The 51,556-nt window shown below is 55.4% G+C and overlaps 2 protein-coding genes and 1 long non-coding RNA gene across 4 annotated transcripts; 1 reads left to right on the forward strand and 2 right to left on the reverse strand.

Annotated features, from left to right (window-relative positions):
• Positions 1-11,753: 11,753 nt before the first annotated feature.
• On the reverse strand, positions 11,754-33,757 carry PLEKHO2 (pleckstrin homology domain containing O2). The gene is made up of 6 exons (XM_008139126.3): positions 33,628-33,757; positions 27,584-27,733; positions 22,675-22,791; positions 18,378-18,482; positions 16,895-16,993; positions 11,754-14,662 (listed from the first exon to the last, which is right to left on the reverse strand). The coding sequence occupies exons 1-6, from the start codon at positions 33,637-33,639 to the stop codon at positions 13,661-13,663; spliced, it is 1,485 nt and encodes a 494-aa protein (XP_008137348.2). The 5' UTR covers positions 33,640-33,757; the 3' UTR covers positions 11,754-13,660.
• Positions 33,758-35,150: 1,393 nt separating this feature from the next.
• On the reverse strand, positions 35,151-43,540 carry LOC129149142 (uncharacterized). 2 transcript variants are annotated; one of them, XR_008556107.1, is made up of 3 exons: positions 43,462-43,540; positions 42,183-42,261; positions 35,151-35,230 (listed from the first exon to the last, which is right to left on the reverse strand). It is a non-coding gene; the product is annotated as an uncharacterized LOC129149142 (long non-coding RNA). The 2 variants fall into 2 exon arrangements; XR_008556106.1 differs by lacking the exon at positions 35,151-35,230 and adding an exon at positions 41,814-41,995.
• On the forward strand, positions 43,533-50,017 carry PIF1 (PIF1 5'-to-3' DNA helicase). The gene is made up of 12 exons (XM_008139127.3): positions 43,533-44,090; positions 44,950-45,082; positions 45,172-45,297; positions 45,429-45,582; positions 45,677-45,791; positions 45,877-45,983; positions 47,235-47,374; positions 47,743-47,849; positions 48,562-48,649; positions 48,812-48,957; positions 49,599-49,790; positions 49,958-50,017. The coding sequence occupies exons 1-12, from the start codon at positions 43,533-43,535 to the stop codon at positions 50,015-50,017; spliced, it is 1,926 nt and encodes a 641-aa protein (XP_008137349.2).
• The last annotated feature ends 1,539 nt before the right edge of the window (positions 50,018-51,556 follow it).

The raw sequence follows: 51,556 nt of genomic DNA on the forward strand, positions 1-51,556 counted from the left end.
AGGAGAGAACGGAGACTGGAGGTCATTCCCCGGCATCCTGACTCTGAGCCCCTTTGTGTCTTCATTGGGCGTCCAGGGCTGCGCGCAGGGATGCAAGAGCCACCCTTCCTTAAAGTGGTCCTGTCTCCTCTTCCCACAGCCCTCCACCGCCAGCCTCTTGTCTAGCTAAGAACTCCGCTCCTTCGCCATCGCTCCTAGGACACGGCCTCATTGCGGAGCGTGTACATGCGTTCGAAGGAAAGCATGCAGGGGACCCAGGGTTGTTTTTCTGTTAGTCAAACAATTCAAATGCCTGTTGGGGAAAGATTTTTATGCTACTAGACCGAAGTGTTCAACTGGAGAGCGGTAGGTTGCTCACTGTTCAGTGACGGTGGGGAGCTGCATTTCACCCGATTGAGTAAAATAACCAGATCAGCATTCGCCTTTCTGATGTAACTGGAAAATAGTCCTTTAAAAAAGCAGGACTCATTTTTAAAATATGGGTGTCTCACCAAATACGGCAGGGCGGGCCCACCTCAGGGCTTCTCAGCTTGTGTATGTCCAGAGCCCCTTCTCAGAACCATGTTCTTAAATACAAATGAAATGACGTAGGCTTATCAAGGAAACTAACTCTATTAAAATGTCGTTATCCAAAACAAATGTGGTTTTAAAAAACAAATTTTGATTTAGTAATAGTGACTAAGGCAAGCAACATTAAGATCTGCAATAGGCCTAACAGCAACTGTAATTTTGAAATAGGGGTGAGTGTAAACTGTATTTTGAAACATCTGAGAAAACTGTAATGGGATTTGAAAATATCTATCATTCTCCCAGTGACACCATCAGAAGGTCCTGCTAATTTGATGTGATTTGTGGCCACATAAGTGAAGAGAAAAAAATGCAGGTTGAAGCCAGTAAAAATAAAGATGTAGTATTTTCTCTTCCAAATTTTCAGATCTCTTGAAGTCTATCCTTAGATCTTTGAGGGTTCCATGGTCCCCAGATTAAGAACTAGTTCTTTTTTAAAAAAATATATGTTTATTGATTTCAGAGAGGAAGGGAGAGGGAGAAATAGAAACATCAATGATGAGAGACAATCATTGACTGGCTGCCTCCTGCACGCCCCCTACTGGGGATCGAGCCTGCAACCCAGGCATGTGCCCTTGGCCGAAATCGAACCTGGGACCTTTCAGTCCGCAGGCAGATGCTCTATCCATTGAGCCAAACCAGCCAGGGCTAGTTCTTTTATTTTATAGCACATATATGTAATGGTATCAAACGTAGTTTTTAAAATCTGCTTAAATTTACACATAAATAAAGTGCCTGGCAGGTAGTAGGTCTCAGTAAGCGGGGGGGGGGGGGGGGGGGCAGGGAGGGTGGCCTTCTGCTGTGGCTGCTCCCTAGTCTTCTTTCTTGGCAAGCATCGGCAGGAGAGCAATCGAATTAGGGGTGGGGATGTTTTGACTGGCTCTCAATCCTGGGAGGAGGGCAACTCCACAGCTCAGCTCTAGGGAGCCCCAGCCTCCGAGGCACCCCGAGGCCTCCCTCACGCAGACCCTGAGCAGCCTGCATCCGGGAATCCCCCGAAACCCTGGGGCTCCTGCTTCCCCTCTTGATTCATTCGTGGTCACACGAGGAGCACAGTCACGAGCCAGCATGACTAGGTCAGTGTTGACAGGCTCACAGGACGCTGGGCCAGGAGTCAGGCCGCAGACATCGGCAGCGACCTGGGAGGCCCCAGAGCCCAGAGAGCAGACGCAAGCCCCCAGGAGAGGTCCACTCCGGCTCCTCAGGGTTCGGGACAGGCCCAACCAGAACTCTCCAGAGCTCACCCCGACTCCTCCTTTGTGGCCTCCTCCCCACTGCCAGGCGACCCTTCCTCCTGCTCAAACTGTCAGCGCCCCGGGAATCCAGAATCTCCCTCTAGCCCCGGTCTGCCTTCCAACGCCCCTGCTCCAGACAGAACTTCCCCTCATCCCTTCCATGTCCACCCATCAAAGTGCACTTCTTCTATGTCCCATCAGCCTCCGAGTTCTATGTCCCAGCAGTTCTCTAAGGCACTTGCATGTAATCTGAGGTACATGGGACTTGGAGTTAAAGACCCGTATAGGAGTATTGGCTCTGGTAGGCCATGGAGTCCTCGGCCTCTCTGAGCCTCGTTCAACATCCTCATCTACTGCATGGACACGTTTAAATTGCTGCCCTACCTTTCATCGTTGTTAGGAGAATCAAGACCATTTTTAGATGTGCAAGTCACTTTATAAACTATAAAGGACTTTCATAGCTATAATATGGGATTCATGGTTGACAAGTAGTTTGATATGTATTTTCTTTTATTATATTTTTATTTATCTCAGAGAGGAAGGGAGAGGGAGAGAACGATAAAAACAACAATGATGTGACTCATCGATGGGCTGCCTCCTGCATGCCCCCCACTGGGAACCGAGTCTGCAACCTGGGCATGTGCCCTGACCAAGAATCGAACCGTGACCTCCTGGTTCTTAGGTTGATGCTCGACACCTGAGCCATGCTGGCCAGGCTGGTTGGATGTGTTTTAATGTATCAGGGTCCTTCTGCAGAAATGACACAAAGGAGTGACTTTGGTGATGGTGTTTCAGGCAGTGGGGGGGATCCACATAACCAGAGGGCCCTGCCACATATTCCCCCCTCCCCCCACCTTATATCCCAAGGAAGACATGCCCCCCGTAGGCAGTGTGGCCTTGAATCGGGGTAGGAGTTTGAAAACTCCATAGGAATGACCCCCCCACTGAACCAAACACAGGAAATTGACCAAGAGGTGTTGGGTTTGAAACAGATTTGCTTCTGCTTTAGATGTGAGTCACCCAGTTTGTCTCAATCACTGCTGAGCAAAAGCAGGAGGGGAGGAGGTGTCTGTATTTGAGAAGGAAAAGCAAGAGCGTCACTCTATTCCAGGAGCAGAGCCAGGGGCTCGGGAGGGCAGGTCACACCATGTGTTAGCTTCGGCGCCTGGAATGTGACCTGCTAGGAATGATGCAGGGCTGAGCACCAGAGGCCTGCTCTGTCACACCCTAGCTATGTGCCTGTGGGTAGGCCACTGGTTATCTCTGGGGCTACATTTTCTGTCTATAAAAGGCCTGTGATCATCCCTAACTCAGCGGATCCTCTGAGGGTTCATGTGCTCACGAGACACAGAAATGCTTGCAGCTGGATTACAGGGTGAGTGCCCACCCCTCCACCTCCCATTGTGCCCAGCCCCTGTGCTGCCACCCAGCACAGCATTGGTCTGGGCCTCCTATGTGTCTGTCTCCTCACTGGGCTGATTGCGGCAAGAGAGAGCAGTGCCTTCATCTTCCACTCCCCACGGGGCCCCTGTGAGCGTCCACGGTGCCCATGGCTGAACGGAGGGAGGAGGCGATGCACCTGGAATTAGCATCCCACAGCTCACTGCGTCAGGGCCAGCAGCCCAGGAAGGTCCCCCGCCCTGTGAGGCTGTGACCACCAGTCCACACTGGTGTTGTTTTTAGATATTCCATTTGGCCTTCTCCTCTGGGGTCACAGAAAACCTCCCCCGGCCAGCAGGTGCCCCAGTGTCTGGGAGGGTCTCAGCAGGGCCCTCTCTTTTTCATTGGAGGAAGATAACCTGGTTCAAAGCCCAGCTCTGATACTTACTAGCTATAACCTTGGGCAAGTCAGTATCACTCTGGACCTCAGTTTCCTCATTTGTAAAATGGGAATAATAACTCAACCTACTGCTAGGTAAAATGCATATTCTGCTTGACAAGAAAATGTCAACTTGTTTTTTAAAGTAGTTGTGGGACTATATAACTTTCTATATATAACTTTCTATACATATATATAATACATACACACATACACATACACATATAGATATATATATATATATTTAAGAGATCTCATGGTCTACATGACAATACCTTGGTATTGTCAAACTTTTGCCAGTCAAATGGGCCTCGGGAATCCAGGATCACCAGCCAAGGGGGGTGGCTGATGGGCAAAGACAGGCCCACATCTTAAGCCGCTTCGCTGGGAGTCCAGCCTAGGAAGCTGCACTTCCGAGAACAACATCAACAAGTGAATAAAACAAAGAGAAGTGAATGTCAACATGGCATTCGCTTAGCCCTGGCCAGTTTTCTCAGTGGTTAGAGCATTGGCCCGAACACCAAAGGGTCTCGGGTTTGATTCCTCGTCAAGGGCATGCGCCTGGGTTGCATGAGAGAGAGAGAAACATCAATTGGTTGCCTCCTACATGTGTAACCTGCAACCCCAGTGTGTGTTCTTGACCAGGAACTGACCTGGGGCCCATGCTCCAACCACTGAGCCAAGTCAGCCAGGGCTTGGTTTTTATTTTTATTATTTTTTTAATGATACTGCTTAGGCCAGGGCTGTATTTCAGGAAGTCCAGCCCTGTGAGGATGCCCGACCCCACCCCCTCCCCCAGGCTGTCAGGACACTTCCCATCACTCTGTTTCCTGATTCCAGGCATCCACAGAGCTGGCTGGACAGAAGAAAAATAGCCTTTGGGTGTCTGGGGCTCTTCCCAACAATGGCGCAAACCAAAGGCCTGGGACTGGTTTCCATGCGGGGGTGGAGCCCGGGAGAGGGCTGGAGGAATGCTGCCGGGGATTCCACCCAGCTGATGCCGGCAGCACGTTCTGGGTGACCTTGAGCCAGTTCTTCCCCTGATCTCTCCATCTGTAAAATGCGGTCACGGAGGCTCCTCCCACCATAGCTCTTCTGTGATGAAGTTTAGAGTGGCAGCTCGGGGCAGGGCTTTCTGATAAGAGTAAGAAAGGCTTTCCTGAGAAATGAAACGTTCACACAAGGACAATACGAACCCGCTGCTTGCTGCTTCCGGAGTGCCTCCCCTGGGCCAGGCACTGTCCAGACCCTGCACATGCGTGACCCCATTTAATGCCCGTGGGTATTATTCTTCTCACTTAACCGATAAAGTGACCGAGGATCTGAGAAGTTAGGCAACTTGTCAGCGGTCACAGGGCCGGAAGGTCTGTGCTACAAACCCAACCTATCACCTAGTCCTGTTGAAGAACTAGGATACTGGAGCATGCCGGAAAGCTCCAGGGCCGCTCTGAGCCTTTGGAAACAGGTTAGAAGGCAGGAGTTCATCCTTCCAGAGCTCACGGGGACCCTGCCTCCCAGCGCCACTGCAGGGACTGACCCTGCCCGGGCCCCAGGTGCAGACCTAATGGGCAATTCTGAAAACAGTACCTTTCAGGGGCCTTTCATAGCAGACAAGAACAGGGAGCTGCTTGGCCTGGGGAGACCTTTGCTCACCCACAGCAGGGACCCCAGACAGTTCAGAAGGGTTTGGGGGCTGTTGCTTTCCCTGGCCCTCCCCAGAGGCAGAGCTGTTCACACGCTCCTCCTCCCACTGACAGGCACGATCATACCCACATCGTGTCCTGGGGACTTTGAGGACCCACAGGCCTCAGCCTCAGCCTGGCCTGGCACTGGCAAGCCAGCTTCCCTTCAGACCCTAGGCCACGGGCTGGAAAGGAAATGAAGGTGGGCGGGGCCCAGAAACGCTGACTCAGCTGAAAGGCTGCCTGGGAGGAAGGAAGCACAGAGAGGCCTGGTCCAAGGCTGTGGGCAAAGCCGTCCTGGCGCCTCTGTGGATTCAGGGCCACGGGGCCTCACCTTGGCCACCCAGCCTCGGCTTCTGGCCAGGAGGCCGGAGGCAGGGTGCCGATGGGGCCACACTGGAAGTGGGGGGACTGAACCCGAGCCTGGCCCTGGCTGCCCAGACTATGGGCTTCTTTCCTCACCAGCAGCCAAGGGGGGTGGCTGGTGGGCAAAGACATGCCCACATCTTAAGCCGCTTCGCTGGGAGTCCAGCCTAGGAAGCTGCACTTCCGAGACCAACATCAACAAGTGAATAAAACCGAGAGAAACAAACAAAGCCTCTTTGCTTGGGTAGGAGGGCAGGAGCTCGCCAAGCTGACGAAACCCCAGCCTCTCAGTCTAAATCAGTGGTCGGCAAACCTCGGCTCGAAAGCCACATGCGGCTCTTTGGCCTCTTAAGTGTCCTAACGCCACTTCTTCAAAATAGACTCACCCAGGCCGAAAACTGACTTCTATGCATGGGCCACGAAGTTTCAGTCGCACTGTATGTGCGTGCCTGCACATGGTATTTTGTGGAAGAGCCACACTCAAGGGGCGAAAGAGCCGCATGTGGCTCGCGAGCCGCGGTTTGCCGACCACTAGTCTAAGCTGCTGAGCTCCCCTGCCATGGCGGTCTCTAGGGACAGGTGTCTCACATGCCTACACGCACCTTGTCCACTCGCTCTGCCCGCTGTCCTGGTTGAGTAGTGGGACTGTACATCGCTCTCCTGGGCCAGCGTGTCTGCCTCCGCGCTGGTGTTTCGGGCTGGTTGTGTGGAGGACCGTCCTGGGCACCGTGGCACGTTTAGCAGCAGCCCTGGCCTCCGCCCAGCAGCACCCCTCCCAGTTGTGATAAACAAAAATATCTCCAGACATTCCAAATGGCCGCTGGAGGGCAACATGGCGGTGGAGACCCGCTCTAGACCCAACATACCAAGCGCAGCTCCGCCACGCCCGTGGTGTCAATCACCCACCCTCTAGAGGCCCGGGACCTTCCGATTTTCCCAAGCCAAGTTCTGGCAGTTCACCAGAACCCCCACACAGTGGCTATCCTTTCCCAACCTGCCTCTCCCCTGGTCCTCCCCATCTCAGGAAAGAGCGCCTCCACACCCCCAGCATCCTGTAGGTCGTCTCTGATTTCCCTTCCTCCCACTCCATCCTCTCACATCCACAAGACCCAAAATCTGTTCTGCTTCCTAAAAAAAAAAAAAAAAAAAGTACTCCTTCACTCCACCGCCAAGGTCACTGTCCCAGCTTAGGCCCTCACCACTCCACACCTGGTCCATTGCAACCACCTCCTAACTGGTCTCACTGCCTCCCGTCTCTACCCCACAGCCTCCTCTGCCCTCTTTAAAGCCTCTCATAAATCCCCTGTCCCCACTGATCAATGGTTCTCATCGCTACCCCCAGCCGCCGCTACCTCACCTCCCACCCCCCACCCTCCCTCCGCACCTCCTCCGACAGGATATGACACAAGGAATTTGTCACAGCTCCAGTAACACGCTGCTCTTTTGTGGCGCATGCTCTTCCCTCGGTCTCAAACGCCCTCCGCAAATCCGCTGCTTGACAAACTCCTACTCCTCCTTCAAGGCCCAGGCAAAGGCCACCTTCTCCACGAGGCCCTGGCCTGACCCCCCAGCAAAGGCAGCCTGCTGGCCCACGCACGCTCTGTGCTGTTGTGGAACGTACCATCTAACTCAGGGCTCATCCCAAGTTCAGGGGCCTGCTTCCCCGACTGCCTGTGGGCAGCTGCCAGTTGGGAAGGGATCCCATCTTACTGTACTTGAAACCCACAGCACCTAAGGTCATGTTGGCACCGAGTAGGTGCCCAGCACACAGTACTGTTACGCATTTACGAAGCCTCTTCCACGTGCCAGGCCCTGAGCTAGATGCTTTACCTAAATTACCTCATTTTCTCTTCAAAATCACCCTGCCCGCGGGAGACCCGCCCACATTCGGAGAGGCCGCGCAGCTTGTGCACAGCGGCGTGGGAGACTGAGTGTCCATCCGCCACCCTTGGTTCTCCCTCGGGAACTGGCCTCACCTCGCGCCCCAGACGTGGTCTCCAGGGAACCACCAAGCCCCAGAGCTAACCTGACCTGGGTGTGGAACAGCCCTTGTCCTTTTATTCAGCTAACAAGTTGGAATTTTTTAAAAATTGGTGTTTCCTTTATTAAAAAAAATTGTTATTGATTTCAGAGGGGAAGGGAGAGGGAGAGAGAGAGAGAGAAACATCAATGATGAGAGAGAATCATTGATCAGCTGCCTCCTGCACACCCCACACTGGGGATCGAGCCTGCAACCTGGACCTGTGCCCTAAACAGGATTCAAACCGTGACTCCTGGTTCACGGGTTGACGCTCAAACACTGAGCCACGCCCGCCGGGCAAGTTGGGATTTCTTAAAAATAAACTTTTAATAGGAAACCAAGGAAAAGCCCCCCAAACTTATTTATACATATATAATTTATATAACACACACACACACATAACTTGTATATATAACATATATATGTAATGTTTTTTAATTTTACAGTACAGATGGGCAAGTTGGCATCGTCCCTCTGAGCTGTTACTTCCTCCTCTCTAAATCCTGGAGAGACTAGCTGGGCTTAAAGATCCTTATCAGTGCTGATATCCCGTGAGTCCATGATTAGTTTCTCAGATGGAGAGTGGGTTGGTGAATTTTGCTGGTGATGGCAATTTACTAGGGACACAGCAATGGGAGGAGGAGGATAGGGTAACAGACCGGTTGACCAGCCCCACCCATGCCTCCATCCCTTTATGATTTGACCCTAGATGTCCAAAGGGATGAGGGCGACTTGTCTACGAGCCTCCTCCTGCCTCCTCCTCGGGCCCTTAGATGGTCTGAGGGCGGAGCTGGAGCTAGATAGGCTACAGCTTGGAGCCCAGCCTGTGTGTTTCCTGCTGGAAGGGTCCTGTCCCCTCTCCAGGCCTCAGTTTATGCATCTTCCCTTCTCCGGGCTCCCCGCTCTGGCCTCCCGGGCTCTGGCTCCTCCTCCCCTCTATTAGTGAGACCCACTGGAAAGCCCCGCTCTGCGCAGCACAGACACAGGAAGGGGAGAGAGGAGGCTCAGGGGCGAGTTCCTGTGGAGGCCCGAGTGCTCAGCTGTAGCCTTTGGAGCCTGTCATTTCCCGTCCCCGCCCACCCAGCTGGGCTGCAGAGGTTTCCTCACAGCTCAGTTGTTGTCCTTATAAGGGAAGGGCCTCCAGAGCCTCTCTCTTGGGCCACAGCTGGCTGGTAGAGAGCCAGCCAGCCTAGGGGGATCCTCCAGGCGCCCGGAGAGGTGGGGCTCCCCCAAGCCTGCCAGAAGTCACCTGAGCTGAGTGTCCATCTGAAGTCACAGACCCTCCAGAGAAAAAGCAGAAAGCAGCTGATGGCGGCCCCAGGCCAGGACCCTAGTGGGGCAAGTCTCAGATCCCAATACTAACTTGTGGTCTCCTAGGCAAATTGTTTAAGCCTCAGTTTCCTCGCCTGTAAATGGAGTGAAGATAAATATATCTTCCTCATGAGGCCACATGGTGACAATGAGAGACCAACATAGGCCTGCCAAATAGTAGGTGCTCTGTGGGGCCAGGCTGCTGGGTTAAGAGCAACCCTGTGAAGAAAGGAGAATTAGCCCATTTCACAGACAGGAAAAACTGAGGCACAGTTTGCCTAAGGTAACTCATTCATGGCTGGGGCTTGAATCTAGACATGTCTGCCTCCAAATCTAAAATCATCGTTTTTCTACTTATACCCAGCTATTTCCTCCAGAAATTTTGTCCCTTTAATAAAATTATGAGAACAGGGAAGAATTCCCACCATTACCTCTCTATCATCTACGTTCCCCCACAGACCCTCCTCACAACACAGAGAAACCTCCATTGAGTGGGTTTATGTGGCCTTTTGGACAGCCCTGTCTTATGTCTCGTTCAGTGAGGAGAGGCCAGAAGGCAGGACTTGGAGGGGGACACAAAACATGGTGGCTCCAGAAAGACACAGGGAGCTTCCAAGCCCCAGGCTCAAATAGGAGCAGAGGGGCAATCTGGGTGCCCCCTCCCCCACCAGCCCCTGCTCAGTCTGGGGTCCTGTCTGAAGGTGGCCGCCTTGTGATGTGCCGAACCGTGGACCGTAACTGCCCACAGGACTTCGGGCCACGGAGACAACACAGCACGTGTTCAAAAGGAAGGCCTCCCCCGCACCGGCCCCCGGGACCAGAGGGAAAGCAAGTCTTCACCACAGCCTTTCCTGCCCTGTGGCTGGCCACTGACACCTTCCCAGCAGCTGTCCCTTTAAGGCAGTCCACCAGAGGGGGCCTTCTCTCTGGGCCAGGGTGAGAGGAACACCCCCATCCATAAAGGGACTCCTCTCCCTCGCCTTGGTTCCTCCTCACAGATAAGGTGCCATGAAAGTGAAATGATTTGCTTGGGGGCCTCCCAGCTTCTGCAGGCCGCTCTCTCAGTATGGCTGTCACGTCGGGCCAGTGCAGGGGCATTCAGGAGGGACATGGGGGTCATAGCTATAGGCGACAGGCCCGGATCAGGTGCTGCCTGTTATGTTGGCCAGCGGGACTGTCCAGCAGCCCTCAGAGGAGCAAGGGAGGCAGCCTTTGGGGAGCACAGTGGTGCTTCCCCACACAGGGGAGTGGGGAGCACTGCCATTCCCCTTCCGTGGGTAAGGAAACTGAGACCCCCTGAGTCTGAGACTCACCCAAGTCCCTGGGTGAAACATGAACTTCAGCAGCTTGACTTGGAGCCAAAGAACACTCAGTGAAGTCCTGGGGCCCTGCTGAGATGTATTAGGGGTACCGTTGGCATAAGGTGGGGCCCAGGCTCACCCCTAACCAGAACGAGGTTCCGAGTTAAAACAGCAAACGTTGGAATCATTTTGAACCATCATAGGAAACACCTGTGCAGACAAGAATTCTCAATGGAGGCTAAATCTACGGGGTATATTTGATGAGATGCAACATATTCGTGCATGGTCTTTAAATGTCTCCCAGATTGTTTATTAGTCGCAAGAGAAAAGTTCTAACTCTCCAGTAGAGAAATCAGACACCTGACCAGGTGATCAAAATTAACATCATCAATGAAGGACAGATGGATGCGTGTCTGCAGATGTGATGCCCTGAGAAGGACTTAGGAGCACCTGTGCAGTTTTCTGAATCCATAACCTCAATCTAATTATGAGGAAACTCAGACAAACCCAAAGTGAGGAATGTTCTATTAAAAAGGGAGCCGGGGGGGGGGGTGGTCTGACCGGGTGGCTCAGTTGATTGGAGTGTCCTTCGTACACGAAAAGATTGCAGGTTCAATTCCCAGTCAGGGTACATATGGGGAGGCAACCAATGGATGTTTCTCTCCACCAGTGTTTCTCGCTCTCTCTCTTCCTTCCTCGCTCTAAAATCATAGAAAGCATATCCTCTGGTGAGGATTAAAAAAACCCAAAAAACAATAAGGGGAGGAAGTATATTCTTCAAAAATGTCCATGTCATGAAAGATAAAAGCTGTGGAAACATTTCAGATTAAAGGAGACTAAAGAGACATGTATGCAATAGCAATATCCAACCCTACACTAGAGGAAAAATATGATAAAGGACATTATTGGGTCATATGACAAATTGTAATATGAATAGTCACTATTATACTGGTGCTAAGTTTTCTGAAGTTGATAACTATACTATGGTTACACAGGAGAATACACTTATTTTTAGGAAATACACACTGAAGTATTCAGGGGTAAGAGGCCATGATAATTCTCCAATGATTCAGAAAAAAATTGTGTGTACATATGTTAAAGAGTGAAAGGCTCAAGAGACAAACCAATGAGTCAATCAGGGTATGAGTGTAATGGTGTTCTATGTGCTACTCTTACTCTTGCAACCTTCCTGTTTGAAATTTCCAAATACAGCTTTTAAAAATTGAAAAGCATTGTTCCTATGACCGCCCCAGCCGGTATAAACGCGTGGTGACATAGCAAAGGCGGAGCTCTGTGGAGGGCGACGGCGACGCCCCCGCCCGGCCTATGGGAAGGGTGCCCTAGCACGGGGTTTGGAGCACCGGCGAGGCCACCGCAACCTCCTACCCCTGCTTCCTTGAGGTCAGCCCTGGAGCTGGCCCCACACCAACAAACAGGCTTGCGGCAGAAAAGTTCCATAAAAAGGGATTTATTGCCAAACTTCAAGAAAGGCGCTTCATAAGCAGAGACATGGAATGCCCTCCTCCTTCCGGAGGCAGGAGGGCGGCCCCTGCCTATTTCCCATCCTCCCTCCCCTGGAAGCTGCCCCCCCCCTTGGGGCCCAGGCTGCCCAGGTCCCGGGACCCTATAGGAGCCAATGGCCTGAGGCCGCTAAGGTTGCCCCAGAGCTACTCCCTCAGCCTGGTCACTTATCAGAGGGGAAAGGGAGCTCTTGTCCCTGAAAGCAGGTGATGGGCTAAAGCTCAGCAGCCCTCACAGGAGGGCTGTTCCCCAAGCAAGTCCACAGGGGTCACATGGTTGCGGGTACTTGATGGCGTTCTTGCTCTCACACTGGAGACAGACGGACAGGCAGAATGTGGCATGGGAGCCTAGTTTTTCCAAAGAGTGTGGTTTGGGGAGATCCATGGAGCTCATGAGCCACAGCATTCTGCTCACACCCATGCCTGCCCAGTCAGGCTACAGAGTGGCCCTCTGTCTGCCCTCCTGACCCCTGGCTACTGCCCCCAAGAACAGGTAGAAGTACAGGGAAGAAGGCATCGGCCTGCACTGGCAGGCCGCAGTGGGCACTACTGGTGGCAGGGGGTGGGCAGTGGGCAGAGGCTGTGGCCCCCCTCCTCTCTTTCAGTAAACGAAAGTGCACATGCAGAACCCCCTGAGCAAGCCTGTCAGGAGCTGCTCTCGCCCCCACGGGCCCAGGGAGAGGGGCTGCAGCTCGCAGGGCTCTGCACCTACAGGCCCTGCCCTCAGTCCAGCTGCTGCAGCAGGATGGAGACCAGGTGTGCTCCTGGGGCCAGGGAGGGCTCTGGAGAGGCCCAGGCGCTGGCCCGGGCCGGGAGAAAACGCTCCTTCCCTCGGAGGTTCAGGAAGCACAGCCCACCTAGGGCCTGAGCCAGAGGGGTGAGGGGAGGTGGGAGAGGACGTGGTTTGAGGCCCCAACATAGCCCTCAGCGTAAGAATAAATGACTGGGCTATTGGACCTGTTTGGTTGTGGAGGAACCACAGAGACCCAGATGTAAATCCCATCTGGGGAGGCACAGAAGTTGGGGCGGCTTCTCTTCTGAAGGCTGATTTAGAATGAGTCGCATACAGGATTTTCTGACAGTGACATCGGGCCGTTCTGTAGTTCGCCTGTAGAGGAATGCGTGGGGCTGGACACAAGCTGGTCCAGAGGCAGGGACTAGACTAGGAGACCTTTCAGGTTCCTCCTCCCCCCTGGAGTCCTCCTGTCACACTCACCAGGGAAGGCCTGCAGAACAGGAAGGCCCGAGAGGGGCCACACAGCAAGTGGCTTTCTCACACCTGCCTCCGACCTGCCTTCCGGGGCTTTCAGCTGAGAGAGGAACCTACAGCCTAGACCCAAGGCGTCAGCAGCTACTGGGAAGAGGTGGGCAGGAGGGTTGGTTACGACTTGAAGCTGCCTTTGCCAGGAGGCTGTCTGCCTGGGAGTATCTGGACATAGAGGCTGTGGGGGGCTCAGCTGTGCTCTATTCAGAAGTCAGGAATGTAAACTACCGGGGGTGAGAAGCAGAGATGATGCCACCCCCAGAGCCCCCAGTGCTGTGCCAAAGCCCTGGGGCAGATCGGAACAGCCATGCAAGCACAGAGGTCCTGAGTGTGTGCTCCCAGCCTGAGCCAGGGCCCGGAGGCCAGGCCAGTTAGCCGGACAGTGGCCCTGGGTGACACCTGCACCACTGGCCAAGGCAAGGCAGGAAGGGTACCGGGAGCCTCTGCAGGTCCTGGCCAAACACTGACATGTCCGACGGCCCTTGAGCAGCCTGAGCAGAAGCACATTTCTCGGCAGGGCTGGGCTCCGGTGAACTAGGCCAGCCAGCAGGGACCGTGCCCCGGCCCGGCAGGCCCTAGGGTGCACTTCTCCTGTAGAGGGTCACCAGCTCCTTCCGCTTTTCCCGCAGCCCAGGTGCTTCCTGGCTTAGGTCTCCCAGATCTCGGATTTCCTGCAGGACCTGGGTGGCCTGCCTCAGCTGCTCCACGGCCTCGCTGAGCAGTGTCTCGGCACTCACTGGGGCCGGCTCGCTGGCCAGGAACTTGTTCAGCAGTTTCTCCGTCTGTTCTGAGGCCACCTGCACCTCCAGCTGGGCCCGGTACAGCCGTTGCTGTGGACGCCGGGGGCCTTCCCCAAGCAGGTCCCCCATGGAGGAGCGGCGGGGATAGATCTGAGGTGGCAGGTCCCAGGGGAACACTGTAGAAGCCGTTTCGTTCTTTGGGGGAATTCCTGGAGTGCCGGCAGCCTGGGATGGCTCGACAGGCTCAGGACTGTCGTCCACGCCATTCACTGAAACCCGTGCTGAGCCCGGGGCAGAGGTCTCGGAGGCCCCGGGACTCTGGGCTGGCCCTGGAGCCTCCACCCCACTCATGGAGGCTCTCAGCTTCTCCGATAGGATCTTGGGTGGGGGTGTGGGGGGCTTCCCGCCCTCCTTGGTCGCAGCCTCCGAAGTCTCAGCACAGGGCACCTGGGGGGGCTCCGCACGCTCAGGCACAGGGGCCTCCTCGGGGCTGGAGTTGTCCCAGCTCACCTTCAGTTTTCCAGGCAGGACCCTGGGGAGCGGCTCAGAGGCGCTGTCCTCCCCCACGGCAGTCTCTGAGTCTTCCTGGCTCTCAGGCTGCGCTTCAGAGCTTGCTGAGACAGGGGTTGGGGCTCTCTCCCCCACAGGGGTTTCCACTCTGTCACCAAGGACGGTCACCTCGGGAGCTGGGGAAGGCTTGGTAGGAGGCATGGGGGGCCGGAGTGCCTCCCGGGGCTGGGCTGCATTGACATCGTTGCCGGGGGTAAGCTCTGGCGGCCTGCTGTCCAGAGCATCGAGGTCCAGGCGTGAAAGTCCATCAGAAGCTGCGTTGGCTACCTGGAGGGGGCAGCATATGGACATCATCATGGACGACTGGCCTTTGGGTCTGATGTGCCCGCCCACAAGGGGACTACAGCCCTCCCATCCAGGCTGCCCAGGTCCCAGGCCCCTCTCCACGCCCTCTGATGAACCCGCTGCTCTCTCACTTGTAGAAGAATTCCCTGTGTCAGAATCACAGGCCAGAGGTCAGAGCCGGCTGTCCTCTCGGTGCCCCAGCCGGCTTCTTCCAGCCAGGGAAAGAGGCCGCTGTTTAGTAGCCGTTGTACTGGCCTGGGCAGCAGGGCACATGGCCCCAGCCCTGTTTCTGACCCTTCCTGGCTGTTCGGCCTGGAGAGTGTTCCCTCTCTGCAACCACCCACCCAGCAGGTGCCAGGACCAGGACTCAATAAGTCTCCAGCATTGTCTGCGCTCGCTCACTTCTGCTTCCCCTCCCTGGAGACCTCTGTCCAGGCTGCCGGCCCCACACCCAGCCCTCTGGCCCAGATCTCTCCAGCCCTCGCCTGCCCAGCTGCTCGTGCCCACTCTCCTCACATGGTCAGATGTGGCCCCGGGCACAGGCAGCCCTAGACCACAGCTGACTGCCAGAGGGGAACAGCTGCGCCAAGCAGACAGCTGCCACCAACTTGGCCCCAGGGCTCCGCAGGGACACCCAGCAGCCACACCTGGTCCTGGGGACCTTCCCAGGGAGGCTCAGAGGCCCTAGAGCAGGGCTGGGCAGCAGGCCTCTCCCTGGTCCCTCAGGTGGTGGGGTCCTGGCGGGGACCCTCACTCCCCTCTACATGCACACAGGTGAACTGGCGACACACACGTTCAGTCACGGGGATGAGAGTCCCGCCCTGAAGTCTTCTCACAGGGTCTCCTCTCCAGCTGGCCCTCCCTGCACCTCCTAGATCTCCCACCTCAGGTATGCCTTGCCCTCTGGTTACTACAGCCCTTCCCTTTGCAGCTTTCCCCTCGGCTGACAGGCATGAACAGGCTGCCTCACCTCAAAGCAAACTCTCCGGTGACCTTGGCCCTTCCCTTCCCCCTCTTTCTTCCTCTGGTCCCCCACTCCAGCACCCTTAGCGCTGCACCCCATGGCAGTCCCAAGCTGACCTTTCTGAGCGAATATGCTGTAAGCATTACCACCTGCCTGTCCCTCATCCTGCCCTTGTGACTTGTGGCTGCCAACCTGGCTGATGACCTAGGGGTCCTGTGCCCTTCTCTCCCTGGATGTGCCACTCACCTCTCTGGCCTCCTCTTCCTTGGCTCTTTACTACCCCCACCCCCCAAATGTAGCATGTGCTGAGGTTCTTTCCTGACCTCCAAGGTCTCTACCACCCCACCACCCACCCCCATCAGCAACAATGGTCTGAAAGGGGCTCTTCGGTCACCCCTCCCCTTGCCCATATCTTCTCCCAAATTCCCTGTGCCCAGGGCCTCTAACTGCCCAGCCTCCAGGCGTGGAGGCTCCTCTGACAACCCTCCTCTGTCTAGGGCGCTCCCCCGGCCTGTAGTCAATCACACACAGGCTGACTCTTGCTTCCCAGTCTCTCCCCCACGGGCCCCTCCCTTTTCAACCCCTCTGGGAGCCGGGAGCCCCCACTGCTCCTCTTCCTCCTGGTCCTCTACCTTTCCTTCCCTCAATCCAAACCCCTGCTACCCCGGGCCTCAAACTGACCTCTGGAACACACCCTCCCACCCATCCTGTCCTCAGTTCCGGCATTCAAGGTCTTCCCAATTTCCTCCCCCTGACCCCAGCTTCCCTGAAAGCTGTCCCAAAGGGACTGGGTACGCTTTGCACTCTCCTGCCTCCTGCCTCAGCTCACACCGTTCCCTCCACCGGGCACCTCCCTCCCGCCACGTCTGCCAACGGAAACCCTTCCCGTCCTCCTAGGGCTGCTCAAGGGCCAGGGGGTCCTCGGTACAAAAACTAGACGCGGCTCTGCCTGCATGTCTTTCTCCAGCTGGGAGCCGAGCTCTGAGAGGCACAGGCCACGTGGGGTCTGTTTCCCTCAGGCACCAACTCTGGCTGAGGCCGGCGTGTGGGCTCACAGCGCAGTAGGCACATCTACACGCTGAGCACGACTAACGCACGCGCCTGCACTCAGACCCCGCACACCGCCCAGGAAGCCCCAGCTCCAGGAGTCCTCAGGAAAGGGGGGGTCCGAGCCTGGCTGCCATCCTAAGGAGCTGGGGTCCCAGGCTCAGCTGACCTCCCATCTGTCCAAGCTGGGGGCAAAGTCTTACCTCCTTCAGGTGGATTCTCGTAGGTGGCCGGCGCTGCTGGCCCCCACGCACTCGGTTCCGAGTCACATGCTCCAGCGCACAGCTCTTGTCCACCTTTATCTGGGAAGGAGAAGGAACCAGGTCAGTCCCCACCAGGCCTTGGGGAGAGAAGGAAATGCCCAGGTGTTAACTCAGAGTCAGAGCCTGTACCCACATCCTCACGCACAGGGTCGAGAGCCCCATCGCTGCCTCTCTTTGAAGCATCTCCCCTTGTCTGACCTCTGCTCCCCGTCTCTGCGCTGCCTTTGTCATCTCTGCAGGCTGAGGCTCTCCCTCTCTTTGTGGCTGCCCTCTTTGGGCTCAGTCTTCCTGCCCTAATATGGGCTTCAGCCTTTGCCCCTCAGTCTACTGCAAATACGTAAGTGGCCCCGAGGCTGCGTTTGGGCTTAGCTGGGGGAGGGCGAGGAGTTAGCCCATGATACCCTGGTATCTGCTTCCAGAATAGGCCTTGCCCTGGCCCCAGCTGCTCCCCCAGGACCCTCGGGTCAGAGCATCTAGAGGCAGCATCTCCTCTCTGAGGGTAAGGAAAAGGGGTGAGGAGTAGCCCAGGAAGACACAGAGTAAGATTCACATGGAAATCCAGACTCTGAATCCCGGAGCAGCCTGTCCCTTTGGTGGGGGGGAGGGGGGTGAGAGGGGGGCTGAGACTGTCCAGTCCCCAGGTCAGGCTCAGGCTTAGGCCACCTGGGGTCCAACTGTCTCTGTTCCTCAGAGGAGGAGCTAATCCCACTCCACCAAGACTGTGGGCTGAGGCCCAGCCCATGCCCCCATCACCCCGCCCCACAAAAGGCAAAGCTCCGAGCATGCCAGCCCCACTGAGACATGAACTAGGAGCCGAGCCCCAAGTCGGGGGCCTTGGGAAGATTCGCTCCCCTCAGGTCTCAGACTTCTGCAGTCCAAGGGCCACCCAGGCAGCCTCCAGGACCAGTTTAGCCCAAATAGCTAAAACTCCACGATGTCAAAGATAATCCTCCCTAGGAGATCTGGTCTAGGGGACACCTTGCCTGCCCCAAGCCTGACTGTGGCCACCCCCACTCCAGCACAGGGGGTGGGTGGCCACTTCGGGCAGACACCTGGCTTACACTTCATGGCCAAACTGAAAAGTGAGCGTTCTGGCTTTCAGCTCACCCCCCAAACCTCTCTGGCTGGGCCCACCGGCTGTTGGGCTACAAGCCTGTAAATTCTACCCCACCACTTACCCATGTTTTCATTTTAACAAGTCACTTCATTTCCTTACACCTCAGTTTCCTCATCTGTAAAGTGGGGATGCTACCACCTACTTTGAGGGGTGCTGTGAGGATTAAATGAGGTAACAGTAGCCTGGCCAGTTTGTAGCAGTGACATAACCAAGGGCTTGTCTGAGGTGAGGCTGGGCAGGGTCCCCTCTGAGCTCACACAGGGGAAAGGGGACACAGAGCTGTCTGTCCACAGGACTTCACCGCACCTCATCGAAAGCCTTGTTCTTGCCTCGGCTGATCCCTTCATTGAGGGCTTTGATCCAGGATTCCTTCTCCTCCCCGCTGGGTGCTTGGAACTTGATGTTGCTGACCTGCAGGGGGCGTGGGTGGGGTAGATGGCAGATGTTAAACCTGGCTCACATTTGGGGTCTTAAGGAAGCTCCCCACCCCAAATCCCAAGGTGGGCCGTGGCACAGCTGAGAAAGGGCTCGCTCCCCGCGTGCAGCTGTCAGACTTAGATTGGAACCCGCCTTGCCCTGGGGAGGGCGCTCAGGTCTGGCCCCCGCCAGCTGCCTGACCTCTGGGCTTGTTTTCTCTGAAGTAGGAGTAGCCCTAGTCTCCTGGGACTGAGGTGACAGAGGGGACAGGCATGAGGGGTGTCCGTGGTGAAGGCCCACTGGAACCAGAATCATCTTCAGCTCCCCAGGGGGCCCCACAGGCAGTCCTGGCCACAAATAAAAAAATCCCAGGGTCTCCTTTCTGGCCTTGAATCGTAGACTGTAAGAAAGGGCAGTGGGGTCCTTTCCAACCTCCTCATTCTACAGATGAGGAGACAGAGGCTCACCAGATGGGATGAAATTTGACCACGGTGGCCTAAAGTAATCCCATGACTCCTGACTCCAGACCCTATGCCACCCACCCCACAGGTCCCTTTCCATCTTGGGCAGGAGCTCCAAGCTCCTATATTAGACTCAGAGGGCAGCTCAGAGGCCCCCGGCCCCCCGCCTGCCAGGCCCCAAGGTCAGATAATGATGGAAGGTGTGAGGCATGCAAACTGAGAGGCTGCTTTGCATGGTGGACACAGCAGTGGAGTCTCTGAACTAGACAAACCACCACTTACAGCTGGCTGACCTTGAGCCTCAGTTTCCTTGTCTGTAAAGGGAGACCACCACCATATCTGCCTATGGAGCTGTGAGGGTCACTGACATTTGAAGTGTTAGATCTGGAGTTGGGCACAGAGTGCTCAGTAGTAGAAATCATCACCATGGTCTTCCTTCTGGACAAAACAGCCCCAGTTTCCTCATCTGGAAACAATGCTGAGGGAATTCAACCTGACTAAAGCCAGGGGCCGGCACACAGTAGGTACTCAGTAAATAGTTACTGAATGAATGAGCCAATAAATGAATGAACTAGCCCAAGGTTCCTTCCCTTACCCCATTTTTGGGCCATTGCCCACTCTCTGACCTCAAGATGCCCTAGTTCTTTGTTGGGCAGGTCGCCAGCCTGTCCCCCCCCCCCCCCCCCCCCCGCTCCTGGTGTTAGCGCCTTCCTCCCCACCACTCTCCCAGTTATGTAACACTGGAGTCCCCCTGGCCCCTCAGCATCCTCATTATATAACTTCCTCCTGGCTGCCTCCCACTTCTCTTCATACCAGGCCCTGGGTCCCACCCGCCTCCCCATGCCAGGCACAGCCAAATGCTCATTTGCATGACCAGGGTAAATTCGATCCTGGCAGCAGATCTGCAGTTAAGTCAGAAACCCCAGGGCACCTTGGCAACTGCCTCTTAGCCCAGCCATCAGGGCTGCCGGGAGCTCAGGGGGGAACAGCATTGCATCCAGGCTCTGCAAGGTCCCACCCAACCCTGGGATGGGGCTGTGAAAAGGTGGACCAGGGCCAGAGCCTCTGAGCCAGCTGCTCTTCCTGCTCGCAGGCCCTGATTGGTGGGCCCCTGCCTGGTGCAGAACTTAACATCCCAGAGAGCTTGGGAGGCATGTACTTGAATACAGCAATAAATGCAGCAAGCGTGGGGCGAAAAAGACCATTGGCCTGGGAGTCAAGATCAGAGTTCTAGTCTCACCAACCTGTAATGGCGCCCTGCACATGTCTTTTCACTTGGGGCCTCAATGGGACAAATACAGAACCACTGAACCCAACCCAAACTGTGGCCTTCCCCATTGGCCAGCCCACCTGAGGCAGGCTGTGGGGAGGAGGGTGTAGGCCAAAGGGCCACCCTAGGAGAAGGAATACAAGGTGAAATGGGACCCAGCCCCACCCTCAGGAACCCTGTGATTCTGGCTGAATGAGCCAGGCATCCCACAGGGTGATCAGAACAGGGATAAGCAGAATACCAAGAAGCTGCTCCTCCTGCCCCACCCCCACCCCATGTCCTGAAGAGCCCCAGGCTACACAGGTCTCTGCCCAAGTCCTTCCAAGAAGCCCCAGGAGCAAAGGACTTTAGGAGCTAACAGGGCTGGCCACAGAATAGACCCTCACTGGCCTGGGAAAGGGGGGAGGACAAAATGGCAGAGGGGCAAAAAGTGGGAGGGGAAGGGGAGGCAGGAAAAGGAAAGGGCCAAGCTGGCTGGGACCAGCAGGCAGCAAGGCCCAGCAGCGGCCACCCTGCTTCCTGGCAGCATCTGCCTGTGACCTCATGGCAGGGGCGTGGGGATGGGGAGATGGGGGGAGAGGGGCATGCAGGACACTGGAGTCTTTGTTTATTTGATTAGAAGGAAAAACAGGCGGCCTCAGGACCAGACAGCCGGGGTCATGTGACCTCCCAGGCAGCGGGCGGCGTCACTGAGGATGGGGAACACCCAGGGCGATAGGAAAGGAGGGTGAGAGGATGCGGGGGATGTGGTACTCTGGGTGGTCCCCCGTGTGCCCTCTGGAGAGCTCCCACTCTCTGTGTGAGCTCCTGGGGTGGCGAGGGCCAGGGGGCCCTTGAATTGGAATCAGGGTGTACTGCCCTCCCACTGCTCTGCAGCCCCCACCAGCTGCTCCACGGCGCACTCCCTACTGATCACCCTGTTCCCAGAGTCACCCTGAGCCAACCTGAACTCTGAAGAACTGGGGAATGGGAGGGAGGTGTTGGCCGAAGCAGGCGAGAAGGTAGATACACAAACAGGCTTCTCCGAAGGTGATGTCCCACCCTGCACTGGGCCTGGCCCACCTATCCCACCACCAGCTGATCCTCAGAACAGGAGAAAGGAGGGGCCAGGACTGGCAGAGGACAGAAGCCAGGTCCCCTCCGCTCCACATCCACATAAGCTCACTCAGAGACACGCAAAGACCCAGACAGACCGTGGCCAGGTGAACACTAAGAGGTGCACACACGTGCACTGGACACACAGGTGCAGACCTTCACGCATAATGAGCTCCATGTCTCTCAAAACACACATACACAAACAGAGCGCCCCCCAGAGAGAAAGCAGGCCTCCCCACAGGATAGGGGCTCCTCTTCTCAAAGAGCCCTAAGTAGCAGATGCCACGTGAAACCTGGGCCCAGCCCCATGAACCCTCACGACACTATAAACCTGCCCCCGCCCCCTGGGCACACCCCCAATCCCAGGGTCAGAGCCCTGCCCACAGCTGCTGCTTTGCCCTCACCCAGGCAGAGCAGGGCCAAGGATTAGTGGGTAGAACAGCATGGCCTCCAAGGCCCAGAGCCACCGAGGACTGGGCTCCTGGCCTGAGAGCTGGGGAAGAAACAGAAAGGCCTCCAGCAGGCCCAGACCAGACCCGCTCCCCAACCCCCGCATCGGTGACTCAGCCCCACTCTGGGAGGTTCCGCATGACATGCAGAGGTCGGGAGAGGCGTGACCCAGTGCAGAAGGGGGAGATCTGGCCAGAGGTCCTGTACACGCCAACCTCAATCTGACTCGCTCCTGACATCTGTGAAACGACGCCAGCGTCACTCACCCGAACTGCCTGCCAGAGACATGTGGTGCAAACAGCAGACCTCATCTGTACACACAGCATGTCCCAGGGAGAGAACCTCTCAGGCAGGAGACTTTCTCCAGCATTAGCCAGAAGGAGAGAGCAAGGGGAGGGAAGCTGGGAGGCTGCAAGCCTCCAAGGACTGAGTCGAGGGGAGAGGGCCCACCCAGGAAGGCCTGGGATAAAGGGGAGCCCACTCCTTCCCCTCCGGCCCAGACTATGTCACAGTGTCAGGTCTGGTGGGATGAGGGCCTCGTCCCCAGCTTCCCTGCCTCAGCCCTGGGCCTCCTGTGTCCAGGGTGTGGGAGAAAGCCAAGTGCCCCACCTCCCAAAGGCTACTTTCCAACCGCAGCCTGGGAGGAGGCCCCGGAGCCTGGAAGGGAAGAGGGGAGCAGAGCGCTCAGCAGAGCTCTACACGCATCTCCTATCAACCCGGGGCGGGGAAGACTCCAGGACAAAACGGGCAAAAGGTCCCACCTGTGGCAGCCCCAGATTTGAGCCTCAGGCACACTCCACAGAGAATGCGTGGGCTGCATCCCGGCCTCGGCTTAGAAAGCCTCCAGGGATGACCTTCCCAAGCAGACCCCAGCCTGGAGGAGGGTCAGGCCCAGCAGGCTCAGCCCTACCTTGTTCCCCGGGGATCGCAGTAGGATAAATCGGTGTTTCCGCTTGAGGAGGGCACGAAGGTCCTGGCACTTCTCATAGCTGCCCAGCTCCACTGTCTCCACACACTTCTGCTCGTCCTGTGGAGGGATAGAGGGGACGTGAAATGGTGAGAGCAGGACACAGCCAGGCCCCTGGTTCCAACCAATGAGGACATCACTTGGTCAGAGGGGGACCCCAGCCTGCCAATCAGTCACCAAGATGAGATATTCAGTCCCCGGCATTCAGTCTGTGCTGGCTGGAGGGACACGCTCAAGGCTCACAATGCACGTGAGAGATGGGGCTCACCATCCGGAGATGGGGAACAGGGCTGACTCAAATGTTCCTAAAGCAGTAGGAGGAAACCTGGGAAGCTGGAGAGGCTCAGAAAGGGTGCCTGGGGGTCCGTGCAGGCCCAGAGACCAGGCAGAGATGTGCGGAAAAGGGAGCCTGGAAGAGGGAGCAAGTTGTCACAAAATGAAAAAAGGAAGAAAAAGCCTTTCCAGGCAGAGCCACAGAGGGAAGCGTGAACGAGGCATGCTTGGGGCGACATCCCTGCCTTCACCACAGTGACCCTGAGTTGATTCTCTACTGGCATCTTCCTCCGCTGACCCTTGGCTCGGGGACAATGGAGAGTGCAATGGTTCCTTTAAAAGCACCCCACCCCTAGGCTGTCATCCTGAGGCCCCATCAACAGAAGGGCCAGTGGCCAGGACAGAGGTCAGCCTCTTCTAGGCCACTCCTGGACACTGGCTAGACTCCCTTCTTGCCCACCAGGCCTGGCACCTGAGTGTTTTCTCCACCAGGTGCCTCTCAGCAAGCTGCCTGGGACACGCTCCGCCCTCAATGGTGATCAGTTGGTGGCTATTCCAGAAGACTTAGCTGGAACCACTTCCGGGATGTGGCACTGTCTCACCCTGGAGACTCCAGGGAAATAGAAACAGGCCTGGATCAGCGGGGGCAGGGGCGGCACTGGCCTAGGAACTGGCCAAGTGGAGCTGCTGTTGGACGTCACACGGAGCCAGCAAGAGCACCCACCCAGGACCGCTCGGTGCTCTGCAGGTTTGGGTGGAATATCTGGGAAGCAGTGCTTCAAATATTTGCAGAGGAAACGCCCTAATTTCCCTCCACGAATCTGCCTATACTGTTTCCGAGGGTTCCACATCCACAGATTCCACCGACCTCGAATCAGAAACATTTGGGGGGGGAAAGTTACGTTGTTGCTGACATGAGCTATGTAGTTAGGCCTACCGTGGTTGCTTCTTGACTGAACATGTACAGACATTTCTTTATTGCCATTATGCCCTAAACAACAAATTACATAGTATTTACATTGTATTGGATATTATAAGTAGCTAGAGATCATTTAAAGTACACGAAAGGCTGTGTGTAGGTTATATGCAAATACTATTCCATTTATATAAAGGACTTGAGCACCCATGGATTTTGGTATCCACGAGGGTCCTGGAACCAACCCCCTGCCTCATTTTATAGAGGAAGAGAATGAGGTTTGGAGGTGAACTGATTTGCCCTAGGAGCACAGACCCAAACATAAGGGGCCAGAGCCAAACTCAACCCCACACCCTCTGACTCCAGGCCAGAGCCCTTCCCAGCACAGCGCCCTCCTCCCTGCCAGGGGCAGAGGCGGGCATGGGCAGTGCCTTAGCCACAGGTTGCTCTGCACCAGTGGTCCTCCAAGTGTGGTAGCTGGTCCAGCAGCAGCAGCATAACCTGAGAACTTGTGAGAAATGCAAATTCTCTGGCTCCATTCCTAATGAATCATCATCTTAGGGGAAATCTGAGTTTTAACAGCCCTCCAGCTGATTCTAATGTATACAAAAGTTTGAGAACCTGTTTCTCAACCTTGGTGGCCCTAGGACCTTTAAAAATCCCAGTGCCCTCCACCTGGCGTGGCTCAGTGGTTGAGCATCGACCTATGCACCAGGAGGTCATGGTTCAATTCCTGGTCAGGGCACATGCCCGGGTTGCAGGCTCGATCCCCAGTAAGGGGCGTGCAGGAGTCAGCCGATCAATGATTCTCTCTCATCACTGATGTTTCTATCTCCCTCTCTCCCTCCCTTTCTCTCTGAAATCAATTTAAAAAAAAAAATTTTTTTTTTCAAATCCCAATCTCCAGCCCTGGCCATGTGGTTCGGTTGATTGGAGCATCATCCTATACACCAGAAAAGGTCACAGGTTTGAGTCCCCAGTTAGGGCACATGCCTGGGTTGTGGGTTTGATCCCTAGTCAGGGCATGTACAAGAGGCAACCAATTGATGTTTCTCTCTCACATCAATAATTTCTCTCTCTCAAATCAATGGGAACATATCCTCGGGTAAGGATTTAAAAAAAAAAAAATCCCAATGCCCAGGCAACATCCCAGATCAATTACATCAGGATCCCTGGGGGTGGAGCCCAGACATGAAACTTTTTCAAAGCAGATGACTGTACAGCTAAAGTGGATGACCACTGGTGTGCCCTCCCTTCAGCCCCTTAGGGAAAGGGGAGCATATGGCCAGGCAGCTTGATTTTCCCCATCCAGATTCAATCAGGTGTCTTTCCCATTTTGGCCTCTGCACATCTCTTTCCAACCTCTAGTCTCTAATCCCTTCCACATTCCTCCACTCAACACAGGGATAGCACAATCCACCGGGTCCAGGACGCTCCACTGCCCACCTCATGAGCCCAAGCCTTGGTGCTCCCTCGCTCCTTTGAGGTCCCCCATCCACAAAGCACCTGCCAGGTGCACGCACCCAACTAGATGCTAGGGACACTCTGCCATGGGAAGAACAGTCCTAACATTCTGCTGGGCCATCACTCTCTCCCCTATGCTGCCTATGTCTGCTCTCCTTTCTGTTCCCCCTATAATGCCCCACAAAGGAGCAGCTCAAGAGCAACATATAGAGGACCAGCTGCTGGACTGAATGCCTGACTCAGAGTGAGACCCCAGGAGGTCCTCACCTGCTGGGCACCCAGAGGAAGGGGGCTGCCTGGAAAAGGACCCCCAGCTGCAGAAGGGGCAGGTCACCTGTCCCATGTGCACACGCTTCCCCCAGCTGGGCAACTACTGGCCCCAAAACAAAGGTGCTTCATCTCCACACCCAGCTCCCCACGGCTGTCTGACCTGGGTCTCCTCTCCACCCGAATCGCTGAATCATCTGGCCCTGCTGCGGCTGAGAGAAACGGATAACCCAGCAGGCGCTGGGCGGGGGCAGCATTTTTGGAATGTCAGCCTCACTGACAGCAAAGAGACAGCCAAGAGCCATTCGCATTCGCCTAGTTCCTTACATCAAGAAAGAGGAATTGAACTAATAAGCATTTCTCCATTCCTACTCCTGGGCCAAGCTCCCCACCCTGAGAGGGCTAAGTTCCTGACGCTTCATTGAGGTTTTTGACAGTGATTATTTTTAAAGGGTGAGTTAGGTTTTTCATGTTTAGGGGATGCAAGATCCTTCCTGCCTCCCAGCTGTGGCCAGATGTGGAGGGGCAGCCCAGGACAAGTCTGGCAGTGCCTGACAGGCTGGCAGCTGGGGACCTGTCACTCAACTCTTAGGCAGCTGGGACTGGAGGAAGCTTTGACAACACCCTTTATTTATAAAAACATCCCCCTGCTGCCGCCACGGCGCCTCCTCATTTGGTGAGAGCAGCGGTACAGAACACCTGGGGGGCTGTCTGAACGATTCATCCAGCTGCTTCTCCGACACGCCAACTCCATGAGCCTGGGCCTCGGGAAAGACAGGCAAAGTGCTTCTCAGCGGTAGCTCCTTTAACCACGGAGACCTGGGCGCCCAGTCTTCCTTGGCCCGGGACAATTATGAATGTGCCCAGATACCCCGAGGCACGCTGAGAGAGGCTGAGGGGGCACAGGCAGGAGGCCCTTTCTGCCCCCGGCCGGCCATTCTCCCCACGTTATTCCGTCTGTGGGAGGCATACAGTGATAGCCCATTCTCAGCGGACGGGCCCTCTATAGCCCCAAGCCCAGGACACACACATCGTAAGTAGAAGACCTTTCCTCCTCCGGTCGTCACCAAGAGGTTTTTCAACTCTGAACACCAATTTCAGCATCCTTGTGGTCCAGGTTCCGAGGCTGCTGAAATGAGACGGGGCGCAAGCCTGCAGTGGGAAAATGCGAGGACTCTGCGAGGCACAAGGACAGCAGAAGTGGCGAAGCAGCAACTGGTAGCTCGACGTGAAAGGAGAAAGAGAAGAAGAGAAGTACCGTCTGATTATAAGTGACTCTGAGCCACAAGGAAAGACTCGATTTAGGCTGGTGCCTTCTTCTGCAGAAGGCAGAGAATATTCAATATACTTTAGAGAACGTCCACCCAAAATAGGTTGTAGAGTTCACTTGCTGGCATCCGTGAGTGGAAAGAGCACTGGGTTAGGTTCTAGACCTGGCTCCTTCCTTCACTGAGATGCTGAGCAGTCGTTTGGCCGTCCTCGGCCTCAGGATCCATCTCTGTAGACGATGACATGATGACTGCACTCGTGGGACTGTCGAGAGTGTCATACGAGAGCTCTAAACACGCATGAGCGGTAAGTATTATTTCCATCATCATTGATAAACGGAGCAAGCTTCGGTTTTCTGGAACATTCACAAATGTGGAAGCCTACCCCGGGGCCAGGGAGTGGCAGTGCAGGCATGCCGCTGAGAAGACACACTCACCCTTACGCGCGCACACTTCAAACGGCCCCTCATCCAGGAGCCCCAGACCAGCACCTGGGGCTCCCGTCCCGTGCCGCGGAGACCCGGAGAAGAACAGGTACTCGTCCAGGGTGGCACGGCATGGCAAAAATGGAACGGATCTTCCAGTCCCGGCTCTGGGTTCCCCCGCGGCCCTCACTCTGTCCCCCGCCCCAGCACCCCCACCTCCGGGCCGGGCAGGCGCTCACCTCGCTCTCGTAGACCAGCAGCTGGGCCTGGCAGAGGAGCAGGTAGCGGTCTTTCCAGAGCCCTAAGAAGCCGCCACTGCTCTTCTTGACCCAGCCCGCCTTGTCCGCCGTCCGTGCCCGCTGGGGCTTCTCGCCCCGCTCCTTCGCACCCTGGAAGACAGCAACAGACAGACCATGAGGGGTGCCACACGGGGGCACACAGGCCACAGGCCACACTGGGGACATGTCCCTCTGCTGGGTACCTACTGATAGCCTCCCCTGTGAGCTTCCCCACAACCCCCAGGACAAATATTCTTAACCCAGCCTTAGAAATAACAGTAATAACAGCAGCAGCAACGACAGTCTTAGCAGCAGCCCCTTGTACTGAGCCACCGTTTTCACACATGGTCTCGTCTAGTCCATACAACTGCCCTCCAAGGCAGAGTGGCACCATTACCTACATGTCACAGCAAACTCAGAGGGATAACTTGCCAGAGTCACACAGCTGGAAGGACAGAGCCAGAATTCACAATTCTGCCTCCCAGGTGTTCATTCAACCAGCCAACAAATGCTGTCCTGAGCACCGGCAGTGTCACGGATGCTGGAGCGGGCAGAGAGGAATAAAAATAATGGACCTCTGCCCTCAGAGAGCTGGCAATTTAGGAAAGGAGGAGCTGAACAAATCAACACTAGACATGAACACATCAAGTGTGAAATGCTACGAAGGAAACAGTGAAGGGGTTGGCAGGTGAGAGAGGACAGTGCAGGCCTCCCAGAGGAGAGGACATGCAAGCAGAATCAGAAGGATGAGAGGAGGGAAGCAGGCAGGGTGGTAAGCTGCCTCCTGCCCCTGCCCTTCAACTAGTAAAGAACACCCGTGGAAGCCTCCTGCTTCTGCCCCCAAACAGGAGGCTCCTCTGCGCTCCTCCCCACCCGAGCCCAGGACTTGGGGGCAGCCACCCCATCTGGTGAGGGCTCCAAGGGATTTGCCTTGGACCAGAGTCCTTCTCTAAGGCATGGCGGCCACCCTGGGGGCTCCAGGCCAGCCACTGACATCTTGTGCCTCTCAACCACCTGCTTGGTTAGCTGGGTGCCAGGTGTATGCCTACCACTCTGGGGTAGGTGGGGTCAAATTCACCTCTGGTCCCCAGCACCCAGCACTGTTCCTTTACACATAACAGGTGCTCGAGAAATACCTGTGAAATGAAAATAAAAATACATGCAACTTGCTAACCACTTTGCTTCAGTGACTGGTATGCACAGTAGTGAGTGTGAAGGGGAGGGTGGGGGGGAGGGGATCAAGAGCGTGTCAGAATCTAGAGGGTGCTAGAAGGAAATTAGCACTAATTTTTGACTCCTTTGTAATTTACATAAAGCTCAAAAAAGTGGCCCCAGTTAAAAGCAACTTCTCCCCAGGGGATACCCTGTGGCCACAGCTGCCTTTGGAAGGACAAGCCCAGGCAGATGGAAGTGTGGTGAGTTGCCAGGGGCTGGGTAGGGCACAGCCTCCCTGCTTTCCATCATGGCAGGGGAGCCCTAACCTGGTTCTCACTGAACTACACCCACCTCTCTGAACTACAGTTGGGGATCTGAGCATTAAAGCCCAAGTCACACAGACCAGAGGCAAGTCACTTGGTCTCTCGAAGCCTCAGTTTTAGCTGTGAAATGGAGATAGATATGAACACAGAAATGGCAATGATCATTCCACGAGGGCAGTGATTTTGTTTTGTTTACTGCTATGTCCTCATGCCTAGACAACGTCTGGGACACAGTAGTGCTCAGTCAATGTTTGCTGGATTAAGACATGGCACACAAAGCAGTGCCTGGGAGACCCAGGTAGTAAATGGCAGTTGTTATTATTGTTATTGTTGTCACTGCCACTCCCCTGCCTCTCAGGACCTCTCCCTGGGCTGGTTCAGAATCTAGAACAAGGCCCTTTCTGGGCTTAGCTACTGGCCATTAATGCCCCTGGCGCTCCTTGGAATGTGAGGTACACCTCAGGGTCTCTCCCTAACTTTTGGATGACAAGAAAAATGGGGAAGTTGGATGGTCCCAAATGGTCTTCCCGGACGGACAAATGAAGAAGTGGAAGGCTTGCCTGCTGACCAGAGAGAGGACTTCAGGGCCCTTGACAAGATGAGAGAGGCTCTGGCCCTAACCGGTTTGGCTCATGGATAGAGCGTCGGCCTGTGGACTGAAGGGTCCCAGGTTCGATTCCAGTCAAGGGCATGTACTTTGGTTGCGGGCACATCCCCAGTAGGAGGTGTGCAGGAGGCAGCTGATCGATGTTTCTCTATCATTGATGTTTCTAACTCTCTATCCCTTTCCCTTTCTCTCTGTAAAAAATCAATAAAATATATTAAAAAAAAAAAAAAAGATGAGAGAGGCTCTAGTATCCTATCACCCACCCAACTCCCCCTCCCCCCCTCCCCAGAGACCCCGTGTGCAGCCCCATGGGCTGTGTGACCCTTAGGGGCCTCATCCTCTAGGGCTGGAAGGGATGCAGTGGGAACCGGGAAACCCCACCCCCACATTTCCATCAGCAACTGCAGCGTTGTTAGCTCCTTCCTAGGCCTGCAGGCTACAGGTCTCTCACACCAGGCAGTAGGGACAGTGGGACATGAAGCTGCTGCCTGGATGTCCCACCCCTAAGCTCCGAGCTCCCCTCCTGCTTCTCAGGGCCCACCACCGCCCCTTTTTAAGCCCCTCCACGTGTGACCTCCCGGCCTGCCTCACCTACTGACATTGTGAAAACCCTACCAGCTGGAAGCTCCCAGGGTGCAAAGCTAGAAACCTGTGCCTTGACCACAGTCCTCTCTGGTTGTAGCAGAGCAGTGCACAGGGAACACCAAGGCTGGATTGAGTAGAGGAGCCAGTCCAGGGCCTAAGGGATGGGTGGGGCCAGGATGAGGCAAGAAGGCACTTTGGGATTGAGGGGAGTGACAAGTGAGGGGCTGGAGGCGTGAACCGAAGCCCAGGGAAGGGTCTCCTTACCAGGAATCAGCCACCAACACACCAACAGCTTCCCCAAGGGAGACCTGCTTGCCTGCCACCCTTCACCCACCTCCTCTCCCTGCCCCTCAGACATTCATTCCCCACTAGGGGCCTGGCTGTGGGCCAATAAGTTTTCATAAGTAGCCCCTCCCCTGGGCAGGGCTCACAGGGAGGTTTTATCTTGCTCAGCCCAGTTTCTCAGCCTCCTCTCCTCTTGTCGACCAGCTGACCACTGTGCTTCCTGTTTCGCTCTCTCCTCTCCCATCGATCCTCACTCAGGCCCTCCCCTGCCCACGGTGGGCAGCTTCTGAGGCACCCCTAGGCACCAGCCTGGCTCCCCTTTGCCTGAGGTGGGAAGGTCTCTGTGTCATTCATTAAAAAGAAAAAGATGCCAGGTCACCCTGACCCTGTGCACAGGAGGGAGCGGGTGGAAAGCCACAACAATGGCCAAAACAGAGTGACGGAGACCAGCAGAAAACGTGTTGACACCTCACATCACTGGGAACTTACGATGACGATCTTTGCTCTTTGACTAAACCCAGTGATGCTCTGATCAAACTCTGCTAAGAACCCACCAGGTCAGAGCCCTGCAAGGAAGTTCCAGTCTGACGGGGGCAACACAGACCCTGCTTGAGGGCCTGTTGGGAGGGACATAGCACCTACCTGTAGGGATACCTCAGTCCTAGCTCTCTAATGGGACAAGGAAGGGCTTGAGGTTAGTTTAGGACGCCCTTGCAGAAGGCAGGGTGTTGATAGGCCTGTGGAGAGGGAAGGAGACACACACCTTGGCCCAGAGAAAGAAGATACAAAGGCTATCAAAGGCCCTACAGTCTCAGCTCCTTCGCTACAGAATGAGAAAGCACCGCCTGGAAAGGGCCAGAGGTTAGCGCCAGGTAACAAAACCAGTCCTGGGACTGGACACTGCCCTGACTCTCTCTAGATGGGAAAGGGCAACTGAGCAGCCTGGAGGCCAAGCCAGGAAAAGGCATGACTTAGAGGACAAGGGGTAGAACCCCAGGGCAGAGCGGGAAAGCCCGAGTCCAGGGTTTGCAACCTTACACCAGTGTCAGGAACGCCTCACACTGATATTTGCAGCTTTCAAAGCTTCTGCACGTATCACTGCGTTTCTGGATCTCCCACCTCTCTCATTTCATAGACGGGGAAGTGAGGCCCTGGGAGCACACGTGGACAGATGCCCAGTGCCCAGACCTGCACCTCACCAAGACTCAGCCTGACAGAGGAGGTCACTGAGGCTGAGGGGCCTTGGCCCGCGGGTGGCTGGGGCAGGGGGAGGAAGCTCCAAGCCGGGGAGGGGCTGGAAGCAGCCATGTGCCAGTGAGATGATGAGGCCCGTCTGGGGTCATGAAGGGCAGCAGGTGCCTATGGTCTAAGAGGGGCTTTAGAGAAACAAAGGTGGGACACTGGGGCCGAAGGAAACAAGAGTAAGTGACTGGGAGGAGAAATGAGGAGAAAAGAATTAGGGGTGCCAAAGGGGAGGTAGGGGAGAGGGAGCCCCTGGCTGTGTGGGGGAGAGGTAAGCAAGACCTCAGTTAACCCAGCTGTTTGGGGAGCGTTTGGTGCTGTCAGTAAGTGGCAAAGTTAGGAACTCAGAACCAGAGGGAGTGCAGGGCCGGGCTGGCCACGAGACAAACCATGGCCCAGGAGGCCCCAAGATAACTTCCCTTAATTGGGGGCCAGAGCAGATCAGAAGATGGAGTAATCCTGTCCCACATCCTCTGGGAGAAGAGGTGGGGCCGCAGCCAGGCAACCCAGCCCTCTCAGCAGGGGCCTGGGGCTGGGGAGGGCAGCCCTACCCCTGCAAGCAAGAAACCAAAGCAAATCACTGTGGAGTGACCTGGCCCCCTACTTCCACCCACTCTGAGAGAAGGGGCCACAGTCACACGGCCTGGATCTGGGGAGGAGGCCCTCAGGCCCAATATTTTATAGAAGAGGAAACACAAGCTGAGAGGGGAAGTGACTTATCTACCCCCCGTAGGAACGAAGGGCCTGGCCTGGAGGGAACCCTGACACCCCAGCTGCCCCTGGGCAGTGGCAGAAAGGAAATGGGCACGGATGGGGACCAGGCAGCCTGGTTCACTCGGGCAGGGCTCCCCAGGGGGCCAGGGCTGCCTCCCCACCCACCCAGGCACAGACATACACCCTTCCCCTTGGCTGAGAGGGTCAGAAGCTGACACACACACACGCCCAGAGGACAAGAAGCAAATCCTCTAGCCTCAGCCGGCCCCTCCTCTAATGGATTCACGCCACAAGCACACATTAAATGCTTGCAGTGTGTTTGGGTGATGGGGCTGTTGGGAGAACAGTGTTTGAAAGCAAAGGGCAAGAGTCGCAGAGTGCCTGACCCCTCCCCAGACCAAGAGGGTCCTGAGGGGGAAGAGAGAGGCTCACAGGGGCACTGCTGGTCCAGCTGCTCAGCCCCTTCCGGGAACTAGCCCCCCCCCCCCAAGGGTGTGGGGAAAGCAGGGGCTAGGATCAGCCCCTATTGGGCCAACTCTCGGGTAGGTGAGGGTGTAGGGTAACGGGGACACACGGGACTTGTACTGGGGAGAAAAAAAAGCAACTTCTCCAGTCCTCGGGCCACCAGAGAGGGTCACAGCCTCAAGATTCCCTCAGAGAGGCGCTCCAGGACCCACAGACCCTCCCCAACACACACACACACACACACACCACAACACACCACAACACACACAGCCTGCACCCTCGAGATCCGACCTGGCTGGCAAGGAGAGTCAGCGGTGACCAGTCAGCGGTGACCAGCACCCCAGGCCGCCTTCAGCAGAGCCTCAGTCTCCCCGTCAATCCAATGGGAACAATAACATGCCCCCCGTCGGTGAGCGAAGCCAAAGAGACAGCAAAGGAGGATGGGTCGTGGAGGCGCCGGACACGATCCCTCCCGCCGCCCCTGCCCGGCTCTGCCCGCTGGGGGTGGGGAGGAGTGCCGGCGTCCCGAGACCGCGGGAGAGGGGCTGGGACAGGGCCTGAGCCCGGGACCCCAGCCGCCGTGAGCGGCTCGAGACCCCAGCCCAGGCCCCCGCCTGGCCGGCCCTCACCTCCTCCTCCATGGCGAGTCCGCCGGGTCCGCCGATCGGCCGCTGTGCGCTCACTCCCCGCGCCGCGCGGGCTCCGCCACCTCCATCCGCGGCGGCCGGGCGGCGGCTCGCAGCGCTCTGTCCCGCCGGCCGCCCGGGGCCCAAGAAACTTCGGGGGGGCGGGGCCGGGGGCGGGGAGAGGCTTCCGGGGGCCGGGGGCGGGGCCTCAGGAGGGAATAGCGGGTCCCGGGGCCCGGGTTGGGGCAGGCGCGGCGGGCGGGGCGGCGGGAGGGGCCTGGGCGGGGGGGGCGGGGCCTGGGCACCGGGAACCCGAGCGGGAGGAAGAGGGAGGGACGGGGCGGGGAGAGGCTTCGCCGACCCGCGGAGGGAGAGGGGCTGGTGGGTGTGAAGGGTGCGGGGGACCCGGAGGAGAGGGGGGGTTTCCGGCTGGCGGGGGAGGAGCGGGAGCGGGCGGGGCCCGAGGGCGGGGCCGGGTGGGGCCGGACCGAGCGAGCTCCCGAGGCGCCGGCGGCTTGCGCCTTTGAGGTCTCCGGACCCGAGTGGCTGGGGTGGCCGAGCGCCCTGGGCGGCCCGGAGGTGAGGCCACCGAGAGGCTCCTCTTTCTTCCTCCCCGACGCCAGGGCAGTGGCGACGACCTGGTTCTCTTCTCCCTGGAACCTCCTGGCAGGTCAGGGCCTGGAACTTGAGTCCCATCCGGGGAGTAATATAACCGGAAGACCTGGGGCTGGGCTCCGGAGTCCCTTTGGGGGAGGGGTTCTGCCCCTGGCACTCGGGGTTCCCCCCAATGCCCTGTTCTCCAGTTGGGCATTGCTCGGAACTGTACCCTTCTCTGGTTCCAGTATCTGAGGGCCACCCCCATCCCCCACCCCCATTCAGCGGTCATCTTGCATCCTTGACAACCTTGCTAGGGAGTGACATGTAGGGACCAGCAGAGAAGGGTGTTAGTTACACCGTGCACCCTCATTTTGCACTTAGAGAAATAGAGACCCAGAGAGAGAGAGAGAGAGAGAGAGAGAGTGGCTACATCCCATCCTCCAGCACCGCCTCCCCTCCCCCCACTGCACCCCGCCTCTTCCCCTTAGCTCTCAGTTGCCCCCACGTCTCAGCACGAAGAATTGAGTGCCTGTGGGATCAATGGTGACCTCCTTTGGCTCTGGCTGCCATAGCAGCAACTGCACCAGTTGACTGAGCTCTCCTTTCACTGCCTTCTGCTGGCCCTCAGGCTCCCTAGCATTTCCAGCCCTACATGGAAAGGGGCAGCTTGGGGACCTAGGGCCAAAGGCCAAGATGGAGGCACACTTTTCCCTCATGCCTGGGCCTGGGTGTCTTTATCTAAAGGGATAAAGGAAATCCAGCTCAGAGATCTGAGAAAATCCGTGTGTATGACAATCTCTTGCAGCCCATGCCTGAGGTTTTATTTCCTCAATCTGTAGAGTTGTGCCGCTGTTGCATCCCATGCCCGAGGACTCAGAAGATCTGTATCTGGAAACTCAGATTCCATCTTTAGGAGAACTGATACCCCGGGGAATTCATGTTGTTGCTCAGTAGCAGCTCATGGTGGAGGTGGGGTGAGGTAGGTTTTGATATCCAGCCAGCTCTGCCACTGTGAGGAATGAGACACTGATAACCACTTGGCCTCATCCAGCCCAGGCTGGCCCTCTGGTTGTTGCCTCCACACCACATGCATTCATTCGACACAGATATCTTATTTGCCTTGATTGCTTGCCAGGCCCTACACTAATAGCTGGAAGATAATGGCAAGACTCAGGGTCCCTGTCCTCCATCAGGAGAGAAAGGCATAAACAGATAGGAAAACTGTGTTAAATGTGAGGGTGAATGAGGAGAGGAAGGACACCCAACCAGGACAGGTATTCTAGGCAGAGGGGACAGTGTGAGCAATGGCATGGAGGTTTGAAATAGTGTGTGTGTGTGTGTGTGAGTGTGTGTGTGAGTGTGTGTGTGTGTGTGTGTGTGTGAGTGTGTGAGTGTGTGTGTGAGTGTGTGTGTGTGAGTGTGTGTGTGTGTGAGTGTGTGTGAGTGTGTGTGTTTGAGTGTGTGTGAGTGTGTGTGTGTGTGAGTGAGTGTGTGTGTGGGTGTGTGTGTGAGTGTGTGTGTGTGTGTGTGTGTGTGTGGTAAGGGGGCCAGGCTGCAGAAGCAGACAAAGCTCAGTACAGAGAGGACCTTGAAGGCTGTGTTGAAAAGACTACATTTTAACATCAGGGAATGGGAAGTCATTGAAAGTTTTGAACTATGAAAGTGATGGAGTCTGCTTTGCATGTGCATCATTTATTTTTTAATATATATATATGTATATTTTTATTGATTTCAGAGAGGAAGGGAAAGGGAGAGAGAAATAGAAACATCAATGATGAGAATCATTGATTGATGGATCAGCTGCCTCCTGCACACCCCCTGCTGGGGATGGAGCCTGCAACCCAGGCATGTGCTTTTCACTGGAATCAAACTTGGGACCCTTCAGTCCACAGGCTCTATCTACTGTGCCAAACCAGCGAGGGCTACATGTGCACCATTTAATCAACAGTTTATTGGGTGCTCTAAGTTGGGGTGCTTTCCAATACTTCATCCTGGCTTTTATCTATTCATTCAAAGAATTTAGGGAGCCTCTTAACTGCTTACCGTACTAAACTCTTCACATGTGTATCATTTAATCCTCACACAAGTAGATGTCCATCCATGAAAAAAATACAACTGTTAACCTCATTTTACAGATTAAGAATTCAAAGCTTGGACCTCTTTAAGGTCACTTGACTGGTAAGTGGTGGTGCAAGGATTCAAACCTCATCTGACTCCAGAGTCTGTGTTTTCTACTAAATGACCTGTTTTGGCAGCATTGTGTGACTGGGCTACCCAAGATCCAGGCCCTGTCTTGGAGAGCTGATATACCAGTAGGAGGATACTGAGAAGACTCTGATGAAGGAGTACCCAGTGTGTGGTGAGAGCTGGTTCCCAGAGGGAGGGGCTGTATTTAGTAGGGTTAGTTGTGGAAGTTAAGAGAAGAGGATTTTAAGGAAAGAGGATCAACTGTACCAGAGGTTCAATAAAATAAGTGTCCGCAGCCCTGGCCCGTTTGGCTCAGTGGATAGAGTGTCTGCCCACAGACTGAAGTTTTGAGGGTTCGATTCTGGTCAAGAGCACATACCTCAGTTGCAGGCTCGATCCCTGGCCCTGGTCAAGGTGTGTGTGGGAGGCAACCAATCAATGTGTTTCTCTCACATCGATGTTTCTCTCCCTCTGTCTCTCTCCCTCCCTTCCACTTTCTCTAGAAAAATCAATGGGAAAATATCCCTGGGGTGAGAATTAACAAAATAATAATAATAATAATAATAATAATTGCCGAAACCGGTTTGGCTCAGTGGATAGAGCGTCAGCCTGCGGACTCAAGGGTCCCAGGTTCGATTCCGGTCAAGGGCATGTACCTTGGTTGCGGGCACATCCCCAGTAGGGGGTGTGCAAGAGGCAGCTGATCGATGTTTCTCTCTCATCGATGTTTCTAACTCTCTATCCCTCTCTCTTCCTCTCTGTAAAAAATCAATAAAATATATTAAATAACTAACTAACTAACTAAATAAATAATAATGTGTTCACAGCCCTGACTGGTGTGGCTCAGTCAGTTGGAACTTTGTCCTGTACACCAAAAGGTCACCAGTTCAATTTCTGGTCAGAGCACATACACAGATTTCGGATTTGATCATGCTCAGGTGTGCATTGGGGTGCCTACGGGAGGCAACCAATTGATGTTTCTCTCTCTCCCTCTCCCCTCCTCTCTCTCGAAAAATCAATTTTAAAAAACACACAAGCCAGCCCTAGTGGGTTTGGCTCAGTGGATAGATCATCCGCCTGCAGACTGAAGGGTCCTGGGTTTGATTTCCGTCAAGGGCACATGCCCGGGTTGCTGGCTTGATCCCCACTAGGGGGTGTGCAGGAGACAGCCGATCAATGATTCCCTTTCATCATTGATGTTTCTATGTCTCTCTCTCCCTCTCCCTCTCCCTTCCTCTCTGAAATCAATCAATCAATCAATATACATATATGTAAAAACAACAGCAAACAAAAAACATGTCTATAAGGAAAAAAAGTGTCTGCTGCCCAGAGCTCTGGAAGGCGGAAGGCCACCCTTCCAGCTTCTCCACAGCGTAGACTGTCCTTGTAATACAGGAGGGCAAAAGCCTGGAGAGAAAGGACCATGAGATGGAGGGGAAGGGCTCTTTTAAGCATCAAATGAGATAACATCAAAAATGCATTTTGTAAACTGCCCAGTCCTGTGTTAATGCCATTGTTGTTTTTATTTATGGCCTGGGGATTGGACTGAGACCACCGGTGAGAGAGAGCAGATAAGACGTAAGGAAAGAGTTGTAGAGAAGGAACTTTTATGACGAAGAAAACCCCGTTCCTCCTGAGAGTCTGCGTCCAGGTTCCGGGTGAAGCGAGGGGACCCGGGGCGGTGTTGCGCTTCACTCCGCACTCACCCACCAAGGCGGCAGCGGGCAGAGACCCAGGCGGACGCCAGGGCTGCCCTAAGCCACGGGAGGAAGTCCGGCCCCAGAGGTGAGGCTTCCCTCTGGCTCCGCCTCCTTCCTCCGCCGACCAATCGGGATTCAGCTGCAGCTGCACTAGGGCGGGGAGGAGGACGGAGCTGAGGACCGTTAATTCGCCGCGAGTCGGCATCCAGTTATTCATTCGCTTCCTTTCCCTACAAGGATCTACTGTTGCTGCTCTTAAAAAAAAAAAAAAAAAAAAAAACAGCCCTAACCGGTTTGGCTCAGTGGATAGAGCGTCGGTCTGCGGACTGGAAGGTCCCAGGTTCGATTCCGGTCGGGGGCATGTACATTGGTTGTGGGCACATCCCCTGGTGTGGGGTGTGCAGGAGGCAGCTGGTCGATGTCTCTCTCTCATCAATGTTTCTAGCTCTCTATCCCTCTCCCTTCCTCTCTGTGAAAAATCAATAAAATATATTAAAAAAAAAAAAACATGAGTGGCCCTAACCGGTTTGGCTCAGTGGATAGAGCGTCGGCCCGTGGACTCAAGGGTCCCAGGTTTGATTCCGGTCAAGGGCATGTACCTTGGTTTCGGGCACATTCCCAGTAGGGGGTGTGCAGAAGGCAGCTGACTGATGTTTCTAACTCTCTCTCCCTCTCCCTTCCTCTCTGTAAATAATAAATAATATATATTTATATAAAAATTATTATTTATAGATATATAAATATATTTTTTTAAATGAGTGGGCACATAACCACTTTTGAAAAAGCTCTTGCAGTTGCATATGAAACTAAGTATACACTATCCTATGACCCAGCAATTTCTTACCTAAGTATTTATGCAAAAGAAAGTACAAATGCACAGAAAACCCAAATATCCATCAGCAGGAAAGTGGATAAACTAGTGTATCCGCACAATGGAATACTATTAAGCAACAAAAAGGAACCACGCTGCAACATGAATGAATCTCAAAATTATTATGCTCAGTGAAAGAAACCTGTGCACATGAGAATAAATATTGTATAATTCTATGTATAACAAGTTCTATAAAAAGCTAAAATAAGCCCAGCTGGCATGGCTCAGTGGTTGAGCATCGACCTATGTCCCAGGAGGTCATGGTTCGATTCCCAGTGGGGGCACATTCCTGGGTTTCGGGCTTGCAGGAGGTGGCCAATCAATGATTCTCTCTCCCTCTGATGTTTCTCTCTCTCCCTCTCCCTTCCTCTCTGAAATCAATAAAAATATATATTTTTTTAAAAAAGCTAAAATAATCTATGGTGAAAACAAAATCAGAACAGGGTTGCCTGAGGACTGAGGGTAGGGATTGACGGCAAAGGAGCCTGAAGGAACTTTAGAGGTGATGGTAATGTTCTTAGAGCTTTGTGCAATGGAGGAAATGTCCTGGATCTGTGCTGTTCAACAGGGTAGCCACTGGCCACCCGTGACTATGGAGCACTTGGAGTGTGGCCAGTGCAAATAAAAACTGCATCTTAAATTTCATTTAACTTTAATTATTTTTAAAATATATTTTTAGTGGTTTCCGAGAGGAAGGGAGAGGGGGAGAGAGAGAAACACCAATGATGATAGAGAATCATTGATCAGCTGCCTCCTGTACACCCCACACTGGGGATCAAGCCCACAACCAGGGCATGTGCCCTGACCTAGAATCGAACTGTGACCTCCTGGTTCATAGGTCGACGCTCAACCACTGAGCCACACTGACTGGGCTAAATGTAATTACTTTAAATTTAAAATTAGCCACATGTGGCTAGTGGATTCCCTATTGAACAACACAGTTCTATTTCCTCATAAGGGTTTGGGTCTCACAGGTATATTCATCTGTCAAAACTCCTCTCACAATAAGCCTAAGATGTGTGCATTTCACTGTATGTAAAGTTTACATTAAAGGATAAACATAAACTCTAATTAATGCTATGTGTGTTGAAGTGTTTAGATGTGAAATGTGCTGTTATCTACAACTTTGAAATGGGTAACAAAAATGTATTGATAAATGGAGGGATGGCTAAATTGCTAGACATGTGATACAACAAATACAGCAAAATATTAATTGTAGAATCTTGGTGGTAGGTTAATTGGTGTTCATTGTAACCTTTCTGTGTATGTTGGAGTATTTTCAGAATAAAATGTTGGGGCTAAGAGGAGAAAGGATTGGGAAGTTATTGTCTAATTGGGTACAAAGTTTCTGTTTGGAATGATGAAAATTTTCTGGAAATAAGATAGTGGTGGTGGTTACTTAATGGCAATTAATTGTAACTTAAAATAATCATATGGTAAATTTTATGTTATATATCTTTTACAATTTAAAAACGTTTGAAAGCCAAAAGAAAAAAAAATATTGGGAGAAAATCCATGGGAAAGTTTCTGTGCTTCCCTAGGGGCAGTCGGGTCCTGCACACAGGGAGGGCGAAAGGAGCGGGCTGTGTGAGTGGGTGTGCTCGTTCCGCTTGGAGTATAAGTTAGTGGGGAGGGAACACAATCTTTGGGAACAGACCTATTTTCGTAATCCTAGATCTTTCACTTTCTAATTGAATAACTATATTTGTTCCGGCCCGACCGCGTCCCAGTGTGGGGCATGCAGGAGGCGGCCAATCTCTGGGTAGCTTGATTCTGCCTCCCTTTCAAGAAAACTTGTGCTGGAGCTGCTGAGGGAACCAATAAAATGTTTACTATTTTAAAAACCTATTTGTTTCTTAATGCTATTGTTACTGTAACAAATGTAGTAGCTTAGAACAACACAGATTTATTATCTTGTAGTTCTGGAAGTTTGAAATGTGTCTTACTGGGCTAACATCAAGCACTGCATTCTTCCTTCTGGAGACTCTAGGGGGGACCCACTTCCTTGTCTTTTCCAGCTTCTAGAAACCTCCTGTGTTCTTTGGCTTGGCGTATGGCCTTTTCTCCCGTCTTCAAAACCAACAGTAACATCTTCACATCTCTCTTTCACATACCACCCACCCCCTCTGCTTCCTGCATCACATCTCCTTCTCTGAATCTCCTGTCTCCCTCTTTCCCTTATAAGAACCCTTGTGATTCCATTGGGCCTATCCAGAAAATCCAAGATAATCTCCCCATTTCAAGATCCTTAACTTATTACATCTGCAATGTCCCTTTTGCCATGTAAGGTAACATATTCACAAGTTCTGGGGATTAAGGCTGGACATGGTGGGGGGACATTTTTCTGCCTACTACAGTGTCTTTTGAAATTTTATGCTACTCCTATGTCAAGACTACACTGAAGCGCTGGCTGGTGTGACTCAGTTTGTTGAGCATGCACCAGGAGGTCACAGGTTTGATTCCCGGCCAAGGGGCGCAATGCCCAGGTTGCCAGCTGGGTACCCAGTAGGGGGCATTCAGGAGGCAACATGGATGTTTCTCTCTTCCTCTCTAAAAATAAACTATGTAAATAAATTTGTAAAAAGACTACCCTGAAGAGGAAACATTTCTCATTATTTTTTCCTAATAGCTTTGAGAGATAGTTCACATATCATATAATTTACCCATTTAAAGCAAGTAATTCAAATGGTTTTCAGTAGTCACAGAGTTGTGCCATCATCACATTTTCATCTTTCTCCCATTTTTATGTTTGTGGAAACAAAGGCTTGAGACATTATGGAACTTGCTTAGGGTAACATCTAATGGCGGGGCTGGGCATTGCAGTGGCTGTCAGGAGCTGATATTCTAGGCCAGGCCTGGATTCCATGAAGACCAACCGCCTGGGAGCAGTGTGATGTAGGAGTAAAACACGCGGGTGGCTTGGGCTAGGTTAGACTTGGTTTCAAGGCTTTGTCTCTGCTATCTACAAGCTACGTGATCTTTGGTAAACCTCCTGGAGCTTTGGTTTCCTTATTTGCTAAATGAGGACAAGAAATGAATGGGGGGGGGGGGGGGGGGGGGGAGACAGTACTCACCTGTAAGATCCCTTCCAGCTATGTAATTCCAAGTGTCAATGAGGAGGGGCAGGGGTGTAATTAAAAATAAATCCCCCAAGCATCCAGGGCAACAAGAGGATGAAAAAGTATTCCCTGAGACTCACTCACATGCTTTCATCGCCCAGGTCTCAAGAGTTCCTCACTGATGGGCCTCCGCTGGGTGGGAAGGACAATGAGTAAAAGGACCCTGAAAAAGGCAAAGGGGAGGAAGGAAGAGTTGAGAGGCGGGGCAGGCCTTGGGGTGGTCTGCCCAGGAGAGAGCCAAGATCCTGCGAGTGGAAACAGAGGTGGGAGGGATCCGTGGCAGCTCTCCCCAACGCCAAGTTCAGCCGCTCTGTAAGGGCTAGAGGGAGGGGGAGTGTGTTGGGTGGGTGGTGCTGAAAAGAAATCTTCAGAGCAGGGTTGGGTGACACCGCACCGCCTACGGCGCTACTGCAGCCCCCACCCCACCCCCGCCACCTCCCGCCACGCCCACTGGTCCACGCGACTTGGTACGCTCCACGCTCCGCCACCGCCGTAGGCGTCCTTCCTCCGGCGTGCGATTGGTACAGCCCGCGCCGGGGAAGGGGCGGAGGGTGGGGGACACGCCCCCGTCTCTGAATGGCTGGAGAATTTAAAGACCCGGCCAGCGATAGGACGGTTCTCCACCGCTAGTATTTGAAAGTTACCGAGCCCGAGCTTCGCCCGCAGGTCCGCTCGGTTCAGCTCGTTCGTCCGAGTCCCGGCGCAAGTAAGTGTCCACCCGATCTCAGAGTTGGGAGGAAGAGACCCTGCTTCTTTTACTGGGTCCCTGCCGGGAGGGTGCAAGCGAGAGGGTCGGACGGAGGGAACACACATGCCAGGGTCACCCCGCGATTTCCCGAGCCAACTACTCTACCCCTCTCCCACCTTGGACAGGGGAAGCGCCAGGGCTTGGGAATCACACTAGCCCGGACTTCTGCCAGGCGCGTGGCCTCTCCCAGCCCGTCCCCACTTGTGTCCACGGGGAACAGTGATACCCGCTCGGCTGCGTGCGGACCAGCGAACGTAGCAGCCGCTGACGCGATGCGCAGCAGCGCCCTCGCTCAGCTCCCCACGTGAGATTCCCCGGCTTCCTGGGGAGAGGACTCAGTTTTCCCGTGCGGGCCCTCGGTCTCTCAAGCTTCTTTTCTGTTCAGGGTCCCCCTTCTTCTGCGGCCCTTGCCGGACAGCCGAGGCTCCCCAAACCCGGGTGCGTTAGACGCTGTCCACCCGCCGCTCTGGACATTATTGTATAGGATGTAATTCCTAAAGGAATTTCCTAAATGGCCCCAGGGTCCTCTGACCATCACCGTGACCTCTTTGTGTTACCAGAGAGGGGTAGGATCCTCTGCGGCCTTGGCCGGGCTCCCCGTCACGGCCTCTATACCACCGGTTGAGTCCTGAGTCCCCGCGACTCCTGCGCTCCGATCCCTTTGCAGACCTGCAGAGGCGGCGGCGATGCTGTCCGGTTCCCTGGCGGCGGCCGCGGAATGCGAGGACGCGGAGCTGCGGTGCCGCGTGGCTGTGGAGGAGCTGAGCCCCGGAGGGCAGCCGCGAAGGCGCAAGGCCGTGCGCACCGCGGAGCTGAGTCTGGGTCGTAACGAGCGCCGCGAGCTGATGCTGCGGCTGCAGGCGCCCGGGCCCGCGGAGCGGCCGCGCTGCTTCCCCCTGCGCGCGGCGCGCCTCTTCACGCGCTTCGCCGCCTCCGGACGCAGCACCCTGCGGCTCCCCGCCGACGGCTCGCCCCGAGCGGGCGCGGTGCAGCTGCTGCTCTCGGACTGCGCCCCGGACCGCCTGCGCCGCTTCCTGCGCCTGCTGCGACTCAAACTGGCCGCGGCCCCGGGCCCCGGGCCGTCCTCCGCCCGCACGCAGTTGCTCGGCCCGCGGCCCCGCGACTTCTTCACCATCAGCCCCGTGCAGCCCGAAGAGCTGCGGCGCGCAGCGGCCTCCCGGGGCCGGGACGTGACGCCGGTGGAGCGGCCCACGGAGTCGCGGGTGGGGGCCGAGCCCAACACCGTGAGGACAGGAAAGGGGGTATGCCTTGGGGACTGGGTGTGCCGCTGAGTTGGAAGGGACCCAGGAGACCCAAGTTTGGGGGTGGTGGTGGTGGTGGTATTTTAGGGGGCTGCTGGTTATCTCAGAGGAGATGCCCATCGGACGTCTGAGTAGAACCGAAATGCAGGAGTTGTGCGAGTGTTTCTCAAAGTGCAGTCTCTGAGGCCGGGTAAGCCGCCATAGGAAAAGGGTGGCCCAGGTCACATTAAAGAGAAAGCAGAGGAGGAAGCCTGGAAAGGAAACTTCAAAAGATAAAGAGAAGGAGAGGGGCGTTTGGAAAAAAACAAGTGGTCAGCAGTGTAAGGGGGAGCCAACAAGTCCGATCAGATGGGGGCAGGGACAAAGTCTGGTGGTTTTGACAGTTTTTGATCTCAGACCACAGGGGTTGAGAGTAAGGGGGTGGGAAGATGGAGATGGGGGAGAAGGGAACCTGGCTAGGCAGGTGTTCGCCTAGCTTGGGTGTTTTGAGGTGAGAAACGGGTTCGTTGCAGTGAGAAGTGAGAAAGAAGGATGGGTGAGAGGACCAGGAGAGTTAGGGAACCCCGGGAGGAGGCTAAGGACCCAGACCCTGGTCTTCAGGGCACCAGGAGTCAGTGGAGACCCAGCCTCAATCCCTTCCTCAAGGGGAGACCTGGACCCCCAGAAGTCACTGGCAAGATCTCCAGGTGAACCCAGGCTGCCCAAGGGCTCCAAGGAATGAAGCCAGCAGAGACACAAGGGCTACCAGGCCTAGCATTGCACCTGGGCCAGGAAGGTGGTGGTGGGGGGCAATGCCTAGAGTTTGGGGGGGGGAGGCTCTGAGACAGCCCTGTCCCCCCAGGAAGCCCCAAGGTGGCCCCTGCCTGTGAAGAAGCTGAATTTGGCCCCCGCCAAACCACAGCTTTCTGAGGAGCAGGCTGCAGTGCTGAGGGTCGTCCTGAAAGGCCAGAGCATTTTCTTCACTGGGAGCGCAGGTAGTGAGGGGCAGAGTTGGGGGAGAATGGTGGTGGGGGGGGGGGAGAGGGATGGAGGAGAGGTGGTCTTGACTTTGCCCTCTGCCCAGGGACAGGGAAGTCTTACCTGCTGAAGCGTATCCTGGGCTCACTGCCTCCCACAGGCACTGTGACCACTGCCAGCACGGGGGTGGCAGCCTGCCACATCGGGGGTACCACCCTCCATGCCTTTGCAGGTAAGTGAGCGAGCGCTCCTGTGGCTGTCGCTGGGAGCACGCCAGGCCCGTGGGAAGGGAGGAAGGGGAAGTCAGGGTTGAGACAGGGCTGGGGTCGCGGCCCAGCCCCAGCTGAATTATGTCACTCACAGGCATCGGCTCGGGTCAGGCCCCCCTGGCCCAGTGTGTGGCCCTGGCCCAGCGGCCAGGCGTGCGGCAGGGCTGGCTGAACTGCCAGCGGCTGGTCATCGATGAGATCTCCATGGTGGAGGCAGAGCTATTTGACAAGCTAGAGGCCGTGGCCAGGTCAGTGTGTGCGGTGAGCCTGGGATCTGGTGGTTTCCCTGAGGAACCTGCCCGTCCTCGCTGCCGAAGCACTGCTCGCTCCTCTCCCCTCCAGAACTGTCCGGCAGCAGAATAAGCCATTCGGAGGGATCCAGCTCATCATCTGTGGGGACTTCCTGCAGCTGCCGCCTGTGACCAAGGGCTTCCAGCCCCCGCAGTTCTGCTTCCAGGTACCACTCACCCTCCTGTCCTGCCCCCCACCCCCACCCCAGGGGTCTGCTCTGCTCCCTGACACCCCCTTCCCTCCCCCATCAGGCCAAGAGCTGGAGGAGGTGTGTCCCAGTGACCCTGGAGCTGACCCAGGTGTGGAGGCAGGCAGACCAGACCTTCGTCTCTCTGCTGCAGGCTGTGAGACTGGGCAGGTGGGCTCTGTGACTAGAGAGGGGCCTGCAGATGAGGACCCACGTGTGGGTCACAGAGGAGCATGGGGACCCAAACAAGAGGGAGAAGTGCTTCCTGGGCCCATAGAAGATGGTCACTTTGTGAATCTTGAGATCCTGCCTCCCCAGGGTGGGTCCCCATCACCCAGCACAAGGCCTGGCACAGAGTAGGTGTCAGGGAACTGTGGTCAGATGGACACACAAGAAGAATTCAGAGATATCAACACTCCCATTTCACAGATGTAAAAGCTGGGGGTCCTAAGGGGTGAAGTGACTTGCCCAAAGTCAGGGCTGGAATTTAATCCCAGGTCTGACTTTAAAATCTGGGTTCCTTCCACTCTTTTTTTTTTTCCCCCCACTCTTAAAGCCTGTGGGGTCACTTGGTGGTGGTAGAGGTAGAGGTGGGGGTGGGGAACGTTGCAGACATGATCCCTGCCCAGCTAGGACAAACGGTTGAAATGCTACAGCTACTCTAACATGGGAGTGGACAGGCCAGGAGGGCAGATGACTTGAGCCAGAGCTGGGCCTTGAAAGCCAGGTCAGAGTGGGACGGGCTGGGGGGAAGGTAGTGGTGGTGAGCTGCTCTCCATGCCTGGGGACAGGAGGCGGGCAGGAAGCTGCACAGCACGCACCAGCATGCACGGGGACAAGAGGAACGCTGAGTGGCAGAGCAGGGAGAGATGGACCCAAGTTGTCCCCCCTCCTCCCATGGTAGTGCTGCTGTACCCAGGCCTCCCCAGGTGGGGGGAGACTGTAGATGGGGAGAAATAGAAACACAGGCTCAATCCTCCCCCCCCCCCCCAAGGGAGCAGGCCAGGGGCTAGAACACTGTCATCTAGATTACAGGCTACCAGTATTACAGGTATCAAAATCAGTGCCTGGTCTAGGTCCTCTAAACCTCTGGACTGTGCTCACTCAGCATACCAAACTTCCCAAGGAGCACTGGGGATGGGAAGATGGCCAGCTTCTTCCTGGGGCAGGCAAAGGAAAGGGTACCCACCCATGATCACAGCCAAGTACCCCCCCCACACACACAAACCCACACACACTATGCTCAGTCCCCATGTACGGGGTCCAAGTGAAGAAAGGATAAGTTGGCCAGCAAATCTTGCCCTCAGGCCCCTTTCCAGTCCCCAGGCCTGATCCATTGCCTGCTGCTTGGGCCATACCACCCACATGCCCCCCCTTCCCTGGCATTCAGATGGCTCTGCCCTAACAGCCCAGCTCCCACAGGTGCTCAAATGAGGTGACCCGCCAGCTCCAGGCCACGGCCACCCACAAGGTGGGGCGAGACGGAATTGTGGCCACCAGGCTCTGCACCCACCAGGATGATGTGGCTCTCACCAATGAGAGGCGGCTGCGGGACCTGCCAGGTGAGCAGGGAGCCAGGGCTGGGCAGTACAGCTGGGAAGGGCTATCAGGCAGGTATGTCAGCCCCCTTCCCCCCCCCATCTCCTGGCAGCCTGGGACCTTGGGATAAATATCTAGGCCCCAACCACTGTGGCCATAAGGCCCTTATAGTTACAGAGGCAACTGGTTTTGAGAGGTGTGACCTTGAAAGGGTCAAGGTCACTCAGCCAGAAAATGCTGGAAGTGAGTCTTAAATTCAGGTCTCTGATTCTAAAGCTCCAGATAGGCCTGAGCTATCCCTGTGACCTCCCCCCATGCCCTGGTCTGGTATGTGTTTTTGGAAACTAAGCCACAAGTGACGAGTCATCTGTTTGCCCCCCTCTTTCCCCAGGTGAGGTACACAGCTTTGAGGCCATGGACAGTGACCCTGAGCAAGCCCGGACTCTGGATGCCCAGTGTCCCGTTAGCAAGCTCCTTCAGCTAAAGCTGGGGGCCCAGGTGCGTGGGAAGCAGGGCCTAGACCCTGGCGCTTGGGCCTCCCCAACCTTTGCCCCAGCTGTGACCACAGCGAACGCCCTTCCTCCCTTCCTCCTCTTCCCACCCACCTTCCTGTCTTTAGCTTTCCCCTGCCTTCCTGTTTCAACGTGCGGAGCTCCAGGCAGCCTTGCTTCGGATAAGTCCCTTGTCCTTGCTGACGCTTTGTTTCATCTCCCAATCAGGGAATGAAATATCTACCCCACACAGTTGCCTTCTGGAGCGTATCCTGTACTATGAGAGTCCTCCTTCCTTCCACTGTGTCGGGGGTGGGCCACATGGGAGCCTTTCCTCAGGATCCAAAGGGCACCCAGGGAGAAAGCGCAGGCGCCATGTGGTTGGAAGAGGGATGGCAGCCGGGGGCTATCCCTCAAGGTGGTGGCCCACATATACCCCACAACAGACGTGCAAGTTTTCAAAGCCCTCTGATGTCTGTTACCTTATTGCTCTTTACCCGCTCCTGAGCAATGTCAGTCCCCTTGACACAAGGGGAAACCGAGACCCGGGAAAATAAAGCATCTTGCTGCAGGGGGACAGTCAGCCGGTGGCTAAGCTAAAAATAGGACTCCATGCCCCTCCATGCCAGCCCCCAGCCTCCCAAAACCACAGCAGTGGCCCCTGAGCCCGAGGCCGGGCATAGGAATGGGGCAGCTCTCCATGCCTTCTTCCCTTGCAGGTGATGCTGGTGAAGAACTTAGCAGTGTCCCAGGGCCTGGTGAATGGTGCCCGAGGGGTGGTAGTCGGCTTTGAGACTGAGGGGAGAGGTGAGTGATGGGGGTGCAGACCTACTGCTTGGGGCCCCAGGGCCCCAGGGCCCCAGGGTAAGTGTGAAGAGAAAGAGTCTAGGATGCAAAGGTGAGGCCTGCTTCTCACCTCTGAGCCCTGAAGCAGGGCTGAAAAGTTGGGCTTCTCCATGCCTCCCTCAGGGCTGCCCCAGGTACGGTTCCTATGTGGAGTCACCGAGGTCATCCGTGCGGAACGCTGGACGGTGCAGACCACTGGGGGCCGGCTCCTCAGCCGGCAGCAGCTGCCCCTCCAGCTGGCCTGGGCCATGTCCATCCACAAGAGCCAGGTGAGCAGCCAGTGCGGGGGCTGGGTCAGGGCAGGGCAGAGGGGGAACGAAATAGGCGAGAGGCATGTTGAGGGGGGCCTTAAAGGCTTTATGGGAGTTGAGCTTGCCCTGGAGGCAAAGTTCCAGACCAGTTGTAGGATAAACCTTTCTTTAATGCATTTCCCATCCCATGCTCTTCCTTTCTGGGATCCATATACTTGCCCTCTGTCATCTCCTGCCCTGCCATTTTCTGAGCCACTACCAGACATGTTAAATTTAATACTTCCAACACCTGTATGAAGTGTAGATGTAGTAATCATTCCTGTTTTACAGAGGAGGAAACCGAGGCTCAGAGCGGTTAAATAACATGTCCAAGGCCACACAACTAGTGAGAGGCAGAGCCGGATTCCTTTCCATGCCTGTCTGACCCAGGCCTGAGTTCTTTCCTTCCACCCCTACCCCTCTCTCTTATCCTGGATGTATCTCCTGGAGCCCCTCCTACTCAGATACCCATCCAGGGTCAGCCTGTCCCTCTGCCTGAGAATCCCTGGACTGGGCCAGGAGATCCAGGGGCAATAGCTGGGCTGGTGAGGTGGGGTCAGGCTCTGGGGCACAAAGGACTTCAGGCAGAGCTGGCTCCATCTCTGTCTCTCCATCCCCAGGGCATGACCCTGGATTGCGTGGAGATCTCCTTGGGCCGCGTGTTTGCCAGTGGCCAGGCCTACGTGGCCCTTTCCCGGGCCCGCAGCCTGCAGGGCCTGCGTGTGCTGGACTTTGACCCCATGGTGGTTCGCTGTGACCCCCGTGTGCTCCGCTTCTATGCCAGCCTGCGGCGGGGCAGTGGCCTCGGCCTGGTAAGAGGGAGTCACCCAGTGGTGGGCCAAGGGACCCTGGGTAGGTGTGGCAGAGCCTTCTCTGGCTCCATTGTGGACAGGGGCAAGAGGAAGGAGATGCTGGCCCCAGGCTGTGGCCCTGGGGGACAGCAGAAGCTCATGACTCGGGTTCTCTGGCTTCAATCTAGGAGACTCCACATGATGATGAAGCAGCCTCGGACCAGGAGAATGTGGATCCAAACCTTTGAGCCACAGAGAGAAGACAGAGGATGGTCTCCCCCTCATCCTACTCCTGAGTGAGCTAGGACCCCAGGAGATAGCAGGGGAGGATGGTCAGGGCCCAGTCTCCCTTCATGAGGGCCTCTCAGCCTCCTGGCACGGGTATAGGGATAACCATTTGCCAGCTGTGCCTCAGTTTCTCCCCTTGCCCTGGGTGAGCTGCTTCCAGGGTCAGGAATAATCTTTCTTTGCCAGTTGGGAATGGGCCTGTGATGGTATCTGGTGTTAGAGGACAGGGGGCTGGCCATGGGACCACAGTCATGAGGGCCGCCTGCTTTGGGCTGCAGAGGGGAGAGGTGTTCCGGGAGCAGGAATAGGCACGGGGGTCCTGTGGGACTCAGGCCGAGTACAGGCCCCGAATGGGGAAGGGAACCTGAGGTGATTTCACAGCCAGGCCCAGCCTAGCACAGCGAGGACCAACGCCCTCCTGAGCCTGAAGTGAGAACCCGCACAGCAAACGGTGCGCCTGTATCTTAAGCTGCTTTTGGGGGAGAGAAATAGTGAGTGAGGATTGAAATGGATGTTCTCCGGTTGTATTTATTTATTCATTTATTTATTTAATAAATATTGTTGAAAGTATTACATATGTCCCCGCCCCCCCCCCCCCCCACTGACTCCCTCTAGCCTGCCCCTGCCCCTGCCCCAGGCCTTCACCACCCTGTTGTCTGTGTCCATGGGTGATGCATACATGCATACTCAGACTGTATTTATTTAGGACAAATAAACTTGTGAATTATGTAAGGACTGTGAGTCCTTCGGCTCTCTTTAAGAAGGCACACCCCTGCCCTGGCTGGTGTCGCTCAGTTGGTTGAGCGTCTTCCCATGCACCAGGAGGCTGCCGGTTCTTGGATGGAAACAGGAGAAACAGACTCGGGATAACTTAAGCAGGAAAGGAAGGTAATGGCACAGAAGGCTAGCTCGAAGGAGTGATATGAGGAGCCCGGGAACCCAGGCTTAGAAACCGTGGGAACCAGGGAGGCTGGAACCACTGGCAGGAGTGGAGCTGGGAGCAGCTGGCCGGGAGGACCTCTGGCCACCCCTGGACGCCTTTCACAGCCACCGGGGGAAGGAGTCCTGAACTCTTCCGCTTGCTCACATCACGCAGTCCAGACCTAACGGCAGGTGTGTGGCTGGCTGGGCTTGGTCTCCCGTGCAGGTCCTGCAGCCTCGGGAGGTACCAGGGCTTCTGCTGGGAGAGGAATCTTACATCATCCCCAGAGCTGGGCTGTGGAGGATGCCTGAGGGTCCTCTCCTGGGATTCTCCTCTCGGACCCCATCCTCCACACACACTGCCAAAGCGCCCCTCACCCTCCCAGCCCTTTCCCCTCACCCAGGCCCTGGTGTCAGCTTTCCCTCGTTTCATATGGACTTGCTCTGCTTAAAGATGGCTTCCTCACGGGACTGCCTGGGCATCAAGTCCCGTCCTCAGCAACCCCTTCTCATTGTGCAGATGCTCTCCTCCTCAGGGCCAGCTGTGATCTGCCCTGAGGGCAATTATCAACTTACAA

Source organism: Eptesicus fuscus, chromosome 5 (assembly GCF_027574615.1).
Source record: "Eptesicus fuscus isolate TK198812 chromosome 5, DD_ASM_mEF_20220401, whole genome shotgun sequence".
In the NCBI taxonomy this organism is placed as follows: domain Eukaryota; kingdom Metazoa; phylum Chordata; class Mammalia; order Chiroptera; family Vespertilionidae; genus Eptesicus; species Eptesicus fuscus.

Excerpts from the sequence above, each read along its gene's own strand:
- PLEKHO2 (XM_008139126.3), bottom strand. Across the intron at positions 16,994-18,377 it reads AGAACAAGGCTTTCGATGAG|ATAAAGGTGGACAAGAGCTG; the intron begins GTGCGGTGAAGT and ends TCTCCTTCCCAG. Across the intron at positions 14,663-16,894 it reads CGAGAATCCACCTGAAGGAG|GTAGCCAACGCAGCTTCTGA; the intron begins GTAAGACTTTGC and ends TGCCCCCTCCAG.
- PIF1 (XM_008139127.3), top strand. The coding sequence starts at position 43,533 with ATGCTGTCCGGTTCCCTGGCGGCGGCCGCGGAATGCGAGGACGCGGAG. Across the intron at positions 45,083-45,171 it reads TTTCTTCACTGGGAGCGCAG|GGACAGGGAAGTCTTACCTG; the intron begins GTAGTGAGGGGC and ends CCCTCTGCCCAG. Across the intron at positions 48,958-49,598 it reads TGTCCATCCACAAGAGCCAG|GGCATGACCCTGGATTGCGT; the intron begins GTGAGCAGCCAG and ends CTCCATCCCCAG.